Here is a 72,089-nt window from a genome sequence, read left to right as displayed (position 1 = left end):
TCGGAACTATGTGAACACGACTTCGGAATGGAATTTTGGTGATGTCAATAGCTCTGTATGGTGATTATGGACTTAGGAGCATGTCCGGAAAAATATTTGGAGGTCTGTAGAGGAATTTGGCTTGAAATGGCGAAAGATGAATTTTTGGGAAGTTTGACCGGGGGGTTCACTTTTTGATATTGGGGCCGGAATCCGATTCTGGAAATTGAAATAGCTTCGTTATGTCAATTATGATTTGTGTGCAAAATTTGAAGTCATTCCAGATTGATTTGATGTGTTTCGACACAAGATATAGAATTTGAAATTTTAAAGTTCATTAGGCTTGAATTGGGGTATGATTCGTGTCTTTGATATTGTTTGATGTGATTTGAGGCCTCGAGCAGGTTCGTGTTATGTATTGGGACTGGTTGGTACGATTGGAAGGGGTCCCGGGGGCCTCGGGTTTGATTCGGGGTGGTTCCGGACCAAGTTTGGGTATTTTGATGATGTTGGTTGCTGGTTTTGATGTTGTTCTTCCCATTCACGGGGAGCTATCGCATTCGCGAAGAAGGATTTTGCTGTTGGGACTTTGTTCTTCGCGTTCGCGAATAGGTTCTCGCGTTCGCAAAGAAGGAACTTTTGTTGTTCGTCGTTTGACTTTAGAGGCTCATATCTCGCAATCTATAAGGAATTTGGAGATGATCCATAAATGAAAGTTATAGAAATTTATGTCTTTTCTAAAAGATCAACCATTTGTCATTTGGAGTTGTATACAAAAAGTTATGGTGGATACACTATAGGCTGTCCGGGAAGAGTTTGGAAATCTCTGTTGCGCAGGGCTGACTTTGGAAGCTTAAATCTCGTAATCTATAAGGAATTGAGAGATGAGAAACAAATGAACATTATAGCCCTTGGAGTTTAGTTTTCAGGAAGTCAAACCATTCATCATTTGGAGTTTTGCACAAAAAGTTATGGCTATTATACTAGAAACTGTGTGAGAAGAGTTTGAAAATGACTTTTGAAGAATTTGTTCATCGCGAACGCGAAGAACAAACCCCTTGGCAGCAGAATAAAGTCCAAATTCGTGTCATTCTTCCATTTTTGGACCAAGGAAGCTCGGGTGAGGAGATTTTTCGAGAGTTTTTCAAGAAAAACATTGGGGGTAAGAATTCCTAACTTGATTTTGGTTAAATTATATGAATCTATTGTTGTTTTTATCACTAAATTAGTGAATTGGGTTGAAAATTTTAGAAAACCCTCTTGGTTTAAATTTAAGATTTGGAGGTCGATTGTTATTGGAATTCGATAAAATTGGTATGGTTGAACTCGTATCGGAATGGGTGTTCAGATTTCATAAAAATTATGTCGGGTTCCGAGGCGGGTCCCGCGTTGACTTTTGTTGACTTTTTGGAATAAATTTTTAAGTCGACATATTATTATCCGGAGTTATTTCCGATGAATTTTAATGAAGTTATACAATTAATTTGGATAGATTTGAGCTGTCTGGAGGTCAATTCAAGCAAGAAGGCTATTTTAGAATATCGGCCTAAATTCAAAAAGGTAAGTGTCTTGCATAACCTCGAGTGGGGGAATTGCCCCTTAGGTATCGAGTCTTATGTGTCATTTGTGAAATGTGAAAAGCCGTGTACGCGAGGTGACGAGTACGTACTCGGCTTATATGTGTAAATTTTATTGAGTTAAAGTCCTGAGCATATTGTGTGGTAAATTGGGTAATTGTTGGTATATATTTAATCATCTAATTGTCGTGCCTAAATCCTTGTTGTTGTTGAATCTGTTGTTATATGACAATTTGATGTGATTGTTACTTGATTATTTATGTAATTCCGTGAATTTGTTGGTTTGATAATTATTGGAATTTAATTTCATTATGGATTTTCCCTCTGCAAATAATTAATTAAATGAGCTTAAGAAGAGGTGTTTATATAATTATTGAAAATTTGAATTTAATGAAGACTTTGCTTTATGTTGAGTAATTTCTATCTCTACTGGTTGTTTTTGCGTGTTGTACACATTGTGTGGAGCTTTTGGCTATTTGTTGTGAAATTAATTGATTTGATTGTAGCTTTGGAATTTGATTGTGGCCATTAGGCAAACTGTGATATGAATTAATTTTGTTATGTTGCTGTGATAATTACCCGTGTAAATTATTGTGTTGTGTGAGTTGTTATTTTGGGGAGATAAGGGTGGCATTTCACCATTGATATTATGTGGTTATAAGGGTGGCATTTCACTGTTGTGTTGTTGGAATATTGTCTGGGCGGAGCGATAAGGGTGGCTATAGGAGCGATAAGGGTGGCAATAAGAGCGATAAGGGTGGCTATTGGTATTGTATGGGCGGAGCGATAAGGGTGGCTATAGGAGTGATAAGGGTGGCAATAGGAGCGATAAGGGTGGCTATTGTCAGGGACGATATGTGATGATGTGGGGTTGTACTGTTGATAATTTTCATGTGATGTTGTGATTTTCTTGTGTTTACTTTTATACCTTGTGCAATTTGTCTTGTTGTTGGTAAATTGATAACAATCTGATTTATGTTGAAATTGAGAGCTTGTGGCTATTGCCAAGCGGTTTATAAAATGAAATGTGGGCACGAGGTGCCGTGAGTAAATAATGAGGATATTTGGCACGTGAATTGTCCGTGCAGTTGTGATAAGAAATATGGGCACAAGGTGCTGTAATGAAATAATAATGATAATTGGCACGTGAATTGTCCGTGTAGTTGTGATATGAAATGAGGGCACGAGGTGCCGGAAAAATATGATGATTTAATTATGGGCACGAGGTGCCGTGAAAATATGAAAAAGGGCCGAGACCCATATTTTTATGATTATGAAATGAGGTGTCACATGATGACTTTTTAATTGAAAGAATTATATTCAAAATATTTATTTGGAAGGATTTTTACTTAGAAAGTATAATATAAAAGAATTGTATTTGAAAGATATTTATTTGAGGAAATTATATTTGAAAAGATTTATTGAAAGAATTATATTTGAGAAAATTATATTTGAAAGAGAGTTATATGGAAGAATTATATGTGAAAGACATTTATTTGAAGGACTTGATTTAATTGGGTGTAATTATGTTTATTAATTGTTGAGTGATATTAATGATATTCTTGTTGTCTATTGTGCATATCACTGGTTATTTTATCCTGCCCTTATTATTATTTGTTTCATATTATTTTGTATATTATATTGCACATGTTATTAGACTAGTGAGTGTCTTGACTGTACCTCGTCTCTACTCCATTGAGGTTAGTCTTGATACTTACTGGGTACCGATTGTGGTGTACTCATACTACACTTCTGCATATTTTTGTGCAGAGCCAGGTATTGGAGACATCGAACTTGAGCAGAGTTAAAGCGGGATCGTAAGGATTCAAGGTAGAGCTGCTTAGTCGTCGCAGTCCCTTGGAGTCTTTTTATTTCATTGTACTGTTAATTTGTAATCAAACAGTATTGTATATTCGGTCCTCGTGATCATTTCATGTATTCAGTTAGAGTTCGTGACTCAGTACTACCAGTCTTGGGAGGTTGTGTATTATAATTATTTCCGCTGTTAGTTTTTTTTAAAAACAAAAAGAAAAGAAAATGGCTTCAAAAATGTAATTGAAATCGGCTTACCTAGTCTTAGAGGCTAGGTGCCATCACGACGCCTGTGGCGGGATTTTGGGTCGTGACACACATGGATTGAAGTTAAATAGTATTTTTGTAGTTTCTAGCTTGATTACTATCCAGGAGAATCAACACTCGAGATCTATATGATTAATAACTAAAATTAACTAAGAATTTAAAGTTATTGACTAATGACTATTGAAACAAGGAATAAGCAAAGAAGGTTATCAATAGGAGAAGATAAGGTTTTGATAGGATAGGTGCAAGATAACTGTTTGGGATCTAACTTTAGATAATTCACTTCTAATGTTTAAGTGAGTCTCTCGAATTCAATCAATTATTAGTTCAAATGTTCAGCAAAAACGCCTCTCTTGATTAAGTCTTAACCTCACAAGATGAACCAATTTAAGCACATGAAGATATGCAAGAATGCGTAATGGATTGGTCTTTAGGAAAACCTCTTTCGATTAGTCTCCTAACTAGGTTTAATCAATGATTCAACTAGTTTCTTTCTATTACTAAGAAGAATGAATGAACTCAACCAAGAATATAATGCAAAGATTTCACAAGTTATGCCTCTCTTTTGCATTTACAAGTGAATATAGATGTAACAATTAAATCATCTAAAAACGCTTCAATACATAAAAACTAGAGTTATAATCTACAAACAATCATCAATACATCAAATCCATCAAACCCTAAAGAGGACTACTTCACAGATATGAAGCAATTTATCACAAATAAAGTTAAAGTAGAGGAAAACATAAATTCAATCCAAACTCGTGTCTTAAGTGAGGAAGGAATGATGAAATCCTTGTGCTCTGTTCTTCCAACTCCTCCTTAGCCTCCTTAGGTCGAATATGTGTCAAAAAAATCAGAAAATAATGTTTTCCCATGTATTTATACCAAGTAGGGTCGGGCCCAGACGAAATCACCTTCTCCTAGCAGAAATAGGATTTTCACTTTGTAAGAATTGCACAGGTGCGCCGCATGGGGCGACATGTCATGCAGGGCATTAGTGGGGAAATCCAGAGAGTTGGTTCTGACAGGCAGCAGAGAAATAGGCAGTTGCTGCGCCCCACGCGCCGCGATAGTGGACTTTTCTTAGAGTACAGATTTTTCGTGCGTTTTGACGTCCAAACTTGGTCCTCGACCCCCAAACACAATCTCGGCTTAATCCCTTGGGCTTTTACTCAGAATTCAAAACTCCAAATCATTCGAATTTATTCCATAACATCTACATAGCTCGGAATCACTCCTACAAGGCATAAAACACACAATAAGTGTAAAACACTATCAATTAAAGATCAAAACAAATAAAGTACAGTAAATTAAAGTATAATAAGCGACTAAAATACATAATTATAGCCTATCATCGTTAACCTGATTAATCACATGCATGTAGACACTTCAAGAGTTAATATTGCAGTATGTATTGGATATTGGAAGATGATAGCAAGTCCAAGACATTACTAAGGGAGCATCGTTTCACACTTCCGTTTCCCAATACCAAACGGTTCTACCTATTGAGTCTCTTAAATACTAGTTTGCTTATTCATTGTACAATATTTACTATTATATATATACCAGTAGTAATTATTGTACAATGAATAAGCAAACTGGTAATTAAGAGACTCAATAGGTAGAACCGTTTGGTATTGGTAAACGGAAGATATATATATATATATAACAATTATTTCTATTATTGTACTATGAGTGAAAATGCGTTTGACCAAGAATTAGATAAAAAAAATATTTAATAAATTACCAGGAATTTTAGGCAGAAAAATAGAAAAAAAATGGTACAAAAGAGAAGGGGTAATATAAAAGTCGAATGCAAAATGGTCTATAGGACACAAAATATAGCATATAATGAAAATATTGCAAAAAAATGTACACATATAAATACAAAAACAACTAAAACAAAATGATATGAGTTTTTGCAAGAATATACTGTAACGCCGCAACGATATATATATATATATATATATATATATATATATATATATATATATATATATATATATATATATAGTAAAATATAGTCACCTAAAAGTCTTTACACTTATAATATAGTATGATGATGTATTTATTTGTACGAAAAAGGGCCAAAAATGCCCCTAAGGTATTGAAAATGGCTCAATTTTGCCATCCTTCCACCTATTAGGCCATAAATGCCCTTAACGTTAGTTTTTGGGCTCAAACTTACCCTTATATCTAACAGAAGGGCCAACAATACCCCTAACGTATTGAAAATGGCTCAGAAATACTCTCCGTTAATATTTTGGTCCGCAAATGCCCCTATTATTTATTTTTGGGCTCAAACTTACCCCTATATATAACAGAATTAACCTGGTCAATTTTTTGACTTTAACTTCGCCATGTGGCATTTTCTTAATCCGCTACGTGTATTATTTGTATTAAATAAACCCATACGTATCTTTTAAAATATCCAACAACCCTGACTCGCTCCTATATATTTGGACGGTCAGCTAAAAATAATTACATTCGCTAGTTAAATATATAAAAAATATACATTGATTATATATAAAAATATATATATTATACATTAATATTTTAATATATATTTTACATGATATTATTTTTAGGAGAAATTATACGGTGTAGTTTTCCCTTCAAATTTTGCAAATCTTAACAAGTTTAACAAATATAAATTTTAATTTGCAAACATAAAAATGATAATGTTCTATTTATATGATTCTAAAGGAGAAGCAAAGAAACAGATGAAAAGAAAATTATTTAAAACCTTTAATTATATACATATCCAACTGCTTAGCACATTAATGGACTTCACATGATCTTTTCAATAGGAACTAATAGTGTTTTAATATATAACGATAGAGCTAAAATATTAGCAAAAACTGTCGTTCCATTGTCATATTTGCTTAATAAATTCGAGTGATATATCATAATTAATAAGAAAAATTACATCGTATAATTTCTCCTAAAAATAATATCAAGTAAAACATATATTAAAATATTAATGTATAATATACATATTTTTATATATAATCAATGTATATTTTTTATATATTTAACTAGCAAAATGTAATTATTTTTAGCCGGCCGTCCAAAAATATAGGAGCGGGTCAGGGTCGTTGGATATTTTAAAAGATATATGTGGGTTTATTTAATATAAATAATACACGTGACAGATTAAGAAAATGCCACATGGCGAAGTTAAAGTCAAAAAATTGACCAGGTTAGTTCTGTTAGATATAGGGGTAAGTTTGAGCCCAAAAATAAACGTTATGGGCATTTGCGGACGAAAAGGTTAACAAAAGGTATTTCTAAGTCATTTTCAATACGTTAGGGGTATTGTTGGCCCTTCTGTTAGATATAGGGGTAAGTTTGAATCCAAAAACCAAACGATAAAGATATTTATGACCCGATAGATGGAAGGAGGGCAAAATTGAGCCATTTTCTTAGGACATTTTTGGCCTTTTCCGTTATTTGTATTTTACCAAGTGACATCATAGGCCAGAATAGTCAAATGTACCAATGGACAAGACAAATAGTCTTTAAAGAGAAGAAATCATTATAAGAAAGACAAGAGAATTCACTGACTGGTCATTTTTGTAAATCAGATTGTGACACATAACAAACATAGGTTCCTATAATTTCTCGTTAGAAGATATTGTTAGAAGATATGAGGTCCATATTTTGCCAAAAAAAAGAAAAGAAAATTTCTGTTAACCTTTTCTTTATTTTATTAAACGCTTGGCTAGCATATTCGAGAGCATTTTAGTATCTACATTTTCTTGTCATTCTCCAGTTGACTTTCTAATTTGTAGGAATAAAGGATTTCTGGATATACTCTTAAATTCCAACTCTCTCTATATATAAATCAAGGATGAGACTCCTCAACATTCATGTCTCTCAATTTCTCCGAACTCCTATTTGGATGAGAGCCGCGTATTATAGTTAAAAATTAAAGGTTGAGATTTAATTACCAAAGAAAGGTCTTAATTATAATTAGAATAATAAATATTTACTTTATTTGTTCTCCAAATTTTCTGTAATCCCATGATTTTAGCTAAAAACATTATCTAATTCATTTTTTTAAAATCTCTCTTTTCCTACTTTATTACGAGCTCATTTTTTTTTTTTGAACAGTTTTTTTTTCTTTGTCTCAAATTCATAGTCTTTATATTTTGAGTTAATCTTTTCTTGATTCTTTGTTGTATTCTCTTTTCTTTAATTTGTTCAGTACTTCTTTTCTTTTTTTTCTTTTAACAATTGACTAGGGGTGTACAAAGAAAACCAATAAATCGCACCAAACCGATAATCCGAGTCAAACCGGAAAAAAAAAACCGATGTACTTTGGTTTGATTTGATTTGGTATTGAAAAATAAAACCCGACCATAATTGGTTTGGTTTGGTTTTAACTAAAAAAAGTCAAACCGAAACCAAACCAACCCGATAGTACATTTATATAATTTTTAAAAATATTTTATACATATAAATATTTATTGTAATGTAATTTATAAATATTTCTTAAACTTTTTCACTGTTTTATCTTTTAACGTATTATTTCAAGTTTAGACTTAACATTCTTGAATGGTAAATAAATTTTATAGCCCATAAATGTAGTAACTCAAACAAAGTTCAAATCAATACTAATGCTAACAAAAGAAATTCAATTCAATACTAGGAATGGCGATAGTGTTGGATAATTATTTTAGTTTTACATTGGTTTATAATGAAAATGCATAACTTAGTTTATCTTTTTCTTTAGTGCTTAGTTATATAATTAATATTAGTACTTATTAGCTATATTTATTTTAGCATGACCTATATATTATTTTAGATTATGTTAATTTTTATTATGGCTTATTAATTAGCAATATTTGTTTTATGTAATTTTATTATTTTATCTTTGTTATTGAATATTTTAGTATAATACTATGACTAATCTCATATTATTGTGTTAGCTTATTAAAAAACACATTATATAGTTGTATTTTACTAGGACTTAAGAAATATTTGGAGTACAAGTTACATATTTTATGCTATGAAGACTTTACCGGAAAAAAAACTCGAAAAATCCGAGATTGAAAAACACGACTTTATTGGTTTGGTTTGGTTTGGTTTATAAGTTTAAAAACCCGATACTATTGGTTTGGTTTGATAACTGAAAAATCCGAACCAACCCGACATATGTATACCCCCTACAACTGACAAATCAATGAGCGGCTCGCTAGAGTTTTAACATCCTACATATTTTTTAAACTTAAATTATACAAATATCTTTTGCAAACACGTTGATTCTAAATTCTAAATGTGTCTCTAACTACAGGCTCGACATAGAAATATTTTTATAAACATATATTTAAGAAAAGAAAAAAATGGAAATCATAAAATTAAGAAGAATTTCTGTTGAGTGAATGGTTTTTTTTTCCCAAAACTAGCTACCAAATCAAAAAACGAAAATCATCTGCCTTTTCTTGTTATTATAGTCATAATGTTCAACTTTTATTTTTTCAAAATATATTTTTGCATACAAATCTAATACTCAACCAAAATATCTACGACATACTTGCTTTTTCCTCCCAAAACAAAGTAATTAAAGCTAACGTACTTCTGTTTGACATGCACATAGCAACAATTTTTTTATAAAAATTACTGTATTATTTTGAGTGTACATGCACAAACCAGAAAGATGATCTAGCTAGAGTTGGACAAATATACTAGCTATAAATAATCTCCAAATATTATTTTAAAATATTTAAAATCAAATTTATGACCAAGCGCGCGTTCATGCATGGTAACACATTCATGTTAAACAACATGAGAATGGAACAACAACGCTTTGGGGCAAAGTCGCAGGGCTTTGTCCAAAATGTTTCACACTATTAAGTGTATTTTTACACTTTACATGTAATTTGTTTTTCTATCAACTTTTAATGTGTGACTTTATTCATATACCAAATACAGAGAGTACACTAAGATAATACTGTATTCGATTCATAATAAGTGACTCTTTAGTCTTTGGCACACCCCTTAAAAAAATACGAACTCCTAAAGAAAAAAAGACATATTCACTAAATTACCCTTAATTAATTGTTACCTTGATATATTGGGATATGTAAATAAGGGCAAATTTTGAAAAAATAAAATTAATTCCTTCATGATTATATAAAATGACACTTATTTTGGACCAAAATAAAAATGCTAAAAGGTCACTTATTATGGACCAGATGCACCGCCCCGCCGTCACACCTATTAATTTTTCGCAATTTCATCGACGGCGAAGCTTACTTAGAGCTCAAATCTCGGATAGCCATCAGTGGGAAAACACTTGGGGCCTCACCGAAATCATGAGATGCCATCAAAAGGCACCTTTGGCAGAAAGTCAGCAGACCAAGGGACAAGCAACCGAAGTGGGAGAGCATCTTTGACATTCTGGGCCATGGTTGACAGCAGGATCCCTCTAGGCTGCCTTTCCAGCTTTGCCATGCTGGAATGTACCAGGCAGCTTGCCAACTTTGCCAAGCTGGAATGCACCAGGTTACTGGACAGCCTTGCCAACCCTGCCAACCAGCCCCTATGTATAGCCATTTTGATTTCTATAAATAGTCATTAGGCTCATTCTTTGTAATTAGCGGATATTTGATAATACAACAGAAAAGGGCACTTGCCTCCCAAATCTTGGTCTCTTTCTTTCATAGCTTTCTTGCTTGTTTTGTGTGATTGCCATTGCTTCAACACGATTGTGCTGTTTATTGTTTAGGACGGAAGCTAAGTAGCAGTCAAGCTAACTTCGTTGTCCTCACAGAACCCTCAGAAAAACGGTTCCGTGACAATTGATATCAGAGCCTAGGTTTTCGCACGGCTAAGAACTCACATCGCAACGTAGAAGAAACCGATGTTGAAGAGAATCCAGAATTACAAATAGGCATGGGTCGAAAGCGAGACAAAAGTAGGGCCAGAAACGCATCTCCACCACCTAATAGCGAGTTTCTACCCTACGAGGAACCTAAAGCTTACGAAACCAGAACTCTCGATGAGAGAGTGGTAATGGTAGAAACTGGTCTGATGGCCTTGAACCGTCGTATTGTCGCCGCCGAAAATAATATATGTTCCCTTGAGTCAGTTGCCCTTGATGAACTTGGTGAAGTCAAAGGGAACATTCAGGAGCAAGACGAAGGGCTAACCAACCTTGAACTCAAGCTCACTGAGGCTTTGTCTGTCCTATAGGCAAAAGTTGAGGCATTAAAACTACGTCTAGAGGAAACCGTAGGAGCCAGTGGGCATGGTCCCGTCACTATCCGAGAAACTCGTATTGAGGCTCCTAAACCCAAAGAATTTCGGGGTGAAAGAAGCACTCAAGACGTGAAAAACTTCTTGTGGCAACTAGATGCTTATTTTAAACATATGAGCATAGCCAGAATGCAGCCAAAATCCGAACGGCAGCCATGTACCTAGCTGAGACCGCCATACTTTGGTGACACAGGAAGAAGGCAGATATGGAGAAAGGAACATGCTCCATTGACACATGGAAGCAGTTCAAAGAGGAGCTAAAATGGCAGTTTTACCCTCAAAACGTTGTGCACGAGGCTCGCCAATAGTTGAGGGAGCTTAGGCAAATATCCTCCATCCGTAAGTACGTGAAGGACTTCACAAAACTTACCCTTCAGATCCCCAACTTGACCAGTGAGGATATATTGTTCCACTTCTTGGATGGCTTGTAGAATTGGGCCAAACAAGAGTCGCAAAGGCGACAAATCGATACCGTCGATGATGCTATCGTAATAGCCGAATCATTGTCAGATTTTCGGACCGGATCATCTAAAGAAAATAACAACCGAAGCCAAGCTGCTGCTTCTCCAAAGACGGACACCCACCGAGGTAAAGGCAAATATTTTCCCAACCGGAACAACGAGAACAGAGGCAACCGCAACTACTCTTCTCACTTCCGCAAGAAGTATGATGAGAAGAGGAAAGGAGGTGCTCAAAGGGATATTTGCTACCTTTGCAGAGACTCTTCTCATGCTGCTCGATCTTGCCCTACACTGAGCAAACTATGAATAATAGTTTCGGCCCACCAGCAGCAAGGACAAATAGCTGCGCCAATCGGCAAGCAACCCGAGGAGCGTGGAGCACCAGCTGATGGCGCGGGACAAGGGAAGAACAAAGAGTGGGCTTGTTCAATCATATGGCCTTATTCAACAACATGACCTTTGTTTCTATTGCGGCCCAACCGCCTCGTGTGAGGCCCCATGAATTATTATTTGTTGATGCCAAGTTAAACAGCAAAGACGTGCGCATCATGGTAGACACAGGTGAGACACATAATTTCATGACAAAAGAACAAGCTATGGATCTTGGACTTGTCTTTGTATCCAGCGACACGCTGTTGAAGACCGTTAATGCCATTCCAACTATCGTTCATGGCTTTTCTCCTAACATGCACATTACTTTAAGAGGCTGGCAGGGATTTACAGACTTCGTTGTTGCCCCCATGGACGTCTTCGATATCATATTAGGATTGGATTTCTGGTATGAGATCAACGCGTTTATCTATCCACGTCTCAACCAGCTTCATATAAGCGATACCGGAGGCTCGTGCATTATGCCCCTCGTTCGGGTGCCACAAAATAGAATGCATATGTCCGCGATGCAACTTGTGAAAGGTTTCAAGAAAAGGGAACCAACATTTCTTGCAACCTTGACAGGAATCGTTGAGAATTCCCTTGAGGCAGTAGCATTGCCTCCCTGCAATGAGCAAGTCCTTGAAGATAATAAGGACGTGATGCCGGAAGAACTTCCCAAATAATTGCCACCACGAAGGGAAGTTGATCATCAGATCGAGCTTGTTTCAGGGGCAAAGCCACCTGCCATGTCGCCTTATCGCATGGCGCCCCCAGAATTAGAGGAATTTAGGAAGCAGCTCAAGGAGTTGCTAGAGGATGGCCACATCCGTCCATCCAAAGCACCATACGGAGCCCCTGTCTTATTTCAAAATAAGAAAGAGGGTACCATACACTTATGTATTGATTATCGGGCCCTTAACAAGGTCATTGTCAAGAATAAGGACCTAATCCCTCTGATTGCTGATTTATTTGACCGCCTGGGGCAGGCCAAGGTATTCACCAAGATGGACCTGAGGAAAGGCTACTATCAAGTGCGGATTGCCGATGGAGACGAGCCCAAAACAACTTGTATTACACGCTATGGGGCTTTTGAGTGTTTGTTCATGCCATTTGGATTGACCAACGCTCCTACAACATTCTACACGTTGATGAACAAATTGTTCCATCCCTTTTTGGATCAGTTTGTTGTCATCTATTTGGATGATATTGTGGTTTATAGCAACAACATGGATGACCATGCGGAGCACCTTCGCAAGGTATTCAAGGTACTAAGGGAGAATGATCTGTGCGTAAAACGTGAAAAATGCAGCTTCGCACAACCCATAGTACAGTTCCTCGGGCATACAATCGGCCATAGGGAAATCCGGATGGATAGGGACAAGGTGGAAGCTATCCAGAACTAGGAAGCTCCAACGAAGGTACCGGAACTTAAGTCCTTCCTAGGCTTAGCCAACTATTATCGGAGGTTTATCTTCGGTTATTCGGCTATTGCATCCCCACTCACCGACTTGCTGAAGAAGGACAAGGAGTGGTAATGGAGCAACATATGCGAGGAGACATTTGAGAAACTCAAAGCAGCAATCACCAAGGAACCCGTATTGGCCCAGCCTGATTTCTCTAAAGTTTTTGAAGTTCAGACCGATGCGTCAGACTTTGCTATAGGAGGAATACTGATGCAAGAGTGCCATCTTATAGTTTTTGAGAGTCGAAAGGTAAACGACGCCGAGAGGCGTTACACTGTCCAGGAGAAGGAAATGACGATTGTAGTCCACTGCCTAAGGACATGTCGTCATTACTTGTTAGGGGCTCATTTTGTTGTCAAGACAAACAACATCGCAACTAGCTACTTCCAGACCCAGAGGAAGTTGTCCGCCAAGCAGGCCTGTTGGCAAAATTTCCTGGCCAAATTCGACTACACCCTGGAATACAAACCGTGGAAAGCTAATGTAGTAGCCGATGCTTTAAGTCGCAAAACAGTACTGGCAACCATTGTTAGCTCAGCAAGCAGTGGCATCATCAAGACCATCAAAGAGGGCATGCAGAATGACCCCGTGGCAAAGCAACTTCTTGCCTTAGCTAGTCAAGGCAAGAAGAAAAGGTTTTGGGAGAAAGATGGTCACCTATACATCACTGGCATAAGAGTATATGTGCCCAAATGGGCAAATCTCAGGCGTACTCTGCTGAAAGAGGGTCATGACACTGCCTGGGCAGGTCATCTAGGGCAAAAACGCACTTTGGCCCTGATTGAGTCTTCTTACTATTGGCCTCGAAAGCGGGACGACATCGAGGTATATGTGCATACTTGTCTAGTTTGTCAACAAGACAAAGTGGAATCCAAACTCCCTGGGGGTTTACTTGAGTCGCTGCCTGTTACGGAGAAGCCATGGGATAGCATTACCATGGACTTCATTACGTGTCTACCAAATTCAGAATGATTCGGCACCATCATGGTGGTTGTCGACATATTCACCAAGTATGCAACCTTTTCGGCCACCACAGCCGGTTGCAAAGCTAAAGAGGCAGCACGTATATTCTTGAAGGACGTCGTAAATTATTGGGGTGTGCCGAAGCACATCATTAGCGATTGAGACCCTCGATTTACCGGCGCATTCTGTAAGAAATTATTCAGCTTGTTGGGAACTGAACTGCACTTCTCAACAAGTTTCTATTAGCAAACCGATGGACAGACGGAAAGGATTAATACCCTCCTCGAGTGCTATCTGAGGCATTATGCCAGCGCCAATCAAAGAGACTGGGCTAAGCTACTTGATATAGCCCAATTCTCTTACAATTTGCAACGCAGCGAAGCGACCGGGAAGAGTCCGAATGAGCTTGCAACTGGGCAACAGCCCAATACTCCTCAATCATTGCCTGTCAATGTCAGATTGAAGAATCTGGGCGCTTATCACATGGACAAAACTTGGGAGGAACAAGCCGACCTAGCAAGGTCGTATCTTAACAAAGCCACCCGTAAAATAAAAAAATTTGCAAATCGAAAACGTCGTCCAGTCAACTATAGGATTGGAGACAAGGTCATGGTGAAATTAATTCCATGGTAGTTCAAATCACTGCGAGGCATCAGTCATAGCCTGGCCGATACGAAAGCTCGTTCGAGATTGTTGCCAAGGTGGGTATAATCTCTTACCGACTGGACTTGCCGCGTCATCTGAAAATCTACCATGTCTTCCATGCTAGCCAACTGAAACCACATTTCAAAGACATGGAAGACAAGGATCGGGCGCAGTCCAGTCGAAGTCAGATTTTTATTACTCCACCAGCAACAGACAAGTAAGTGGAGGCCATCATAGATCATCAGTTGGTTTGTGGGAAAGGATGGGTCAATTCGAGCACACAGTTCCATGTTCACTGGAAAGGAACTTCGCCAGAGGAGGCATCATGGGAGAAGTACGAAGATTTGTGGTAGTTCAGGGAACAAGTCCACAATTATCTTCAGTTGTGCGGCGCCGAGGTCGTCGCCATTTCAAGTGAGGGAGAGTTCACCGCCCCGCCGTCAGACCTATTAATTTTCTACAATTCCAGCAATGGCGAGGCTTACCCGAGCTCAAATCTCGGACAACCGATAGTGAGAAAACACTTGAGGCCTCATAGAAATCATGAGATGCCATCAAAAGGCACCTTTGACAGAAAATCAGCAAACCAAGGGATAAGCAGCCGAAAGTGGGAGAGCATCTTTGACATTCTGGGCCACGGTTGACAATAAGATCCCTTGAGGCTGCCTTTCCAACTTTGCCATGCTGGAATGCACTAGGCAGCTTGCCAACTTTGCTAGGCTGGAATGCACCAGGCTGCTGAACAGCCTTGCTAGCCCTGCCAACCACCCCCTATGTATAGCCATTTTGATTTCTATAAATAGTCATTAGGCTCATTCTTTGTAATTAGCAGATATTTGATAATACAACAGAAAAGGGCACTTGCCTCCCAAATCTTGGTCTCTTTCTTTCATAGCTTTCTTGCTTGTTTCGTGTGATTGCCATTGCTTCAACATGATTGTGTTATTTATTGTTTAGGACTTAAGCTAAGTAGCAGTCAAGCTAACTTCGCTGTCCTCACAGAACCCTCAGAAAAACGGTCCCGTGACACCAGAGGTAGTATTAATCTGGTCACGGGCTAAAGCTATATTAAGCAGAAATGTTTCCACTAAGATGACATACATAAATTTGCACAGAGATGGTCTTCACTTTCCTGTTTCCTTCTCGTAGGGGGATTTGCAGTCGTACCCTATATTTGTGCCACCTTTTAACCTGTACCCTATTTTTAAAAATTATTGATTTGATAATCAGCTGACAAAAAATCCGTAATAATATGACAATTATACCCATGACAAAAGATATAAAACCTGCATCACGCATTAATCGCGTGATCTGCAACCTCATTCGTGAAAATTTTCACATTGAAGCTAAAACTTCATGCTAATGCATGCTAAAGTTATTTATCCTGTAGTCTACAGTTTTGTCATGTGTTTTATCAAACTTCAGTCTAAATATGTTGAAATTATTTAGTTCATTTGATAAAATGCCAGACTAAACATGCTTAAGTTTTTGTCCTACTGTATGTAATTTTCTAATGAATTTTTGCTAATGCATGCTGAAGTTATTTAGTTCATTTGCTAAAACTCCATACCAAAATATGCTGAAGTTTTGTCCTGCAGTCTATAGTTTTGTCATGAGTTTTATCCGAAACTTCAGTCTAAACAAGGTGAAGTTTTTTAGTTCATTTGCTAAAATTTCAGACTAAACATGCGTAAGTTTTTATCTTGCAGTATGTAATTTTCTAATGAGTTTTTTGCTAATGCATGCTGAAGTTATTTAGTTCATTTGCTAAAACTTCATACCAAAACATGCTGAAGTTTTGTCCTGCAGTCTATAGTTTTGTCATGAGTTTTATCCAAAACTTCAGTCTAAACAAACTGAAGTTTGTTAGTTCATTTGCTAAAACTTCAGACTAAACATGCTTAAGTTTTTGTCTTGCAGTATGTAATTTTCTAATGAGTTTTTGCTAATGCATGCTGCAGTTATTTAGTTCATTTGCTAAAATTTCATACCAAAACATGCTGAAATTTTGTCCTGCAATCTACAGTTTTGTCATGAGTTTTATCCGAAACTTTAGTCTAAACAAACTGAAGTTTGTTAGTTCATTTGCTAAAACTTCAGACTAAACGTGCTTAAGTTTTTGTCTTGCAGTATGTAATTTTTTAATGAGTTTTTGCTAATGCATGTTACAGTTATTTAGTTCATTTGCTAAAACTTCATACCAAAACATACTGAAGTTTTTTTCTGCAGTCTACAGTTTTGTCAATAGTCTTTTATTAAAGAAGGGCAAAATCGTCTTTTCAAAATACTTTTAACAAAAAAATGGGTACGGATGCAAACGAAAAAATAAAACGGGTACAAGTTTAAAAGGGACGACCAAATAGGGCGCCCCATGCAATTTTTACCTTCTCATATGCTCTATATCGCAAAGAGGTTATATAGGATGATCTTTTACTATATATAACTGAACAATATATAAAATATTCATCAAAACACAAAAAGTTCTACTGCTATCTTGACAAATGATGCTGTAAACAATAAATTTGCGTCGAGAAAATAAAATAAAGACCAAAAAATATTGCAACAATTGTAGTATTTGATTTCAAATATTTGAGTGTTACAATCTCTATGAATCCTTTGATTCTTCTTTTGAACAGTAAATAAATTCAAGTGCCTTTGAGCTTGATCTTGGATTTGAAGTTGATTTATTCGTCGCAAACGCTTTGATTGTTGGCACTAATTTTATCACGAACAAGTAGCCTTGATCTTGAATGATTGTATTTGATTTGATTTCGATCTTGAATATTTGAAAGTTGTGTTGAAGTGCTTGAATGCTTGAACACTTGCAGTTTGCAGAGAATTGTGGCCTTTGATCCACGAGCTCCCTTGTGTCTTCTTGTTATAACTGCTCGTCCCTTTTCTAGGTTATGAAGACCTCTATTTATAGTTGTGGAAGAAAAGAGTTGTGATGAGAATAAAGTCTTTTCGACCAATCAGATTGAAGCATGACAAGGCCGCATTTGATTGGCCAGAATATGTCACTTGCACATGGGGCGCAATTTCATTTGCCTTTCAATTTGACTTGACATGCCTTGTCATTTTGACGCATGGCATGATCCTATTGGCTCTTCTGTTTGACTTTGTGTGCCACATCATTTGACACGTGGCACCAAACTGGCCCTTTGGGAAGATGATATCTTAGGCCTAATGAAATGGGCTCATCATTTGTAGCCCAACTAAATGGGCTAGCCCAATATATTATGACTTATTTATTTAATCCATATATATTGGACTAATATAGTTAATCCAGTTATATTGGCCCATGAGATTTATTTGGACTATATATATATTCAAAAGATAATCCAAAATATTTTATTGAATAATTTTTCAAATATAATAATAGCTCTTGTATTTATCATATAGTACTAATAATCACTTAATCGAACTTAGACATTAATTAAAAGAATATTTTTTTTATATTTAAAAATAACTTAACTGTTAACTACCAATTCTATCCGTAATGATATAATTTTCTAGCTACACAAATCCTTATAATATGTTTCAAAGCACAAGTTTTTAAAGATCTTTCTTTCGGAAATTTTATACCCAATCGAACATTGTCACATAAATTTGGACAGAAGGAATATGAAATTATTGAATCGAGTGTAGTGGAATGATGAATTTATTTTAATCAACTTATTTTACAGAAAATTTGATAGATGAAAATATGAAAAAATATTATTCCTTAAATATTACGTGCTTTACGAGATACTGTAACTGACGGGTGAGAGAAAAAGGAGTAAACACAATCTAATTAAGTGAGCACAAATTGAGCTGACATGCAATATTTGGGAACATCAGATTTTGCCTGCGTTTTCAGCATTAGGGGTATGTTAATCATTTAGCTTAGGTTGTGATATAAAAGCTTCTAACTATGACTTTAGCCGCATACTCACATGAGAAGGCAAGTAACACCATTGTTGAAGTAGAGTTGAGCTTGAAAAATTCTCAAGTTTATTCCACAAGATGAATCAGAGAGTTTTTCTCTACTTTTCTCTTCTTATTGCTATGGATATTGTTTTGACTATGGTTATTGTGTTTTTTGAGTAATATTATGAGTAGCTAAACTTATCATTTAGGATTTTGATGGAACCAATTGTTGGGTAAATTGTTGACCGTGTTTATCTATAATTAAACTGTTTTCATTATCTATGTGTTCAATTATGTTTTGTTTCTGGTTAATTGAAGGGATCTCGATTAACTGTAGTGTCATATCTTATACTCCCTCCGGTCCACAATAAGTTTGGATGTTTTCACACAGATTAAGAAATCCATCTTTTAACATTAATTAACAATGAAATTGACCATATTAATCTTTACTATCTCTTCACATAAACACTCCTAACACATACTCCAACATTATTTACTCCAAGGGCAATGTAGGAAAAAATAAATTAATTCATTCTTGAAATCTAGAAAAATCACTTATTTTGGACCGGAAGGAGTAGTACCTAAGAAAGATTACGGATTAAATTATTGTTGAACACTTGGGAGTTTACGGTTTCATGTTCTATTTCACTTCCCGATGGAGGTTCTTTTCACCCTTCCCTCACAGTACTACTTCTCTATCAGTCACCCAGGAGTATTTAGCCTTGCAAGGTGGTCATTGCTGATTCACACGGGATTCCACGTACCTCATGCTACTCTATCAGAGCATAAGCTAGTGATGCTTTCGGCTACTGGACTATCGCCATCTAGGGTGCAATATTTGGGCTGCTTCGCCTAGCAGCATGACGGCTGTATTGCTCTCCCACAACCCCGTTTTCACGGTTCTGAGTACTTGAGAAAGATTAAATAAGAAAGATTGATGTTATTGCTCAAAGAACAGAAAAAAACTGAAACTAGAAAATGCATCAATTAATTACCCTTCTGACATCAGAATGAGGATCCTGCTAGCTTTCCGAAGCTAATTATTACAAAAACCGCAGAAAACTTCTGTATGCTCTCTAAATTACTACTATACACTTATTATTCAGATACAAAACTACAGCCATCCCAACTTTGCCTGACAAAAAAAAGGTGTCTTTTCACCTATCCTGGATTTGACAGTATTGGACTAACATCAAAACATAGTGACCTTTGCTCACTGCTGTACTCTTGATGGAAACCACCATACTATAAATATGTAAGTCATTTTTTTCAGCAATTCAACCCTTGTCATAAATATGTAAGTCATTTTTTTCAGCAATTCAACCCTTATCGGTAGAAGTAGGAAAGCGCCTCCTCGCCTCAGAGCCCTACAGGTCACTCCTAAACAAAAAATGATAGCCCCCCTTGAACTGAAAGGAAACATTCATCCCGCTTCCAGGGAGTCTCCAACAAGTTGGTCATTTCTCTTTCTGCGAAATAGGGCCCTGACGATCGAGAAAAGTGCAATAAAAGCTACTTCCATGTACTCGGAGCTGCTTGTCTTGATGGAAACTTGACCCATATTCCGGTTATTGAGGTTTGCGCTAACTGACATGTTTGTACCTCGGCTCACTCTGAAGTCAGTTTGCAAGTTTCCGCTCAACACTGTATCTTTGTTAAGAGAGAGAACTGTCATCGAGAGACTCAGACTTTCATTTCTCACTGGGTAATCTTTTCCTCTTAAAGTAGCTCCAAAGCTTCCGCCATAAGCCGCTTGCCCAGCACCCCCCATCCGACCAGCATTCACAGTAAACTTCAGTCTCTTTCCGATTGAAAAATTATCTTCACACTTGGTACCAAGAAAATACTTATCCCCAAATGGTATTACAGAAATACCGCATTCAGTGACATTATTTCTTAAGTTTCTTACCTTTGCACTACTGTGAATAGTGCAGATCAGCTCCTTGTTGGCAGATTGAATATCAAGACCTACCGCATAAGCAGGCCCACCTGGATTGGTGAAAGCTGCAGCAAACTCAGATTGAATACTGAAGTCTTGTTTGTCCTTGCTCATTTGTCCATTGACTGAGGCAACGACGTTTTTTCTTATTTCTGCACTGCTCTCCAGGTTAATGCCATCAAAGCTCACATCATGGTCCCATCCATTGGGATCAAGGACTGGTCGTGCAAGCCACTGTTCGCTGGTAATGAGACACCTATATCTATGCACAGGGCAATCTGAATCGAAGCTTGGCGGAATAGCCATATCTGGCAACAGAACGGGCTCTGGAGAGCCCTCTTCTTGTTTATCGGACTCGTCATCCGGGGCTTTACTCTCACTGGAAGAAACTCTCTTTTCTCTTCGCCTACGAGCTTCTTCTATCAGTTGTTTTTTCAAATAGAGGATTTCCCGGTAGTCTAATTCGTCAAGATAATCCTTCTTTTGGGAACCACTCAACCTCTCAAACTGAGACTTGGTCAGTATCCGAATAGGAGGTAATTGATCATATTCATCTTCATCATCCGAGTCTAAAAGAGGAACCTCATCAATTTCATTCTCAGCTCCGTTATGCCTTACCTGAGCATGATGCTTTAGAAAGGACGAGAGAAGATGTGGAAGAGAAGGCAATCGTCCTACATTTGATGGTCCCACCTTTAGGCTGTCTTTAAAGTCCAATAGGGTATTAACATCACTTAGAACTTTGGTGCAAATGCACAATAACATTAAGTGGGACTTCCACGCCTGCCCATTAGGGAGAATTTTCTCTCCGGCATTATTGGTTTTGCAATTGGGACCATTCTCCACCAGAACTACAGGATTTTCAAGCTTCGTATCAGAGACTGCCTGGTGAATATAATGTTGCACCAGATCTGTGCAGGTGGTGACGAAAGATTCATAGTTAACAGGATATCCATTTATCCCTTCGGGAAGATTGAAGGAAGAATGAGTCATGACAAGGATGGTATTAAACCAAATTGCAGGACCAAAGACTTCTGTTATAAGCTTCAACAAGGGGAAATCACTATAGCCCGTGTTGATCAAATCCAGGCGCTCAAAATACAGTACCATGTCAGGTTTAGATTTCCTTAAAAATCGTTTCACAGAACGCAAAATCTTCTTGTTTTTCCTGACATTACCCAGTGAGGGAGACAATAAACCAGGAGTGTCAATAAACGATACTCTGATGCCATTTACTGTTCCCACAATCTCTTGAATACGGTCAGTAGCAGGCTTGAACGCGTTAGTTTTTGCTCTTGATTGGTCAAAAATGGAATTTATGGTTGAACTCTTGCCTACTCCAGTTCTACCCAGTACAAGGATCTTAAATGAGAAATCCAATTGTGGTCGGCCAGCAGCTTCTTGTTCCGCTGCTATTACACGTGCTTTCTCAATTTTAAGATTTGCCCTTTTCAAATCTGATTCTCTTGCCCGTATCAGTGATGCCAGCTGGATCCGGTATAAGACCTTTGATACCAGAAGGTTGTCCTCGGACAGGCCAAAACGTTTAAGAAGCCGCAAGAACTTAATCTGGAGGGCTTCAATCTTTACCACTGGACTAGGCTTCTCATCGACACTACAATCTGACTGAAAAGACTCCTCCACTATCCGTTGCTGTGAATGGAAATGATTTGTATTCTGCTGATTATCATTGGAAGATTGGATTGTATTGGCTAATGCTGTTGTTGTAACCAGATCAGCAGTGTGAGCTGAACCAAAAGAAGAAAAGAATGGCATCAATGATTTGAGACAACAGTTACAGATGAGGAAATACTACAGTCAATTAATTAACAGTGAAGTGCATATGAGCCAGTGTTATTCTACAACATTCAGAAGATGCTTCCAAAACCATCCACTATTCATTTAACTAGAACGATAAAGTCCAAAGGGATATGCGACAGTAAGATGCTATTTCAGTTGACACTAACTAGAGTGTCCATCATAACAACATTTACTACACAACAGGCAACAACAACAACAACAGCATACCCATATTATCCCACTTTACTACACAACAGGATCTGCAGGATATGTATATAAGCTCTCTTTTCAACAGATGAAACATTGACACATGGTTTTATTTGCTGTCATTGTCAACAATAATTCTGGTCTCTTTGTGCTTCTTTTCATTTTCGAATCACTTGAGATTATGAGGAACCACAGATTTTCGAGATACTAAAATACTTTGGCGTAGTAATGGTATTTAATTTATTACTTATTAGAACAAAAGAGAGTGACTAATCTATTAAATGCGTAAAATATGCCCTAAGAGCAAAATTTAACGAGTCATAGCAGTCACAGTGTACAACTGCGATGAACCGTTGAACTTCAGATACACACACATTAATGGTCTACATAAATAAAAAACACACAACCACATACGACAAAGCTAAAGCTGTAAATGTCACAGTTATTGTGATCAAAAGACTAAATAACAAACAAGGGATGTAGGAGACTGTTATTTGATAAACAATGATTGCGACGACTCCCTCTCTTTGTCCTTCGACCACCCCCTTTGTAAAGAAGACAAATAAACAAATAAATAAATAAGCTACTTTCTGTCAAGAGTTGAAAAAATCTCCTGCGTCCACGAACTTTGAGTTATATTTATTATTTCTACTTCTACAGTTCTAATATATGCATTTGATAATATTTGATTACGCAGTTCCAAAATCTACAGATTTTGTTTTCAGAAAATGAATTACTTCCTCAATCACAATTTATATGACACTTTCTATTTTGGGAATCCCCAAAATGTTTGACAGAATTCTCTTTCTACACAACTCTCACTTCTTCCGAAATAGATTTCTGGAAGGAAAACATCCAAAATCTATTTCTCTCGACGTGATGTTTTCTCTCTCAAACTATTTTTTTACCATTATTTTATTTCTTTACAATCATTAATATAATAATTAATATATATGTCAAAACTTCCATCTTAAACTCCAGGATTCAAGTACCATCATAAATAATAGATTGGAGGGGGTGCTAGATATCTGGAATCTGGAATCAAACTGAATATCAAACGACTTTACCCTCGTACTCCAAAATGGGAAGGAGTAAATGTTAAGTTGGACACAGCATTTGTGCTTGGCAAAAGCCAAAATTTGACGTTTATCTATATTAATCAGCACAAGAATAGTAAAAAAGTGCAGTAAACTAATGAAATAGAATGAGTTTCATTTTAAATCACTTGTCTAAATTGTAGCTGTAATTTGCCTTTTCGACCTATATACGCTTCTAGTAGCAAACCAGTCGATCTCCAGGAGGATGTTATGACTAATTTGCGGTGCTCAATGATATTAACGATGGTTATATAGAGTATAAATTAATAAGTTGCTCTCCTATTTCAGCCGAAGAAGAACTACAATCCCTGAAGCCTAGGACCATTTGAATTTATTACCTTCTATAATGTAACAAACCTACTCTACCTGAACAAAAAAAGAATGTAATAAGCCTACTTCACCTGAACAAAGATAAAGAACGTACCAAAACCTATAAAGCCTAAAGTAAAATGGCATTACCTTACTAGAAAACAATTAAAAAAACTTAAAAATTAGTTACTCGAAAAAGTTATCCTATTTAAAAATTAGTTACTCGAAAAAGTTATCCTATACTCCTTGTTGCACGAGGGGGCAAGATTTGGAGTCAGCTTCAGAAAGCATTATATTGGACAATGTAGAACATCATTCAAAAACTGGGGAGATCTCAAGTAGATTTCTCACTTCTACACTACAATTTCTTTTGCCTATTTTAAAGAGAAACAATCGGTACTTCCTTTGAGTTTCTGGTTGTATATCTAACTTCTAAGAGCTGAAAACCAAACCGATTAAGCAAATAAAAATAGAACCTAGCATAAACCCCACTTGAATCCCAAATGCTGGAAAAGTAATTAAGTAATTTCCTTAATCTTAAGCCGTTTTTTCTTCCTTTCAATTTTGAAGTTATCCTAAATAGGGAATTACTTCGTGGCACAAAATTTCTGCAACTTCCTCTATTCTCAATATTTACCTCTACTTTGCCGATCAAGATTTCGCAATTCCTTTTTTTTTTTTTTGATAAAGAAGGTTTAGCCATTTCATTAAGAAAAGACTTCAATCCAAAAATCACATACCAGCTGGTTGTTATTGTTAAAACTCTAAGCGGCCTGATTCTTCACAACGAGATGCTCCTTGCACCAACATTGTGGCTCTTAGCCCATGAAAACAACTAGCAAGCACACAAACTATCATGCGGGAGGGTACCGAACATTATAAATACACTACATGTTTTCAGGTCAATGTGCTATTACTTTTTGGGAAACTAAAATATATTGAAATTAACAAAAAAGTTCGCCGGGTTGTGAACTTGTCAGAGTTCCTAAAACTGATATATTTATTTAGAAACTTTTTCCAACCACCAAAACTTTAGTTTCACCCGTTAATAGAATCTATAAAATATAACCAAAAACCAGGTCATTTGGTTAGCTCTCTTTACAGCGGAGCACCAATTCTTGCGTAAACCTTCAGAAGATCTATGTTTAAGAGCATAGAGCAACTTCATCAGCTGGAAAGTCTACATCGAACTCCATAAAAAAAATTAGACATACTTTAACTACTGTATATACCCAAGAACACAAAGCAAAAACCACAGGAAATTAACTATGGAAATGGTGAAGCTAGAAGCCAATCAAAACACTGTTGCCACGCTAACATACAATTATATTCCAGTGAAATGGAAAAAAATACAAGTGAACAATTTATTATAGCACATAATGGAGAAATACCTGGGTGATCAAACTCTTGATCAGGATGTTCCTCAGATAAAAAGCTATCCGATGCTAAAAGTGGTCTTGATGAGGCTACTGACTTGGATATCAACTGTGACAGGACCCAGTCCTTCAAGCTCATCATGTTTTCTGCACAGAAGGACAAGAGTTTTCACTATATAATTCAGCCTGCCCATTGCAGCATAAAAAGTTAGGTGGAAACACCAACTGAAGATGTTCATAGAATTGCATCATCGGAAGAAAGTAATATCATACAACAATAAATAGACTTATAGAGAAATTTCTAATATATATCGAGATTGGACCTGTTTGGTAAAGAGAAGACCTTCGAGAATAACAAAAAAAGGGACAATGTTCAATTGGAATGTGAAAACGTGACTAAGTTAGTCCTAGTTACTTTTCAAGGCACAGTGAAGGGGGGGGGGGGCTCTTGAACTGCTTGAATGAGAATACTGCGTCAAAATAATTCCAGGATAATTCAACCAAATTATTGGATCGAAAAAAAAGATACAACCAAATATGGTGATTCCCCGTATTTTGATCTTGTTGATCAGTTTCCTTTAGACTAGTATTTCACTCTAATGTTTCACAGTTGCAGAAGTGTAGGGTAAGGTTGTATACACCAGACCCTGCACATAGCGGGAGCTTAGTGCACCGAGCTATCTTTATAATATTTCAGACTTGCCATTTATTTGAACGGTAATATTTCCTGCATAAACCATACTGACATACTAATCACGAAACATCAGCCACGAAAAGAATAAGAGTACCTAGAGTTTTATTTTTGAGATACCAAAACAAAAAAATTGAGTGTCTTAATCCAGGCATTTTCCTTAACCAAACAACAAATACACCACCACCAAGTCAACTATGCTTTACTAGAACAAGGCAGCTTTCTGAAAAAAACTTGCATAGAAACAAATACAACAACAATAATTTTTTACTTTTTTGTTTGATGATGATGGTGTCTAGGCCAGCTTCCATGCACCTCGACTATTTTACCGAGTAACTCTGACTAGCACCTGTACTAGGTAATTGTGTCCACTAAGGCTTGGATAAAGGAAGAAATCACTTAGTGTTTTTTGTCGATATTGACCTACTTCATTGACCATTAGGCCAAAACCCTTGGGTGCTACAATACAACAATAACAACAACTCATTTCAATCCTAAACTAGTTGACTATATGAATCTTCAAAATCCATTTGGACAATTTCATTGCAAAGAAACAAGTAAGAATTCATAAAATTAACATCCAATAAAACGGAAAAGAGAAAAGAACACATGGGTAAACACATACCTGGTTAGGACTTAATTCCAATCACCATTGAACAAGAGCTTCAAAATTACAAAAATGACCAAAAAATACAAAAACCCAAAATCCCAGACCAAGATTCTACTTTTCTGGTTTATTTACTGAATTAAGCAAACCCCATTTGAGAAAAATCAAGATAAATCAAAACCCAGATGCTAAAAACTGGCAAATGGAACGAAATCAAAGGGTAGGAAATTGAAAATGAATTGGGTATTCTTGAAAAAAGATAGAAATGGGACCTTTTATACCATACTTAGGAGGGAGTTTTAGAATTTGGTTCGTGGATCGAAATTGATTTTTGGGGAGACACGGTAGAGGGGGGTTTTGGTTTTGGTTTTTCAGATAAGACAATGACGATGTTGTATTGATTCTCCGCCCTAAAAATTTCCACATTTGGTTGACAAATAAAAAATGAGTTTTAAGTTATGTGCATTATAAATTTTTGGCACCACTTAAAGTTAAGTTGATTTATAACAATAGCCAATTCTTAGTATTATAATCACTTGTTTGAATGGTTGTTGTGTATCATTTGATAATGCATAGTATTGTATTTTACAGTATCGCTTTGATATATATAATATTTGAATAGATTGTATTGTTTGTGTTGTTTCATAATGTCATACACCAACAATATAAAAAATAAACTTATAATATTATAAAGAAAAAGTAAGATACAAAATAAAATTATTATATAAAAAGGTAGGGTAAATGATAAAATAGAATTATTCAATAATAAGGAAGGGCAAGATGAGTGAAAAAAATAAGGTAGCGACGCGACTACACCAAATCGGTCGTTCCATAAAGTGATACTTTTTGTCATTACATACGACGGATTTAACGATACGACACAATAAAATTTAAGTAACAATCAAAACAAATATTGTATTTAAAGTAATAATATGATGCAATACAACAGGTAACAATCATCCAAAGAAGTTGTTATGGTAACCTAAAAATTAGAATAATAACCTAAGAAATTAGAATAGTAACTTATTAAAATAAATTTAATTATACCGATAATATAAAAATAAAATAATATTGAGAGACACTCTTTTGGTTGATTTTTTCTTTATTTTGTCTAACGTTTTATTATTTAAACTCGCTCTTACATATGTCGTGTGCAAAGTGATAGCTATAAGTAATTACGATTTAAATAGATTAAGATGCCCTTATAAAGATTTTTAATTATTATTTTCCTGTTATGATTCCAAATTGACTCCCTAAAGAAGAATCTAAGAAGAACCAATTTTATTGAGTTGAGTTCATGTGATTTTCAAACCAATTCGACTCAGTTGATGGGTATAAACATAAGTAAGGTTTATGATTTGGTGTTGTGATTTATCATTAATATTTTCTAAAATTTTGGACATTACATCCTTGAAACAAACATCAAAAGAATACATATGGTTTCGAAAAGTAAATACTTGTATTATATTATACCATATTATACCAATAACGTGTAACCAAGTTACTTAACAAAATCAAAGCAAGGTGGACAAAAATTCAAGAAAGCAAAAACAAGTAGAGTCTCCTCATTTCCTAAGGAAATACATGTTTTAAAGTTCATATATAGTGTTAAAGTTAGAAGAAGATTCTATGATATTGTATATAAATAGATGTTAGGATCGGTAAATCGGGTAGTGCGAAATTTAGCCAAACAATGTTATAATGATAATAACAAAGACAATACAAGTTGATAATAACGGCGTTTAAAGAAGATAAAGAAGACACAAATTTAACGTGGTTCGGTCAAGGTGACCTACGTCCACAAGCGGAGAGGAGCAATTTCACTATACCAACAAGAGTACAAAAGAGAGTACAAAATTAGAGTAAATACTCTAATTAGTCCCAAATATCCCAAGAGAATAACCTCACAAGATCACTCCAAAGAAAGGGTTCACACAAGTATTTTCTAACACTCACTCTCTTACAAAATACTCTATAATAAAATAAAGGATGAGAAAGAAAGATAAGAGTGAAAAGCTCTTGAATTGGTGTGTTTTCAAATGAGGAGAAACTCTTCTATTTATAACAACAAATCATTGGCCTAATAGTGTATATTATGTCATGACAAATGTCATGATCCACAAATTTTGTTATAGTGGATATTATTTTATGGCAAATGTCATAAAAATTTGGCCTACACTTGAGAAGAAGCCAAATTAATGGTCATATTACAAATCTCCACCTTGGCCTAATTTTGGCTTATATATAGTAAATTTGTTCCACCTTCTCCGCAAAAACCCCAATGGAAAAATCATTCTTCATGAATGCCAATCAAGTTCAGGCAAAGCTTAAACTTGGACACTGGAAGAGGTTTTGTGAACATGTCAGCAGGATTGTCTCTAGTGTTGATCTTCTGAACATAGACTTTTCCTTCAACAATAGTTTATCGGATGAAATAATACTTTATATCAATGTGCTTCGTCCTCTCATGATACATCTGATCTTTAGTCAAGTGAATGGCACTTTGACTATCACAGAAAATGGTAAGACCACCTTGATGTGAACTGAGTTCCGCAAACAAACCCTTCAACCATAAGGCTTTTTTGATTGCCTCGGTCACTGCCATATATTCTGCTTCGGTAGTAGATAAAGTTACTATATGTTGTAATATAGCTTTCCAACTAATAGCGCAACCACCGATGCAAAATATATAGCATGTCAGTGATCTTCTTTTGTCAAGATCACCTGCATATCTGAGTCTACAAAACCAACCAAAGTGTTAGTATTTATCCCAAACTTCAAACGTATATTTGAAGTACCTCTCAAGTATCTGAGAATCCATTTCACAGCCAGCCAATGTGCTTTACCAGGGCAAGCCATATACCGGCTTACCACGCTCACTGGTTGTGAAATGTCTGGACATGTACAAACCATTGCATACATAATACTGCCGATTGCACTGGAATAAGGAACATGTTCCATGTACCTCTCTTCTTACTCTGACTGCAGGAACTGAGCAGCTGATAACTTAAAATGAGCAGCAAGAGGGGTACTAACTGGTTTAGCATCTTTCATGCCAAACCTCTCCAAAACTTTCTCCAAGTACTTCTTTTGGGTCAGGAATAGCCTATTGGCTTTTCGATCTCTTTTGATCTCTATGCCAAGGATTTTCTTAGCTGCTCCCAAATCTTTCATCTCAAATTCACTTTTCAGCTGACTTTTTAAATTGTGAATTTCTGTTAAATCCTTAGCAGCAATGAGCATGTCATCAACATAAAGTAATAAGTACACAAATGAACCATCATTTAACTTCCTGAAGTAAACGCAACTATCATACATGCTCCTCGAATAACCATGACCCAACATAAAGGAATCAAATCTTTTGTACCATTGTCTTGGAGATTGCTTTAATCCGTACAAGAATTTCTTCAACAAGCAAACATGATTTTCTTTTCCTTCAGCTTCAAATCCTTCGGGTTGATGCATGCATATTTGTTCCTCAAATTCGCCATGTAAGAAAATTGTCTTAACATCAAGTTGTTCTAATTCCAAATCATATATGGCACCGAAGGCAAGCAAGACACGAATAGAGATATGTTTAACAACAGGTGAGAAAATATCATTAAAATTAACTCCTTGTACTTGACTATAGCCCTTTGCAACTAATCATGTCTTATACCTCGCATCTTCAACCCCTGGAATGCCATCCTTTTTCTTGAAGACCCATTTGCAACCAACAATTCTTTTTTCTGGTGACGGTTTCACAAGAGACCAAGTACCATTCTTGTGGAGGGACTCAATTTCTTCATTCATTGCAATCAGCCACTTGGTTGAGTCAGCACCAGAAACTGCTTCTGAATATTTTGATGGTTCTCCAATTTCTTCAGTTTCCTGTGCAACTGAAAAAGCAAATGCAACATAATCTCCAAACCTTAATATTTGTTTACCTTCTCTTCTTGGTCTATGTTTGGCTATAGAATACTCATCTTCTTCTGGTTCAACTTCAGGAGTCTCAACTTCAGGAATTTTAGCTTTTGTCTCAACTTCAGGAGTTTCAACTGTATTTTGCTCCAAAGTTAATGAGCTTGGCTCAGAAGGAATGTCAATCTCAATCTCCACCTGGTTCTGTGTACTCTTTCCTTTATATGTATTACAAGAACTAGAAGTCTCTTTTCTAGAATGTAACATAGAGGATTCATCAAACGTTACATCTCTGCTAATTATAAATTTTGGTGTCGTGGGATCAGGATACCATAGTCGGTATCCTTTCACCCCATATGCATATCCAAGAAAAATGCACTTTTTAGCCCTTGGCTCTAATTTTTCATCATTTACATGCATGTATGCAGGGCAACTAAATATCTTTAAATCAGAATAATTAGCAGGAGTACCTGACCACATTTCCTCTGAAGTCTTAAAGTTCAATGGTGCAGAAGGAGCTCGGTTGACAATATAACAAGTTGTAGAGATAGCTTCTGCCCAAAAGGCGTTTGTCAACCCAGCATTTGAAATCATACAACGACCTTTCCAAAAGAGTTCAATTCATCCTTTTTGCCACACCATTTTGCTGAGGTATCATTCTCACAGTACAATGTCGAGCAATTTCTTCATTCTTGCAAAATTCGTTGAATTCATCATTACAAAATTTCAAGCCATTATATGTTCTAAGCCGCTTAACCTGTTTTCATGTTTGCTTCTCAATCAAAACTTTTCATTATTTGAAATTTAAGAAAATATCACTTTTATTTTTCAGGACATAAACCCAAACTTTTCTTGAATAATCATCAATGAAAGTTAACATATACCTAGCACCACTTTTTGATGGGGTACGTGAAGGACCCCAAAGATCTGAATGAATGTAATCCAAAGTACCTTTTGTTCTATGAATCGCTGGAGATTTGAATCTGACTCTTTTCGGCTTTCCGAACACACAATGTTCACAGAACTCCATATTTCCGGTACTTTGGCCATATAAGAGACCTCTTTTGCTGAGGATGAAAATACCCTTTTTACTCATATGCCCCAATCGCATATGCCACAATTTGGTGATGCCAGAATCTGATTTATTTGATATTGAAACTGCAGCAGCACCTGTAACAATAGATCCCCAAAGAGTATATAACGTACCAGATCTGCGTGCTTTCATGATTACAAGAGCACCATGAGAAATTTTTAGAACTCCACATTCAGCTGTGTACTTGCACCCACGAGATTCTAGAGTGCCCAAAGAGATGAGATTTTTCTTCAAGTCAGGAACATGTCTAACATCGGTGAGAGTTCTCACCATACCATCGTGTATTTTGATTCAGACTATACCTTTTCCAATAACTTTGCAGGCAATATTGTTGCCCATCAAGACAACTCCACCTCCAATAGATTCATATGTGGTAAATAAATCTCGATTGTGACACATATGATAAGAACAACCCGAATCTAAAATTCACTCATTGTTAGATTTGAAACTATTATTAGTTGCTAAAAAAATAGTTTCCTCAGTCTCATCAGCAGCTACACTTGCTTCGGCAGTGTCAGTATTTTTGTGCTCATTTTTCTTTTCTGTATGTTTTTCTTTATTTTTTAATTTAAAGCATTCAGAAATAATGTGACCTTTCTTATAACAATATTTGCACATGACATTTATGTATTTAGATTTTGACCTTGATTTAGGTTTCTCATTACTTGAATCTTTCTTATTGGATCTACCTCTTATGAATAAGCCTTCCCCTTAGTTCCTACTAGTTTCTCCAGTAATATCTCTATCTATTGGTTCTTTTTATTTTAAAATAGATTTGATATCTTTATAAGAGATATTATCCTTTCCATAAAGCATAATATCTCTTATATGTTTAAACGACTGGGGTAAGGAAACAAGCAATAACATAGCTTGATCCTTATCTTTGATTTCAGCATCTATGTTACTTAAATTCATAAGAAGAGAATCAAAAGTATCAAGATGTGTAAGTATAGAGGTACCTTCAGCCATACGAAAAGTATAGAGTTTTTGCTTTAGATAAAGCCTGTTTCCTACTGTTCTTTTCATATATAGGGTTTTAAGCTTTTTCCATATGCCTTTGGCTAAGCTTTCTGCTGCAACTTCACGCAAAACCTCATTTGAAAGATTTAAAATAATATCTGCTTTTGCCTTTTTGTCTATGACGGCAAACTCCTCGTCCGTCATTTTATTTGACATCTTCTCCTTTCCTTGCAGTGCCAAATCTAAGCCATCCTGAATTAGGATAACTTCCATCTTTAATTGCCACATTCCGAAGTTTGCACTTCGGTCAAATTTCTTAACATAAGACTTTGTTAGAGTCATTTTGGCTACTTAAACTAACCCAGTTAGATCTGGCTCTGATATCAATTTGTTAGGATCGGTAAATCGGGTAGTGCGCAATTTAGCCAAACAATATTATAATGACAATAACAAAGATAATACAAGTTGATAATAACAACAATTAAAGAAGATAAAGAAGACATAAATTTAATGTGGTTCGGTCAGTGTGACCTATGTCCACAAGCGGAGAGAAGCAATTTCACTATACCAATAAGAGTACAAAAGAGAGTATAAAATTAGAGTAAATACTCTAATTAGTCCCAAATACCCTAAGAGAATAACCTCACAAGATCACGCCAAAGAAAGAGTTCATACAAGTATTTTCCAACACTCACTCTCTTACAAAATACTCTATAATAAAATAAAGGAGGAGAAAGAAGGATAAGAATGAAAAGCTCTTAAATTGTTGTGTTTTCAAATGAGGAAAAGCTCCTCTATTTATAATAAGAAATCCTTGGCCTAATAGTGGATATTATGTCATGGCAAATGCCATGATCCACAAATTTTATTATAGTGGATAGGCCAAATACATATAGAGCCCATTCAACTTGGCTCCATTTTTTATTTTGGCACTCTATCTCAACCTTATTCCATTTTGGCCCTCCAACTCTATTTCTTATGTTTTATTTTAACACAAAAGCTGAAATTAGTGCAAAAAAAAATAGCGCGTGTGTATACACAAATTCGAGGTGTAATAAATATTCAATTAAATGTTGCCACCTATTTTTTTCGGTTGTTATTTCATATAAACTTGAAGTTTGAAGTGAATCAATGTCTCAAAGAAAATTATTTTTTCATAATGGAATGGATTTGTTCTTGTATATTTCAAGTTGGAAGTGAAAGTATCATGGACACCAAGAAATCCTGGTTGGGTATTTTAGTATTGACCTGTTTGACAAAAATGAGCAACATTTAATTGGATATTTATTACACCTCAGATTTGTGTATACACACGCGCTATATTTTTTTACACTGGTTTCAGATTTTGTGTTAAAATGAAACCTAAGAAATAGAGTTGGAGGGCCAAAATAGAATAAGGTTGAGATAGAGTACCAAAATAAAAAATGGGACCAAGTTGAATGGGCTCCATATGTATTTGGCCTAGTGGATATTATTTCATGGCAAATGTCATCAAAATTTAGCCCACACTTAAAAAGAAGACAAATTAATGGCCATATTAGAATATAAATATTAAAGAATCAACTGGCAATTATTATTTCACTTTTTAACGTTCATCTTGTTCACATACTTCCTTTTATTTGGATCGATCATCTTTTTCCTGTATTAATGGTATGATTTATGGATCATCAAATTAATGTAATATGTCATATATAGTTATCAAAGCATATTTGGTGTCTTTTTATGATACAAATTCAAACCATTATAATCTTGTTTATATTACATTACGAACCAAATATATTAATCATGGACCAAATGTAGTTATCAATGCATTTGGATATATTTTGACACCCCCAATTGTTGTAAGATAAAAGAAACTTTGAGTACGTATTTGGTATGATAGAAGTTATTTTAAATCAAAATTATATTTCATGAAAAAAAAAAATTCGGTGTTTGGTTGGTGATTGAAAAATATCTTTTTAGATTGATGAAATTTTGAGTCTTAAAATTTATAATATTGTTCCATAAAATGACATTCGACTTATCAAATTCACTTTATCGGTTAATCTTATTAGTCGGAATAAGTAATGTGGAGTTGGGAATTCATATTTTTCAATAATCAAACACTAAAAGAATAGCTTCATCATTGACACTCTTATCTTTCCTAAACAAATCTTTCACATTGGAAGTCAAATATATAACTATGTTCACATTTTGTTGGCCAAATATAGGAAAATACTATGCTTTTAGCATCTCATTTTAGACAATTTATTCAAAATATTCGGACCAAATGTAATGTAGTCTATCCACTACTAGATTGTCAAACAGACAAATATCATCTACACAATAAATTTGAAACTATTCTTGATTTATATTGTTTATACTTTTTTATCCCAAATTATCAATCACATAGTGCTTTACAAGAGCCAAATTAACCCGTTGTTGAGATAAACACTCACAAGGATAAATTTGCCGTTTAAAAGTACATAAATTAATACAATCTGAAATAAAATATTAAAAGATATATATTGCAACCGTATTCTTTTGTCGATGCCTATACACATTGCATGATTCCAAAGTCGATTCTGATGATTATGTTATTTCAAGAAGATGTTCAATTGGTTTAAAAATAGATGTACTAGTACTCAGAATTTTTCACCCTTCCCTTTGCACCATGAAGCAAGCTCACAACATAAAGATAAAAGTCTCATCTATTATAAGTTTAGTTTACAAAGCTATCTCAGATATATCGAGTAAGGAGACTGGACGACTTCTTTTAGATAGTTGACATCATAGTCTAAAAATGTTGGATCGCAACAACATAAAAAAGAAAAAACCAAAAAAGTGATAACCAAATTGACGAGCCTTATAGCCTAGTTGTATTAGTGAGTCTCTCACTAATGAGACCTACGCGTCGCGAATCCGAATATAGTCGAACTCTAATGCAAGTACCAGACACCAAGTGAAAAATCAAAAAAAATCTCTCATACAATAGATGTGAGTTCAATTCTCGTTATCCTCCCCTTCTTCTCCCTTCCTCTTCCACTCCCTAAACCCCATTGTAATGGAAATTTAGAAAAAGAAAAAGAACTTTTTTGAGACAAAATGAGTACTTAAAGAAGATATATTGTGTGTTTGTAAAGAAATACTGATAAGCACTTTTTATGTTAAAATGACTGAATGCCCTTAAAACTATCTAAAAGAAATATATAAATTTAAAAATATCTTATTGAACGTGACGAATTACGAAAATAAAAAAAGAGTTAGAACTTTTAATTTCAGGAATACCAAAAACAATTAAGGACAAGATAATAAGAAACTTGATCAAAGTAAAAATGCTTATAAGCTGAAAGCGATAAACTAAGGGTGACCAACTTATGATTTAACAGTTTTGAGCTTCTAAACACTTGGTTATAAGCACTTTTAGTGATTACCAAATGTATATATAAGCCAAAAAGTGTTTATACGTCGGTCATCAACATAATTTGCTTTATTGCAGATCTATTCGTAATCCATTGCTGGTTGATTGGAAGGCAAAGTTCTTTTCTGAAACTACTCACCAGCAGCCCAATGAAGATCACTATTCACCAGCCAAATATAGCACAGAGATAGTGTTGCTCAAGTGCCTGGAGAAGAACACGAACTGTGTCCAAACATATTGAAAACTTGAAAATCCAAGAAAAAGATATGAAAAACTTTAACATGTTTCTTTGACTCGAAGTTACTATTATTATTTTTCTATGGTTAGCCATAAAAAATAGAAAGGTTTCACTAATTATCTCTTTTTGCAAGGGATAATATATTATGTTACCAAAATTTCCTGAATGCAGGAGTGTGGGCCTTTAAAATTCAGGCTAAAGATTACACTCCAATTGAGAATAACACTCAAAGCAGCAGCATTCTGGAACAAAAAACAAAAATATCAGCTTGGTCTTCTACTCCCAACAAAGGACAGGTTGTAACAAGCTACAACGTCCCGGTTATCTTGAGAGGAGATGCTTCTTACATATTCAAGGCTTCACATATGACCCTCTTTTCGCACATATAGCTACGTACCTAGAGCTCATGGGTTATTTGAACCTGGAGTGCTGCATCAATGCTTCGCAAAAAGTAGCTATTGCTTGTTTCCTTCTAGCTAACTTGCTTTTCACTAGCCTTGTAATACAGCATTTTCTGCACATAGAACATCATGTATCCTTGCGCAGCTCTCACAATGTTTTCGCTCACTTGAGTGATCCAAGCATCATCACATTTGTACCATTGATTACTTAACCTAAGATATGTTACGTAATGACCAGCATCAAGTTTACCGGTATGGGTGATGACAGCAAACAGCTCAAACTCTGAGGACGATTCACAGGACGCATCTTGCTCGTCCCCATCAAAGGAGAAGATTCTATTTCCAAATCGACTCCTCAAGATAGATGAAGAAAGGTAAGGCGACATGTCCAAGGAAAAAGGAAACTGTAGGTAGTGATCAACCTTCCTTGACATTTTCTTAATCACAGAATGCTCAAACCTTTTGATATGGAAGCAAGAAACCAAAGGCAATTTTCTTATGGACATCTGTTTAAGAGATTCCTGTCTCACTTGACAATGTTGGCAGAAGAACTTCTGATCAGAACCCAATTTCTCAGGTCTTGTGAAATGATCTAAACATCCCATCAACGAAGAAATTCGACCGTTTTGGCTAAACTTTCCAGATTCTGCTTCCTTCTTGTGAGTATTATGAGACTTCTTTGATGTCATCTTTGAGGAACTCCCCTGGCTCAGTTCCAAGTCCAAGGAGATGTCTATACATGGATCATATGTAGTAGATGTGAAGCCACAAGCTGTACACATGACATCAGACCGCAAGATTCCAGAAAATACTCTATGAGCAATGCAACAGTCTCCACTACCTGTGCCAAAGAAAAAGATTTGATAGAATGAGATCACAGCTGAAAAAACACAATGTGTACTCCTAATAAGTTACACAGAGTAACATACTTAATATGCACAGCTTAACGTGCTCCTCGACACACTTCATAACAAGTAAAAGTCCAGTTATGCCATAAAGTTCTATCAGCTATTGCATTACTAGACAAAACAAAAATCGTCCTATCAGGAATGGCAACCAACAGAATGAGTAGCTAAAAGCAACGGAGTACTATTGAAATAAAAGTAAAAAACTCAGTAAGAAATGTATCCGCAAGACACATTTATTGCCTCAAAAGCTCTATCTATTCCATTTACACAAAACCATTCAGAATCATAGATAATGTGTATTCATTATTTAAATGCAATACCCAGATGTTAACTAAATTTTGCAAACTCAGGGCAGATAGCCCTGCACCAATCCTCTAATTAAGAGGAATGAGAATAGGTGTGAACTCTCACAATCAAAGTACGTGTCACTTAAGTGAGAACCAAATCAGCATATTTACAATGGTAGAAATGAATTGTTGCTAAGGAGTTACCCCTCTAATGATTGCTCTGCTAAAGAAATGCGAGGTACCGAGGAGCTAGACTCACAAGAATAATAAGGCACATAAGGGCTTATAGAAAGGAGGAAGCAAAAGGCTGTCAACCTAGTAAAGATTTCAAGCTTTCTTGAAGGTTGCGATCAGCTCACTCGAGAGTAATACCCTAAAACATGGTAAAATTGCGAGTTAATACGAGAACTATTGTACCAGAAGAAAACTCCTATGCTGAAATCAATAAGACTAACCAAACTGAGACTTACTGGGGAGAGAGTAGGAGGAAATCTTTTTCCTTTTGAGAAACATCTCTAAGCCTGACAGCGAATATCAACTTGTAAATCGCCTATGGCAAAGAAAAGACCTAAACCATAACCTGCATTCAAATATTACTATTTTTTCTCAGTGACAATGGAAGTTGGGATTGCCATGAGAGATGAGATGCTAGAACAAAGATAAGCCCATCAAGCAGGCCCTGAGTGCCTTTTAGTCAGACGTTACTAGACATCACAAAGATGCTTGAACACACTATTCTGCTTCTGACAGAAATTGCTTCTTCCACCCCCTCCCCACCAACAAAAGAAATTCAAAAAATTCACCTACTGAAGGACTTGACCTTTGCAAGTACCTGTACAAGTTTCAGTAATCCACTTGTTTGAGGTTTTTACAATACTAGCCTCCCTTGGCTATGTTACATTTATGTTACTTTAAAGTTGCTGCCATGTGACCTGGAGGTCACGGGTTCGAGCCGTGGAAACAACCTCTGCAGAAATGCATGGTAAGGCTGCGTCCGATAGACGCCTGTGGTCCAGCCCTTCCCCGGACCCCGCGCATAGCGGGAGCTTAGTGCACCGGGCTTCCTTTTTTTTTTATTAAAATATATATAAACAATGTTGTCAATAATTTTCCCAGTACAACAAAAAAAAGAAATCTCAATGATTGGTCTAATTCGGAAGAAAAGGGAAAAAGGAAGTATAAGAAACTAATATAGGCAAGGTGATGGGCGGAGAAACGATGGGCAACTAATAGGTACTCTAATGCAACAAACAAATTTACCTGGACTCAACGCCTTTCCCTTATCGTTCTGCATCCTTTCATGAATCCCGTCAAGCACGGAAATGAAAAACTCATGAGCATCCTGCTGTTCATAACTTGCAAGATTTGATGCATGCTTCCACCAGCTGTTCCAAAGAAAGGTTTACATCCATCTGAATGAGACACAGCACAGACTGCAACTAGATACTCAAAAAGTCGAAATCCACATCTAATAAAACAAATTACAAATGTATGTATATCACAACCAAGTTACACACCACCAGTGGCGGAGCCAGGATCTCCGCGAAGGGGGTTCAAGAAAAAAAAAATCGTAGCTAGTGGGAATTGAACCTATGACCTTTCAAAGATTTTGAACCCCCTTGACCACTAAGCTACACTTATGGTTGTGTCAAGGGGGTTCAAAACTTAATATATAGAGGTAAAAAACAGATTTTGCCTTATATATACAGTGTAATTTTTCGGCGAAGGGGGTTCGGGCGAACCCCCTTTCGCCCCCCTAAATCCGCCCCAGCACACCACTGTCTAATTTCACCTCTATGAAGGGAAAAGCGTGGTACATACAATCCCAATAATAAAAAACTAATCTTGTCCCTACATCATTTTCAAAGAAGTGCACAACCCAAGCTAAATTAAGGAATCTTTTACCAATGTATTGTTATCCTTATAAAAAAGAATTATATACAACTATACCTCAATCCCAAGCAAATCGGGATCAGCTATATGAACTTCACAACACACACACACACACACACAAAAAAAAAAACGTGCACATTATAACAAAGCCAAACATTATCTCAACAAACCAAGAAAACATGATCAAATGCAGACCTGTAAAGGAACTTTGCAGGACTAATAGGGGTCCGATCGCCAGAGAAAACAGCAGAAAACATTGCATCCAAATCACAAGCCAAACACAGCATTGTTGAGTTCTTATTCCCATTATCACTACTACTCCTTGTTATAACACTGCTATTCTTTCGCTGGCAAAAATATCTGTTATGCTTGTCACTCAGAAAGTAATTCCTCAATGGTGGTGTATGAAGCAATGCTTGAAGCACTGAATTCATAAAACACGTGTTTCCAAGATTGTTAAGGCCCCTCAAACCCCATTGTACTTCTGGGGTTGTTGAGTCATTGCCGAGCTGACTCGGCAACGGACTCGAGTTCCCAACGATCAAGACTTGCTCTTTCACATCAGGCGTCCACGGTTTGTACTCCACGCGCCTCCTCTTGCGCGTGCTCTCCGGATGCGGCGGAGGGTCTTGTATTGATCCGATCACGGTGGCCTCCGTCTGCGCTAGTGCCACGGCGGCGTCGAAGTCGCTATTGTACACCTGGTCCCTACACCCGCAGCAGAACAGCTCGGCCCGGTCGATGTCCACCGCGATGCAGTGCAGCGAGGGGTCCGCAGCGTTTCCCGCCGGATGTGACGGCGCGTGCACGCGGCAGAATACCTCGGCGCACGTGACGCAGGCGTACAACCGCGGCGGCGCGTGTCCGCACGCACCACATCTCACCAGCTCATTCGGCGGCTCGCGGCAGATGGATGCACGCCCCAATGGCCGGACCTTCACGCAGCCCCGGAAGTTGATAAACGGGTTCGACCCGACTCTCGATCGGAACCCCGACAAATGCTCGCATGAACCACTAGCGGTATAACCAGGCGACCCGTTTTTATTTTCGGATCCGGGTTGGATCTTACCGATTGACAAATGGATCTTAAGACTGTTCCTAGACATTGAAGTAGCTGGAAATGCAAGGCAATAATTAGAGATTGAAGATTGTAATCTAAATCATATATGTAAATGCCAATCGGAAACTTCATGGATCAATTCGAACAAAATATCTACGAAATTTTCATAGTGGTATTAAGTTCAGATCTGAAGCCATTTTTCAATACTAGGTTTCATTGATAGAAACAACAATGGAGGAGAAGATTTTGGGTGGGGGGGGGGAAGAGAGGGGGTTGGTTAAGGGGTTGATTTTTGGTGAAGAGTTTTGATCCAAAAAGGAAGGAAGATATTTGGGTAAAACATTATTTCTAGAAATGGATACACAATTTTACGTTTGCTTCTTTTGGTGATGTTCTCTTTTATTTTAATTTTATTTGTCCTTTTTCTTTACTTCTTTTTTCATACAAAAAGTGTAAGTATTTAATTCATGTTATTTGTACGTAAATTTGTTTTATAAGGTTTCGATAATATTAAGAAAAGCAACTATCGTTTGCATATGTTTAGAGAACAAATGTGAGTACTAAATTCGATAATCTCAATATGAATTATTATAACTCTATAATTTCGAGTTTAAGAAGTATCATCAAAATGTTAGAGAAGGGCAAAGTGTCATAATAAAACTCTAAATCCTGTGAAAACAAAGTTAAAAAAAAAATGGTTCGGTGCATTAAACTCCCACTATACACAGGGTTTGGAGAAGGACCGATCACAACGGGCTAATGTACGCAGTATTATCCTGTATTTCTACTAGAGACTGTTTTCACCGCTTCAATACGTGACCTGGTCACATGACAACAATTTTATCAATTATTCCCTCTAAACAAAAAGTACAAATTACTTAAAAAATAATTAATTTTCTTTTTGTCGTTTTTTTGTGAGCAAATATAATTTTATTGTTTATGGAACCAAAGGACCTACTAATCTATCTATACTATATTAAAAACACGAAGACCCTTAGCAAACTGTCGTTTGTCTTTTTTACCCTTTAACAATAGACTTTATATTAGATAAAATCGTAATTTAATTATTTTCTAATATTTAAGACTTTAAAATCAGCTAAAATCTTACTTATTAAATCTTTCCTTATTTCAATTATATAGAAGACATTAAAACAATATTGTTTTGGGGGAAAAGGACTATTAAGTTTCTTTTCCTTACATTTGCTTACGAAAATATTTATGAAATGTCTGGCCTTTATTCTTCTTACAGATTAGTGTACTTAGAATTCTAAGGGGAACCTTATGTATATTATTGCAACTTATAGTATTTCTTGTATAATTTTTGAATATTTAAAATTTAACTTTAAATATCAAATTAGCTAATTTAATTTAGTTTTAAAGATTAGTCAAATTAACTCTTGAAAGACGAAAAGATTCACATAAACTAGAAATGAGGGAGTAATGGCAAACTTTTTTAAAATTATCATATAACTATAATTATTTTTTTAATTGATGAAACTCTTAAGGTACATAAATTTATATTCATAAGAAGAGCACTGGATTAAAAAACAAAAAATAGAGAAAAAATGATTATGTTATAGTATAACTTGTTATTTGTTTTTCATATTAGGTAACAAAAATAATAATAATGTTCATAAGATATCCACATATGTCCTAAGAAATTACAATAACGCTTATATAGACATAATTTTTATATTTATTGAACTAGCTAAATTGGATAAATATTTATATTTTTTAAGAGTTTAGATCTTTTTCGTTAATTTTTGTTCAATAACTCAAATAAATTACTCAATATAATTAACTATTTTTAAAATTATGCACTTCAGATCAAAGGATCCTTATCTGAAGTGCATGTGGCTTCATTACCAGTAAAAGGTCTTCTCCAGCTTGTTCAATGAGCATAAAAAGCTATTCATGTGTTAACTTTCCTTTTGCATTACATATATTTTATATTTTATATTTTATATTTTATATTTTATATGATGGTATTTCAATAAGCATAAATCTTTCTTTATTAAAGAACTTCCGACATATACCAAAATTCACTTAGAGATGTGGTCTGAAACATGACAGTATGACATGATATTTTTATGATTCTAAGAGTATGTCATTAAAGAGAAATTTTAAATTTTTAAATTTCAATATATGGAGTCTTATAATATATATAAAAAATACCATTTTCTTGAATTACATTAAAAAGGAAATTTTTTGAGAATTTCCGATGTATATCAAAAATCACTCAGAAATGTGGTTTGAAATATGATGATGATATGATTGTGTACGGATAAAATCGGGATAATGTCTATCCCGATTTTCCTCTGAAAAAAGGAAGAAGGGCACGGATACACGAGATTGTAATCGAGCTTAGAGACACTTCGTATCGGGGCCCAAGAAGAGTAAACGATGTGCACGTCATCGGGTATGGTTAAGTGACACGCTCCGGACCAAAAATGAGTTGTAAGACCTCGGGAAACACGGTAAACGATTACACACGACGGATAGAGGACTGTGATATTTGCATCCAACCGGATATCACGGCACGGATTGCACTCAGTGTCGGTTATGGATTAGTAATTAATGAGAAAAGAAGATTTTACCTTTTTTAGACTTACACTACGAGTAAAACTCTCCTAATATATAAAGGGAAAGTTTTTCTTTTGTAACACGCGACTCAAAGCAATACAAGTTTATTTTCTGCCTTTTAGCTACTGATAAAGTTCTTGTTCACTTATCCTGTTCTTCATTCACGGATAGGTTCGAACCAAAGGTCCAATCGAGGGCGAGGTCACTGTTCAGTCTAAATTCAGGCTTGGACATAACATCGCAATTGATTTGATCGCTTATTTCTTATTTAATTCATTTATCTAATATTCTTAATTATTTGTGTTGAATCAAATCACAAATCTTTAAAACCATGTATAAACTTAATTGTTATCGAATTTTGGTGTAAACTGTTTGGCGCCCACCATGGGGCTAAGCATAATAGTAGTGATTTGATACAAATCTCCATAACACACCATATTTTACGCTTGCTCTTTGAAGTCTTAATTTCAGGTCTGCCCAAAAATGTCAAACTCTCAGTCTGCTCACTTGAACGTTGATGCTGAGTCTGTCCATTAGGGCAAAAATAATATTTAGTGCCCAACAATGAGGTGCCTCTTGTCTATCCCAACAATGTCCCAGTTGTCGATCCTGCCAATGCTAACTCGCAAGTGGCCATTAACGTCAATTTGCCAACTAATCCCGAAAATAGTGTTCGCGGGGGATCCCGATCAGCAATCCGGAAAGTGCCCGAAGGCGAAGGTGATGGGGTAAGCCTACGACTAATCTTCGAAATGTTGCAGGCTCAATAGGCGGCGATAACGCAGTTCCAGAAGCCCCCAACATGGTTGAGCCCTTACAATCCTGGAAAAGCACTCGAAGAAACGAACAAATCACCGAGAGACCGGGTGAAGCTGAACCCGGGGTCAATCTTGAGGTCATGAAAATGCTTGAAGCATTGACAAAACGAGTGGAATCAAGTGAGAAGAAAATTGAGGCTAATGACAAGAAGGTGGAAATATATAATTCCAAGGTCGACCAAATCCCGGGAGCTCTCTCGATATTAAAGGGGCCCGACTCTAAGAAGTTTATCCAGAAGCCTTTTCCTCCGAGTGCGGCATCGAAGCCAATCACAAAGAGGTTTCGTATGCCCGACATCCCCAAATATGATGAGACCACGGATCCAAACGAGCATGTGACCTTATATACGTGCACAATCAAGGGGAACGACTTAGAAGATGATGCGATCGAGTCGGTGTTACTGAAGAAGTTTGGGGAGACTTTGTAAAAGGAGCAATGATATGGTATTACAATTTGCCCCCAAATTCTATTGACCCATTTGCTATGCTGCATATGCTTTCATAAAAGCCATGCCCGGGCTATCAAAGCCGAGACCAGAAAGTCAGACCTTTTCAAAGTCAAACAGAGGGACAGCAAGATGTTCAGGGAGTTCGTGTCAAGGTTCCAGATGGAACGGATAGACCTACCTTCGGTTGCAGATAATTGGGCCGTTCAGGCATTCACTCAGGGGCTTAACCCTCGAAATTCCTTGGCCTCTCAATAGCTAAAACAAAATTTGGTGGAGTACCCGACGGTAACCTGATCCAACGTCCACAACAGGTACCAGTCAAAGATCAGGGTCGAGGACGACCAACTCGGGGGCCCTTCTGAATCTGTTTACCCCCTCAAGGCTGACGATAGATCTAAGAGGGCCATTGATCAAGAGTCAAGACTGGTCCGAGATCGATATCATCCATACAGTATAAACAAAAGAGGAAATAGATTCGGGCGTCATCCCATAAGGAATGAGAAGAGAAGCAATCAAGGGCCCGGTGGCCGAGGCCTGATGAGTAAAAATGGGTTTGATAGGCTGCTCGGGAGTAGGGAAGCATCGAGATTGTTGGAATACAACTTCAACGTGGACACCACCAGCATCGTGTCGGCCATAAGACGCATTAAAGAGACCAAGTGGCCCCTACTTTTACAGTTCGATCCTACCTAGAGAGATCCCAATTTGACGTGAAAATATTATGGCATTCGTGGTCATAGGACCGAAAATTGCCAACGGTTAAGAGAAGAAGTTGCCCGGTTATTTAACAACAGGCACCTCCGAGAATTCCTGAGTGATCGAGCCAAAAACCACTTCAGCAACTGAGATGCCAACAAATAGGTCGAACAAGAGAAACCTCAGCACGTGATCAACATAATCATCGGAGGAGTCGATATCCCCCAAGGACCAATGATTAAACGCACTAAAGTATCTATCGCGAGGGAAAAATACACCGGGGATTATATTCCGGAGGGAGCCATTGCCAAGGGCATTATACAACCTCATAATAATGTAGTGGTAATATATGTACTCATAAATATATCTCGAGTTAAACGTGTGTTGATCGATTCAGGTAGCTCGGTCAACATCATCAGATCAAGGGTCGCAAAGCAATTGGAGTTGTAGGACCAAATTGTGCTAGTAGTCTAGGTATTGAACGAATTTAACATGGAATGTGAGACCATTAAAGGGGAAATAACCTTGCCAGTAAGCACCGTCGGGACAGTCCAAGAAATAAAGTTCTACGTGATCGAGGGGGACATGAGGTATAACGTTCTATTCGAAAGGCCGTGGATTCACAACATGAGAGTGGTACCCTCGACCTTGCACCAGGCATTGAAATTCCCCACATCGGGGGGAGTCAAGACGGTATATGGAGAACAACCGGCTGCAAAGGAGATGTTCACTGTTGACGAGGTAATCCCGGTACTTGCAGTTTCGACATCAAGAAACGTGGAGCCAATCAGATAGGAAGAAAATAAATAGCAATCACTAGTGTCAGTCACAGCCGAACCGAAGGAATGAGGAGCAGACGAAGAGGACAAATACGTGTCCCGAGATCATTCATAGCTCCTGATGACACCGACACCACCAAATCGACGGTTGAAGAGTTAGAGCAAGTCATATTAATCAAACACCTACCAGATCGAAAGGTATACCTAGGCACGGGGTTAACTCCGGGGCTCAAAAAAAAACTTATTGATTTTCTTAAAGCTAACGTTGATTATTTCGCTTGGTTTCATCTTGACATGATAGAGATCCTACCGGAGGTACCACTCATAAGCTGAGTTTGGACCTGAAGTTCCATCCGGTTAAACATAAGAGGAGGCCACAGACCGAGGTCAAATATGCGTTCATCAAGGATAAGGTATGCAAACTTCTTAAAATAGGATCCATCCGGGAAATTAAATACCCTGACTGGCTAGCTAACATAGTGGTAGTGCCTAAAAAGGGAAATAAACTAAGAATGTAGGTGGATTACAAAGAAATAAACAAAGCATGCCCTAAGGATTCTTTCCTTTTGCCTAACATCGATCGAATGATCGACGCAATGGCCGGGCACGAGATACTCAGCTTTCTCAATGCCTACTCCAGGTACAACCAAATTCAGATGGACCCGGACGACCAAGAAAGACTTCTTTCATTACCGAACTCGGCACCTATTGTTATAACGTAATGCCGTTTGGCTTAAAGAACGCAGGTGCCACCTACCAATTCCTAGTAAACCGGATGTTCGAAGAACAAATAGGGAATTCAATGGAAGTTTATATTGATGATATGTTAGTCAAGTCCCTTCGAGTAGAGGACCATTTAAAATATTTGCAGGAAACCTTCGACATACTAAAGAAGTACAACATGAAGCTAAACCCGGTGAAATGCGCATTTGAGGTCGAATCGGGCAAATTCCTTGGGTTCATGGTATCTAATCGGGGAATCGAGATCAATCCTGACAAAATAGAAGCCATAGAGGATATCATTGTGGTGGACAACGTCAAGACCGTTCAAAGACTAACCAGGCGTATAGCCGCCTTGGGCCGGTTCATGAGGTCCTCATACACGAGGCATCGACTCTTCTAACTATTAAAGATGAATAACTTTTCCTGGACCCCTGAATGCCAGCAAGCTTTGGAAGAACTCAAATGGTACCTGTTGAGCCCCCCTTCTGCACACTCCAAAGGCAGATAAATAGTTGTACCTCTACTTGGCGGTTTCCGAGGTGCCAGTAAGTGAAAATATTAGCGCTCGCTTTGCCAAGCGCTTCCGAGAAGCTAAAAACGTATTTTCAATGCCATCATATATGTGTCGTAACCTTTTACCCGCTCAGGAATATCATGCATAAGTCCGAGCTCTCTAGCCATTGGCCAAATGGGCCGTGGAAATTAGCGGGTACGATATTGGTAGACTTTGGGCCAAATGGGCCGTGGAAATTAGCCAAACCGCCATAAAATCTCAGATTTTGGTAGACTTTGTGGCTGACTTCATGCCGAACTTAATACCCGAAGTCGAAATGGAACTACTGCTAACCTCGGGGACTACTTCGGGGATCTAGACCCTCTTCACGGATAGTGCCTCCAACACGAAAGGGTTCGAGCTCGGTATCATATTTAAACCACCTATGGGAAATATAATTAGGCAGTCTATTAGAACTGTGAAATTAACTAATAATGAGGTCGTGTATTAGGCCATGATTGCAGGTCTAGAATTGGCTAAGATCCTTCGGGTCGAAGTGATCGAAGCCAAGCGCGACTCCATCATCGTGGCAAATCAAGTTACGGAATGTTCGAAGTAAAAGAAGAACGGATGCGGAGCTACTTGGAAAAATTGTAGGTAAGCCTATACCAATTCAGGGAATGGGCCCTCATATACCCCGAGATCAAAATAGTGAGGCCGATGCACTGGCTAACTTGGGGTCGTTAGTCGATTATGATGAATTCTGCTTGGGAGCAGTAGTGTAACTAATAAATTTGGTGATAAAAGAAGGCCATGCCTAAGTAAACTCGACGAGTTTAACTTGGCATTGAAGAAACAAATATATAGACTACTTGAAGACAGGAAAATTTCCTTCGGATCCCAAAGAATCAAGAATCCTGCGCACCAAAGCCGCCAGATTTAGCTTGGTCGAAGGGGCATTGTTCAGGATGTCTTTCTTTGGCCCACTAGCCAAATACTTGGGACCGAGGAGACCGAATACTCCATGAGAGAAGTTCACGAGGGCACTTGCGGGAACCATTTGGGGGAAGAATCTTTGGTTCGGAAGCTAATCAGAGCCGGCTACTACTAGATCGAAATAGGAAAGGATGCGAAAGACTTTGTACGGAAGTGCGACGAGTGCCGAAGGCACGCCTCGATGATCCATCAATCGGGAGAAATGCTCCACTCGGTCCTGTCTCCGTGACCATTTATGAAGTGGGGAATATATATCGTTGGTCCCCTGCTATGGGCACCTGGTAAAGCTCAATTCATACTATTCATGACCGATTATTTTCCAAATGGTTGAGGCTCAAGCATTCGAAAAAGTCTAAAAAGAAAGAAGTCATTAACTTAATTTGGATCACATAATATGTCGATTTGGGATACCAGCCGAGATTGTTTGCAACAACGGAAAATAATTCGTCGGCAGCAAGGTAAGTAGGTTTCTCGAAGATCACAAGATCAAGAAGATACTATCAACGCCTTACCATTCTAGTGGGAACGAGCAGGCAGAATCAACGAACAAGACTATACTCCTGAAAAGGAGGTTGACCGGTTCGAAAGGAAAATGGAAGGAGATTTTGCCCGAAGTCTTGTGGACATACCGTAAGACTTCGAAATCAAGCACTGGTGCCACACTGTTTTCTCTAGTCTACGGAGTTAAAGCCTTAATATCAGTCAAGCTGGGGGAACCGAGCCTCAGATTCTAATATTCTACCAAAGAGTCAAATGGCGAGGCCATGATCACGAGCTTGGAATAGTTGGACGAAAGGCGGGAGGCCGCCATGGTCCAGTTGGCTGCCCAAAAGCAGCAAGTAGAAAGATACTATAACCGAAAAGCCAACCTCTGACATTTTCAAGTCGGGAACTCAGTATTAAAAAGGGTCACACTATACACCAGGAACCCGAATGAAGGGAAACTGGTCCCGAATTGTGAAGGGCCATATCGAGTTGTAGGAATAACTGGCAAAGGCTCATATAAACTCGAAGCCGGAAACGGTGTATAACTACCGAACAACTAGAATGTGACACACTTAAAGCGGTACTACTACTAAGGTACGAACTCAATTCCCTTTTAATTTTGTTATAAATTTGACTAACGTATGCAGGTAATCGTCCAAGGACGGATATGGCTTTTAGGTCTGAAAGCACGTGTAACACTCTTTTTCCATTGAACCGATTTTGTCCCGAAGTGGGTTTTTTGACAAGGTTTTTAACGAGGCAATAGTAAAACGTGTTACCTTAGAACGTGTTACCTTAGATTTGAAGACCAGTCTCAAATCGGAATCGATGATCGTTTGCATCAGATTAACAGCATCTGAGCCCTCACAAGTTTGGCCTCGAATATTGGGGGCCATCACCCTAGGATTAAGATCTTTAGCAAGGGAAAAAAAATTATGTGCTAAACGCTAAGGCTTGGTGGTTAGGATTCATTGTAAGGGGCAAATGGTCATATGAACCGTGCCCACGTAGTCCACTCTAGCCACAACACAAGTTTTTATGCGCCTTCGATCATGTACCTTGCATATTAAGCAATGAAAGAAATTTCTACTTCCCTTACACTTTATTACTCCGCATTTTGCTCTTTCAATCCTGGGTCCTAAAAGCCCATGGGCTACCCCTAATCGTAGACTGTTTATCCCTCGGGCTACCCCTACTCGGGGACTGTCGCCTAGTGAAAATTCGGACGATCTGGTCTACCGAATCCTGGAGGCACCAAACATACCAGGCGGTGACCAAATATGAAAGGCTACGACCTCCCTAAAAATGGCTCAGAGACGCCCAAAGTTCATAACCAGAAGGTAAGGCCCTTCCGAAAAATCGAAACCTACTAAAAGGTTACCCTCGGCAAAAACATCATTTAAAAACACTTAAGCATCTTAAAAACCTTTTGTTTTACTGAGGATTCGAAGCCACAAGTAACCCAAAGTTGCATCAAAGTCAGGCTCCATTAGAAACTCTGAAAAACATATGCTCTAAAATTACATCTGATTTTATGATAAGGCATTAAAAATAATACGCAAATAGAAAACTGCAAGTAGATGCTGGAAAAGTAAAGGCGCGGTATTGCCGAAAAGGAAATATTATATATATATATATATATATATATATAGACAAAGGCACAATAGAACGGCCTCAAAATAAACAAGAAAATACATAAGGAAAAATTTAAAAAGAACTAAGGCATCTATGCCTGGTTTTCACCGGGCCCTGACTTATCGCTAGAACTATTGGAACCCTCGAAGCTTTCGGGACCCTCAGGATCGTAGAGCTCATTTGCCTTAGCCTCGAGTCTCCTATCTTCCTCATTCTCGGCTGATAGGTCAAAACCTCTGGCATGGATCTCTTCGAGAGTCTCTCTCTGGGATAGTCGCTTTATGTACTCAGTCTTCGTCTTTAAGCGAGTCTTGGCATCCAATTTGGACCTCAGTGCAGCATATTCTTGCCATAGGGCATCCCTTTTCGTAACGGTCGAGCTCAGCTATTCCTGGAGATCATCATTTAGCCAAGACCACTTATTGGCTTAGTCCTTCACCACATGAAGTTGGTTCTCGATCGATGCCAGCACTGCTTTTGCAGCTTCTTCTCCGAAGCCTGCAGATCCATCCTACCCTTACACACCTCAGTTATGGACTTGACCTTATATATCTCAGCCCGAAGCTGGTCGATCAGGGTATCTTCTTTTGGACCTGCGAAGTTGTGTTGTTAGCCAACATGACTAGTTGCTCGTTTTTAGCCTCAAAGATCTTTACCTTCTTAGCCAGGTCGGTGTATTCCCACTTCAGGGTCGAGGGCTCCTTCTAGGCTTTTTCTATCTCGGCCTGGAGAATCAGGAGGTCCTTGAGGGCCTCGTCCTGCTGCTCACTAAGAGCCTTGTACATGTCTTTTTCTGAACCTACTCTTTGAGCTCGAACTCGAGCTGGCTTATATCCAAGCGGGACCTGAGAAAGCTTTTGTGATGAAGCAGTGAAGCCTGAAAAAACAATGAAGTTAAATAGAGCACATCAAAAACCAAGTAAGAACCACAAAGGGGTACAAAGGGTCGACGCCTTACCCGTTTCATGCCTATTGCGCCTCATTGAAGAGGATCAACATGCCCACCTTGTTCATCTTCGCCTGGTCTTCCTTGGTAACCAAGCATCGAAGGTAGCTAGTTGTTCCCACCGGAGGAGATAGGACCCGGGCGTCCTCCGAGATCATAATAACAAATGCTCTTTTGCGCTCAGGGTCCGTGCTCGGAGCAGGAAATTGTTTCACTAGTTTTGGTTTAGAACTCGGCTCACCCACTCCCGATGGCACATCCTTTTTCGGGACCTCCAAGTGATAACCCTAAAAAATCCTCCAATGCGGCCATATCCATGCAGTCGAAGAACATGTTGAGGGAGTCGTCTGGGCCCTACGCCATCTTACTTGACTTCTATTTGCCTGCTTGGGCTCTTCGAGCATGGACTCGATGTATGAGGGTGTCTCCAGGATGTCAATGACATCGGCTGCCTCCTTCGGTACAGGAGTGGCTTCCCGGCGGGCCGTAGCCTCCGTCTCTCCCTCTAGTTCCCGAGTTAAAAGGGGATCGACCTCATGATCCTCTTCTCCAATTGTTTTCTGCTCCCCCTCGTTAAGGGTCGACCCATGAGCCATAAAAAAGTCATCATCCTCAGGATCATCCCTGATCGATAGAGGGAATCAGAGTTCGACACCCTGGACTTGGTGCTCTTCTTGTTTTTTCGGACCCTTATGGTCACTTTCTTCTTCTTCGCCTTGGTATCTGGGGAACCCGAGGACTTTCTTTTCTTCTTCTTCTTCTTCTCCTCCTTTACAGCAGCCCCAGGCTATCCCAAAGCGGAGGGTTCGACAAGCGAGGACGGATCCTTGTCCTCATCCAACAGCCTGAGTCCAGTGGTCTTGGGCAAACCTATAATAAAAAAGAAGGCTTAGCAATGTGTAAGCAAAAGTATAAAAAAAGTTATTCGGGGAAGAACCTCACCATGGGAACGAGCCTCCTATTTGCCCTTTGAGAGCTTGCGCCATGCGTGCTCGGAATATGGCATTTATTTGTAGATTCCCTCAATCCACTCCTTGAAGCTGGGAACTACATTAGGAATGTGGGCAACAGCTGCACGACGACAAACATAGGCAATGAGAGAAAAAACAAAAAAAATGACAAATACTCGAGAAGGAAAGTGCTTACGGGAAGCGTTCCACTTCTCGGGGAACGACAGAAACTCAGAAGGGATGAGGTCTTTGATTTTCACCCGAACGAACCTTCCCTGCCATCCTCTATCTCGGTCTTCATCGATGCTCGAGAATGGAGCCTTGCTTGCTCGGCAGACGAGCTTGATTAGCCCCCCTCAGAAGATTCAGGGACTGTATAGGCAAAGTAGGTGGTCGAGGGTGAATCGAGGAGCTTCAGTATTGTTCACAAAATGACTAAGAGGATCATGATCCTCCACAAGGACGGGTGGATTTTCCCAAGGCATACCTCGTACCTTTTGCAGAAAGTAAGGACTATGGGGTCCACTGGGGCAAGCATGAAGGGGTATTCTTAAACACTTTAATACCCCTCCACGTGAGTAGTGATGTCATTATTGGGCCCGGGGACGACCACATCCTTACCCTCCTGGTTATAGTCCACTCGGACTATAGGCAGAGTTTTCTCAGTAACAGAGCATATGTATCTCCATGCTCCATCATCTCAGTCCTGTTCACTAGAGTTTTTCTCGACGTGGAAGTCGTTCCCGATAGAACAGCCCCCGAGTACGAAACTCTTCATGGGGGCTCTTGATCCACCTTGGGAACGTCCACCTCGACATTTGTAGCCAGTTGGGAAGATGAAGGAGCAGCCTGCTGAGGCACTGACTTGGAGGTTTTTGCCATTGTAATCTGGGAAATATGAAGTTTTGAAGAAAAATATAAAGGTTTGAAGATGGTATAAAGGTATGAAGGTCTGAGTTGAAAATCCGAAGAAAATGTATGAGGATTGAATATGAAGATATGAAGTTTCGAGGAGCAATGTATGAAGATTTGGAGGAGTTAAAAGCAATTAGAGAATTCGCGGGTAAATTCTAAAATCGGAAAGTGGAAAAAGTGAAAAGGGGTCGAAGCTTTTATAGAGGAAAAACAGTCAATGCGTGATGTTTTGCATTCGAGGACAGTCAACCGGTGACTGACACATGTCCGAAGTCAGAACGACGCGACTAATGGTACATTTCAATTTATCCGTCATCTCATTTGTAATGTACGAATGAAGGAACTGGGGTTCATTTATCGCTTCCCATCATTTCGGTAAATCTAATCTTCAGAAAACGAGGGGACTATGCATGTACGGGTAAAATCGGGGGTAATATCTACCCTAATTTTTTGATGAGAAAACGGACGAAGGGCATGGATGCACGAGATTGTAATCGACGTTAGAGACTCTTTGTATTAGGTCCCAGGAAGAGTGAACAATATGCTCGTCATCGGGAATGGCGAAGTGACACGCAAGAATGAGTTCTAAGACCTTGAGAAACACGGTAAATGGTTACACACGACGGATAGAGAGTCGTGATATTCGCACCCAACCATATATCATGACGTGGATCATGCTTGATATCGGTTATGGATCAGTAATTAATGAGAAAGGAAGATTTTTATCCTTTTTAGACTTACACTAGGGATACAACTCTCCTACTTAGGGCTCCTTATCGGGTGGATTGAGCGGTTATTTACTCTTAACAATTTGGCTTATCAGTTATCGATTTTTAAATATATCAATCCGCTAGCCACCCGATAAGATATCGGGCGGATTGGTATTGGTTTAGCTATTATAGGGCAATTATCGGGCAGTTATCGGTTTAGTTTCAGTTGATTGAAACTTAACATACTTCAACACAGTGTTGGGGAGTACATCCCCAAGATAACAATATAGTCAACATTTCTCATACATATATATCAACTAAATTACACCATGAGGCCATATTACTAGAATCAAATACTGGATATCAAAAGAGAAGTAATCTACAGAGATCCATCACTATACCCATGATGAAAGATTACTTTGGGCGATAAGGGATTGAGAAGTGCACAATACATCAACAGTATTATTTGAACAGATTTTTTGTTGTTTAAGAAGATGACAAACTGTTAAAAACAAAAAAAACAACTTAGTTAAGATTGAACCTAATGTATAAAGTGTAAATTTTATTAGTTTAATACTGATTATTAGTATCCAGTGGGGAAGTGATTAGGATTTAGGAGAATACACACATCAAAGAGACTCAATGGCTAATTAAATATTTCCAAGCAATCAGTACAATTCACTTTGCACTTCGTACAATTGTCCAGAGCAGTAATATGGATAAAAATAAATTATATATATATTCTTAACGGGTTAACGGATTATCCGTTATCCGTTAAGAAAATTGAATAATCTGCCCCCAAACCAATAAGCCGTTAATAAAAAAAATTTAATCTGTTTTCCGTCCGTTAAACCGTTAACCCGATACCAATAAGCCATTAAGCTTCAGTTTCGGTTCGGTTTGGTTTTCGGTTTTAGTTTGGTTTTGAACACCCATACTCTTACTATATAAAGGGAAAGTTTATCTTTTTGTAACAAACACTGTAACACGCGAATCAAAGTAATACAAGTTTATTTTCTGCCTTTTAGCTACTGATTAAGTTCTTGTTCACTTATCTTGTTCTTCATTCACGACTGAGCTCGAGTTGAGGGTCCAATTGGGGGTGAGGTCACTGTTCAGTCTAAGTTCAGGCTTGGCCATAACATCGCAATTGGTTTGATTGCTTATTTCATCTTTAATGCATTTGTCTAATATTTCTAATTATTTGTGTTGAATCAAACCACGAATCCTTAAAACCGCATACAAATTTAATTGTTATTCAATTTTGGTGTAAAAATAATATTTATATGATTATAAGAGAAGATTATTAAGATAAAATAGAAAATTTCAAATTAAAGAGTCTTATAATATATTAAAAAATACAATTTTCTTGAATTACAGCAAAAAGGAAAGCGTATCATCTAAAATGGAGATAGAGAGTAATTTTTTTTACCTTGTTTCACCCCAAGAAATCAATAATTATTCCTCGCATTCTTTCATGTGTGACTTAAACTTTTAAGGGGTCGTTTGGTATGAGGTATAAGAAGGCATAAGGATGGTATAAAAATTTAATACCACCTTAATACTTTGTTTGATTAGCAAACCGGGATAAAATATAAGGTGGAGTAATTAGCACCGGTATAACTTATACTTTCTTCTTAGAAATTATGCAATTGTCATTCTTAATACAACATATTAAATAATGGATAAACCATAATACCAACATAACTAATCACAGCATAATTTATCCCAATATAACTTATACCGGTATAATTCGTATTCCAACCAAACGACTCCTAAGTAATTAGAGCAGGAGGCAACTCACCAATTAAGTAAGCCTAAGCTATACAGATACTATTAGATGAATAATTAAGTTATGAAATTACCAGCTATGTTCCTTTATAAGCAGCTTATATAAAAATTGGTCAATTCATAAAATATTATTAATAATATTCAAATGCTATTAATATTAGCCAATTAGTTATTGTAGCAAAAATAGATTGGGTTTGGTGGAGTTTTGAGGTGGTTTGAATTGAAAATTTGAAGTAGAAGATGAACATGGAAAAGATGATATGTGTATCACACTATGTATCATTTGTGTATCACATGCACATCCATGTATACATGTGTATAAGATATATACGTGATACATTTTTGATACATTTGTCGTAGAAGAATCTTTTAAATTCGATTTTAACTACAAATTTTGATATCACACCAGTCTAAATCACCTCCAATCTTGCTCAAATTTTGTATATTGTCTCATCTATATGTTTTTAATAAATTCTAACCATGCCCATTAAAAAAATAAAAAATTTCACATAAGTACAACTGGGCTCCCTACTTTTCAATTTTATAGCTCATGTTTCAATTTACAACCAATTAGCCCAAAAATAATAGGTTAAGATTCAATATCCAACTCCACTAGGTTCTCGAAATTACTATTTATTTTTTAAAAAATATTGCTCAAGCTTTTAAGTTAATTTTCGAAACAGTAACTGTAACTCAAATATTAGTTCAATAAACCAAATTCATTTGGATGGTAAAAATTAGATTTTTAACAAGCTTATATGCGTGGGTTTAAATTCTGAATTTGATTTTGTAAGAAATTTGGAGTGGGTGTTATTTAGACTTGTTAGAAATAGTATAAGGAGGTTGTATATAAAATTTGAAGTCATTTAATGGAGATTTGGACAGGTTTTGAACAAGAATTGTAACTGAAAATCGTGGAAGAAGTTCGTCTATATACGCTTGTATAAAGGTGTATAAAAGTGTATAATAGTGTATAATATATGTTTATATACTCATATACACTATTATACATAATTATACAGAAAACTGACTTCGTCTTCTTCCTTGCGTCTTTTCTGAAATTTAGCTCAAATCTTGCTCAAATCTACTCCAAATCACTTCAAATTTAAATTCTGAACTCATTTTGATATTTTCAATTAATTGGAACAACACCCAATCCAAACAACTAACAATCTCAAAAGCTTTGAATGACCTTCAATGATGGACTGCTACTTTTCAATTTTTTACAATGCAACCAGGTGACACAGGGGGAGAAGCAGAAAATACACGGCCCCTTGAAGCATTGCAGAAGATGTGAGAAGAAGATAGAGTGAAAGCAATGATTGTGAGAACACAATGTTAACTCCATAACTTTTAGAAGCAATAGTTGTAAGAACATATGTTTTGAATTTGCTAGTGCTTTTAAAATATGTACAATATGGGCTAAGTGGGGTAAAACTTAAAAACACAGGCCATTTTTATTATGGTGTGAAGTCACGTGTATTTTCTTGTAATTTTTTCTTAAAAAAAAAAAAATCCTTTTTTGTCCCTATTTTTTAAATATTTATATTATTGATAATGAACTTTGACTCCAAACTAGTCTAACTCACCTTCAAACTTCATCAAATTTTGTATATTGCCTCATCTATGTGTTTTCAATGAATTGCAACAATACCCATTGAAAAACAATCTCTTTTGCCTATGTTTTTTGAATGTTGTTAATCAGTGGTAATTTTTGGTAGCATGACTAAAATCGCTAGATGTTGGTAAATAATGTCCTTTTTGGTATATTCCAGCAAGATATGTGTAGAAATGATACCAGGTAGGGGTGTCAATGGTTCGGTTCGGCCGGTTATTTTATAAAATTTGTACCATACCAATTTTTCGGTTATTCTATTATGTATAACCAAAATTAGACTTTTCGAAACCGTCCCAATCATGTCGGTTTCTCTTCGGTATCGGTACGGTTCGGTTAATTTTCGGTATTTTTTTTAATATCATATAAAATTTACCAGTAGAAGTAGAATTGCAATAACATACGTTCTTTTATAGGACTTAGAAAAACTTTCTAGACATTTTTACTGTTTAAAGGGTGATGAATTAAAAAAAAGATGGCTAGAGTATAGATCCATCAACTATTCTATAACAGCGCAAAAGAAATCAAACAAAGGCAAAGAAAATATTAATCACACGAGTTGAAAGATATACCAAGCTAGGACTCAAGAATAAAGTCAATTGAAGATTAAATATTCAAAAAGATAAATCTAAATTATATGAAAGGAAACATATTCAATACATTGTAGTTTTCTACTCATAATCGCTAGAATACTTTGTGTCTTGCTAATAAAGATACTTGAAATAACTTAGTTTAAGTAGAAGTAGCATAATAGGTTTTAGGAATTAGTATTTTAAGTTTAATTACTTGTTGGATTGTAATAGTTTTCATAATTCCAAGGCTCAAAGAAAATTTAATGCATTATTATTTTTAAACTTACTAAATAAATATAATTTCTACATGTAAAATTTATTCAGTATGATTCGGTATTTTTTCGGTTTATTTTTATAAAATAAAAAACCTACCCTAATTATCGGTGCGGTTATATATTTATATAAAAACCGTACGGTTCGGTCGGTTTAGTCGGTTTTCGAATATCCATTGACACCCCTAATACCAGGTAGCTACTCTAAAAGGCTGTTATTTAGGAATTAGCAGTGCATCTTGAATTCAGTTTTTCAGTTCAAATTTTCAGGACAAAAATATTGTAAATTGTCCGGAAGTTAAGATTTTTGGTTTAAAAATTTAAGAGAAAATAAGTAGTGGCTAATATCTAAATAGCATGTCGGCTATTTATGTAAAGATCCCTATAAATAATTGGCCTTTTTTAAAGGAATTTTTACCTCCTATAACAAAGGTTAACACCTTATTTATTTTAAATAAATACCATTTAAAAAAATTATATTCTATAGATACCTCCTACCCCCTAAGCCATTAAATACGCTATTCAGTTACAATATTTTCTTTCTCTCTCTACTTTGATACGCTATTCAATAATGAAAGCAGTAAGTTTCCTCTTTATCAATTCGCCATCTTCAACTGCTCCAATCTTTGAATGTCCAGCAATTACACCGCAATTGATAATCAGAATGTTTCTGGATCTGTTCCTGTAATTCTTTTCTCATTTTTTTAGTTTGATGGAATTATTATTCTGGCCATCGTTCAGATCTAATTGTCTAAGATCCACCTGGCCAAGTTGCCGTCAAATTCACTGGTAATGTCTTCAGATTTTCAACAAAATCATACAGTATATTTTTGTGGATTATTTTGAACGGCTCCGGCACCATCGTCGGACCAAGGCGGCACGTTTTCACTATTGGCTTCTGGTGAACGGCGGATTCGCCGGAAATAAGGGTTTGTTCTTGAACAAAGACGACGGAGTTTGGGGCTGATCAACTTGATTTTCTGTTAATATATTTCAATGTATTTTCATGTATTTCATTGTATTCATTGTCTTTTTTTAATTGTAATTCAATGTATCTCGTTGTATTCCATGTATCTCATTGTATTTACTGCCTTTTTTTCATTGTATTTCAATGTATCCCGCTGTATTCTATGTATTTCATTGTATTCACTGTCTCGTTATATGCCATGAATGTATTCATATATATTTTTTAATTAATATAATTTATGTATTCAAATGTATTATATAATTTCTCTAAATATTGCTATATTTTTGGGGTATTTTTCGGTTGAGAATCTTTTTTATAATTGAAAATACAAAATTTGTGTGTTATAATTGAGTTTGTTGAGTTATATTAGGAGTCTATTATGTTAATTGATTCACTTTCTGTTTTAAAAACAGTGTAATCCCCTATTTCACGCTGTGAATACAGTCGAATACAATAATCTGTCCAGCTGTAATCCCATGTTTCACTCCATGAATACAGTCGAATACACTCGAATACAACAACTGATTAGCCTGACTTCCTTGATTCATACCTATTTGCTACTATATTCATGAATACAATAGCTTAAATACATCTTATAACCACAGAAAAAATATCTATAATCCGTAATATAGCAAATGGTATCTATAGATGGTTAATTACTACTAAAAGATAGTGCTTTATGAAAATTCCTCTTGTTTATAATGATGTTCTCTTCTTTAGTTTCTTTTTTTCCCTTTTAAATGTTGTTGTTCGAACTTATTCTTATTTCATGTTCCAAGCTCATATAAAGGAGGAGGATTGTGGCAAAGTGACAGCCAGTGTAAAATTAGACAATTCATGATAAATCTCATTTGAGCCTATGCAATTTCCAAATAGGGTTCAACTTATACAATGAAGGTGCACAAACTCGACTATATACAATGGTTGACTATGCTAGGGACTGAGCTGGTGTGTATGTTAAAATTCTGACTCTGCCTCTGAAAAAAGAGGCAAAGGACCATACATGACTGCATGGGTAAAGGCAGCTTATGCACAAATCACACAAGAATGTGTCCATAGTTAGCCTGTAAACAACCATGTCAATTTGAGAAGAATTTTCAAGGTCACCAAAGTTTACCTTGTCAATTTTTCCAAAATCGGAATGACTAATGAACAATCAGACTTTTATCCACCAAAAAAATAGAAATTTGCTACAAAATATCGTTTTCAACTCTTGAGAATAACCGAATGACATAAGCAGTATTTGGCATTGTTTTATTTGATTCAACATCATCAAAATACATTTTTATGACTTGAATATGAAAGACACATATCTAGTTGGCCCACCAGATATCTTTGTCTAAATCCCTTTCTTGCAAATTGGGTCATTTTGGTGCACACTTCTTTCACACAGTTTACACTAATAATACATATAGCTTAAGCAATTACAATTACAACAACAGCTATGCCTCAACTCCAAACAAGTTAGAGTCGAGTGTATGAATGCCCACTACTTGAGCAATTACAAGTAGAGTAATCTACAAAGTGCACAAAGTAATATTATGCGTTCTCGGTTCAATTATTCGTTGATAACACATGAAATGAGACAAAAGCAATTCTTTGGATAAGCATATTAGATGCTCCCATAGAAAGTCTTGTCCTGAAAAACATTGTGCATCACCAGCCATTGTTCATTACAAACCAACCACTATGTAGACTACGAATTCTGTAGCAGCAAAATCACCCTCTGCAGAAGTTGAAGCTCTGGTCAACACCAGAAACTTAGTCAAGGAAGAACCATGTTCATAAACTTTCTCTTGGCAAATGCTAACCACCATTTGTTAGGAGTTCCATTATGTCGATAAGCAACACTTAATAATCTCCCACTAGTTTCCTCCCTTATTTGCCTTAGGTAATTCCTGAATAGTTCTGAGTTCAAATGTGACAACCCAAACAAAAAGATTAAAAACCATCAAGCTGAGAGCCATACAAATACAATGGAAAAGAAGAAAAAGAACAAGACCACAAATAGAGTAAATGTCGTCTAATATCTGAGGTATACAGTTTTCGGAGGAGATAGAACGAATGCAAAATGGCATCTTGATGCCGATTAAAGCAAAAGTGAAACAAAGTAAGAGACATTATGTTACAGTCCATATAACAAGAAGTATCCTTTTGGAAGTCAGTTGCCAAACATTGCAAAGATGTCACCAAAAGAGGTGCTACACCATTTCAATATACCCCAACAGGAGAAAAAGAATAGGAAATTCATGATAAAGGATGTGCCTAATAATTCCAATATACAATAAAACTATATGCTTCAAAACAGGCGTGACAGCATAAATGGGCAATATAGCACATCAACATTCACATAGATCGTAAAATAAAGAGGTTTTCCAGTTATTCTAACAAGAATTTTACAGTTATATTTAGCTGAAAAGAGGAAGGGAAAAAATGGTTATGAGAACAATAAAAATAAAATTGCCATTTCACTTTCTAAACCTGATCAATCTGTCAACTTCAGAGACCCTAAGCTGGAATTCATTTTCTAGACCAAGACAAAGCAACTCTTTCCTCCCATCAGATTCCTCCTCCAAAATAATACTAGTTCATATACTTTTGGAACAATTTGAGGCCATAGGAGGAGCTTGAAAAGCTAGACATCAATGCATAGAACGACCCAAGTGATCTCCAAATTGGTAGCAACAATTTTCTGACAGACTGCTAATGATCAGATTCATTGACTCCTATGATCATAATGGTTATTGGCATATCCGATGTTCTTTCTTTTTTTCAAAAGAAGCCATTGAGGGGCTCTGAGTTGCCACTAACACCCATGCTTGGGTTCTCCTAATTTCGCGGAAGTACTTTTTCAAGGAGTGCCATAGTTGACAGGTTTTGGAGCCAATACTACTACACAGAGTTGTCTCTTGGTAGTCCAATTTTTCTTTTATAACAGAATACAATTTCAGTAGAACAATACCCACGCAGGACTTGACCTGTATACAAAGTGTAAAGAAAAACTCAAGGTATTTAACTCCTTTAATCCAACGTTTACTAAATTAGTCGGGGGACCATCCTAGCATGGAAAACAGAGATACAAGGCCATAACTCTCAATTAGTGGTTGTACAAAGACAAACAAACCTTCCATCAAAACCAGAATGGAACCTTCTGTGAAATTTAGAGAGTTCAGATAGGAGGAATTAAAATGGTTTAGGAGAAGATTGACAGGAGAGAAAAAGACAAGGTTTGCTATGTTGTTTCAGATTGGAGGCTGCACAGGAAAGAGGAAAATGGACTAAAATAAAGGTTGCAGTTTTGACAGCGTCTGCATATCCGATGCTCGGAAAATTGATAAAGCACATCAAACTCACAGAGAAAATGGAGTTCCCAAAAGTCTTCTGTTTTGCCCTTTCCTTTTTCCGAAATTGAGACCAGGAAGTGTTTTTGCTCCATCAACCGACATTGACTTATTAAGATAGAGATTGCTGATCCCAAGTTTTGTTACCCTATTAAGTGTTAAGAAAGTCTTCCAGCTCTCATATAATCTTTCTCCACTTAGAATCAGATGCAATGTTGTAAAAAGTTAGGATTCAAGCATTCAAATGTAGTGTAACTGGAAATTCCAGAAGAAGTTGGCAAAATTAGACTTGGATATAATAACTGCAGAACTATAAGCTGTGAACTTGTTTGTTTTGATTTTAGAATCTCAAAAGACAAAATGGAAGCAAAATAGTGAACTCAAAATCAACTGAAGTCATGTGTTGGTGGTTTATTCACATAGAAAAAAGAGGGTTGCTTAGTTCATTAAACAATCTACCTGCTTCTTTTTTTGATTGGGCAGCAGTAAATAAGCCTGGGAACGGAAAACCTGACTCTCCAGGTACAGGAACCGTTTCCAGACCTAGATTGATGATAGCCTTGGTTCCTTCAGCTAAAGTTCTGCAGCCTTCAAGCCTCTTTAGAGCGATGTTGATATACAATGTCAAATAGATAAGTAGCTTGTCAGATGAGCTCTTAATATCAAAGTTTTTGAAGAAGACATTTGCTCGGAAGAATGTGATTGCTTCATCCACAATATCAGTTGTATCTGCTCAAAAATAAGATAAGCATCAAACCATAAGAATGTATAGACATTGCCCTTGGAGAGATAAGACTCACACGACTAACCTTGTTCTGAAACTGGAGCAGGTCCCTTTATATGGCTTTTCAGAGGTAATAAAGGGCATCCACAAGCTTTACTAATTCCTTCCTCGTCAACAAAACTGGAGTGATAAACCTGCAATTGAATCAAAATCAGGTCTTAGCATTAAATGGGGCTGACTGTTTTGGGTTAAGAGTTAAGACACCCTGTAAAACAAAAAGAAAAGAGTGGATTAAATGAAAAGGAGATATACATTGAAGTTGAACAGAGAAAATTCAGAGTGAACACAAATAGAGAGCTCATATGACCCCGGATATCACAGAGCATATTACAGAAGATCACGAATGGTCAAAAGGAACGTCTACCTTTTCCAAGACTAAAATTGATAAAAATCTTCGTGAGGTTGTAATCCTCTGTGTTTGGAATAAACTTTGGAATTACTATCAAGCTTGAATCTTGAAGGTAATTCTTTCTTCTATAAATCCTTATATCTTTGGTTGTTTCTTGTCGTTCTTTGGGGATGATTGATTTCATATGTCAATTATTACTATAGACGTTCAATTAGAGCCTGGGATTCTTCCTGTTCTTCAATTTAGGTTTGGACTTTCTATCATGTTATTTTCTTTAAAACACTTTATTAACTATTATTCCACTTCTGTGTATCCGAATCGTATCAGGTCCACTGTCTCCAAATCGGTTATCCTGTTGTTTACCACCACTTAACTATACACTTTTGAAGGGAGTACAAATCAAAGAAAACACCGCAATCGATCCCACGTAGTCGGCCAGTAACAAATCCTCATAGCCAAGATATGGTGGAAACATGATAATACTATTTGTCATTTATTTTATTTGTTTGTTTCACTTTGAAACCAAGGTCTACATAATGAATAACAGTGGAATGAAGAACATATGAAATGTAAGTCACTTAGCTCACTTAGTGTACCAAACCATGAAAAAGGTCCTAGTTTAACTACCAAAGCAAGAGATAACAGTGATTTTCATCATGCATGGCCTTAATCACACTATCAATTGACAAAGAGATAACTGTCGTCAAAGTAATGCAGATATTTAAAGGAAAGCTTGCTTCCATACCATATTCCTTGCTAGAAATCTTGTTTAGTACCACCTGAGGGGAATTTACACTCTCTAGTCAAAGAGGCTAACAAACCAATCTGCAGATGCACACATCAAGCATCAGATATGAACTAGTAATTGAAATACTACTAACATGACTCCTAAATTAAAAGGACGTGAATTGAAGATTCACTTCAACTACTAACACGACTCCTACATTAAAAGGATGTGAATTGAAGATTCACGTCACCTAGATCAGATAATTGCTCCATTAGTTCCAATTTATGTGTCGGAGTTTGACTCGACAGAGTTTAAGAAAAAAAGAAAACTTCTGACACTCGTAGAATTAAACCTGCCATGACATTACGGTAGTTATAAAAGCATGCTATTAAAGGTAAAATAGGAAATCTAAAGTTAATTATTTCCTAATATAGAAAGGTACCAGTGGTCAAGGGTATTCAAAATATCTTAAGCGTCACAGGTGTCTCTTGTTTGCTTACATTTGCACCCAAGAGTGTGGCCTGATGGTCAATGAAGTGGGTTGAGAACCATGAGGCCTAAAAGTATTATTGAGAACAAAAGAGTTTTCAGTTGTGAAAGTGACAAAATATTGTGTGAAAGTGGCGACTCTGGAAAAATCTCTTTGAACACAATATTTTTTTCCTTTTTCAAAAAAAATATTGTGTTCAAAGAGATTTTTCCAGAGTCACCACTTGACATTAGATTTTGGTGTACTAAGTCACCATTTAAAAATATAATTTTCCCCTAAAATCACATTTGACTCCAAAACTAGTATGCAAGCAGAAAATTATAGTTAAGGAGGTTCATTTTCCTTGGGGAGAAGATATTCCCCAAGTCCCGCAAAATAATGGTTGCATACTTGATCAAGTTGGCTTTAAAGAATATTGAGACAACACAAACAAAATTACACAAATAAAAAGTTCAAGATTGTTCAAACCTAATAAAAGAAGGAAAAAGAATAAAAATAAATCTAAATTATCCTACACTACACTTCCTTGAAGTTGTTCACTCTTGGCCTTCGTTTACATTCCCCTGGCAAAAATAATTAACTAGGGGACAACCTTTCACCTTATCCAATACAAACATGCATCATGTCCTAGATTTGCCTACCCATGTGTGACGGCCTAGTACATGCTCCTAGCGATTTTAAACAATTAAAGTAAAGAATAAAACATGTTAAACCCAATTTTACTTTCATTTAATAGCCAGCACCTCATGACTTATGTCAAACACTTGGTTCTTCTCTTTTAAAAACTTTCAACCCTATCCAACTACATGTGCGATCCAGTAATGGAACGAAAGAACAATTAGCAGATAACAATCTACGGAAATGCAGCAAACATGAGTAATTAAAACCAAATAACAAGGAAAAATAAAACAAACATGATATGGCCTATATTCCAACTCTTAATAGCATGTATTCCGCTAAAATCTCCATTCAAAAATTTAGGATCAGATTCGACAAAACTATTCAATATATGTACTAGTTCAACTAACGAATCACGATCAACAAAATAGCCACAAAGATCAACTAAAGCAAGATTTGAAATACAATTAGAACAGAAACTACTTAATTTAAAAGATCAAGTTAAGAATGGACCTTAGAGGAGCAAAATCAGATTTCCTTGGAAGCTTTAAAAATATACAAGGACGTCTAAGCAAAAATGGAACAGATCTGAGAGCCGCCGATTGACATACGATCAAAATTAACACAGAGGAACCACCGGCCGGAAAACCAGGGTAAGACCGGACAACCTCAAACGGGAACCCCACTGGCCCAATTGTTTGTTCTCAAATATTTAAATAGTTGGCCTTACAGTGTTATTCAGTTAATATTATTTTTGCCACTCACACTTTCATACAGGGAAAAATATAAGAAAGATACTAATGAAAAATACTCATTTATAGAAAACTTAATTAATAGGAAGACATCTATTTTTTGTGAATTTCTTTTCCTTTTGCAAAGGGCATCAAAACTTGGAAACTAAACATGTAACAATATTTTTTTTACTTTTCAATTAATCAAAAGCAAGATAGATCATAAATAGCTAAACAGAAATCAAGCAACCCAAATAAAAGAAAATATTTTTGTTGTTTTAATTTTTAAGATAAAATAAAGTAAAAGAGTCAAACATAATCAAAATAATAATATTAGACCTAAAATAAGCAACTACACACTAAAGAGTGTAAAATTTTTGGGATGGTAAAAAATTACGTGTCTAAAGGATAAAATCTCAACGGAGACAAAAAATACTAGATGATTTCTTCTCAACCGTTCAAGCCTTGGCAAACAAAACCTTATACTTGTTGCTCGTGGGAGGCAGCAGGTACCAGAGGAATTAGTTAAGATGCACGCAAGCTGACCCGGGTCGAGGGTCTATCAGAAACAGCCTCTCTACTCCTCCTCCTCCGGAGTAGGGATAAGGTCTGCGTACACACTACCCTCCCCAGACCCCACTTGTGGGATTCCACTGGGTTGTTGTTGTTGTTGTTGTTGCACGCAAGCTGCAAGCTGACTCGGACACCACGTTATACAAAATATATATAGAGAGAGAGAACAAGGGAACAGTGTTACTCACATAACAATGGATAAGAGGAAGCAATTATGTATGTACGTAACATTCAAATAGTCTGCTATCTAGTTCTACCATCCTATTCCCTTGTCTTCTCCCTTTGTTCATTTTACTTGTTGCAAGGCCGTCTCCGCCTCTTCCATTTTTCAACCATTCTATCCCAATTTTATGAAATAAACATTTCCAGTTTTAGTTTTGTCCATTAAATTCCATAATCAAACCCTCAATTTCAAGAGGATTAATTTTTTACCTACTGAATTCTAAAATCAACTACACAGTTTCAAGCATTTTGAAAAAAAAATCAATTGTAATCACAGCTGTTATTAACAAGTATCATCACACCTTAAATAATTCCCACAACAACAACAACAACAAATGCAATTAATTAAATGTGAAATTATGATCATGAATAGCAAAGGAGGTGAAAAAATGCAACATTGAAAAATGAAGAGAAGACGAGCTTCAAGGGCATAATCGTTATTGACTCACAGATTTGGGAGAAGAGAGAGGTAATTTCACCGGCGAAATACTGAAAGCTTTTGAGATCGAAAGGAAGAGGTTAAGTTTTTCGGTGAAGACTGAAGAAGAGAAATGAATGAGAATCAAAAGAATTGGCTATAATTGCCAAATGGTGACGGCAGTTGGAGGCGCGCTTAGTGGTAGCAGCTATTTGTTAAAATAGCATGGACTGGCCAGTTTTTTGACTTGATATTTGCAAAAATAGCCAGTAGCAAAGTACATGAGAAATAGCTACTATTTAATACAAAGATAAAATCTGAACAAAATATTATTGTCTTAAACTATACTGCATATAAGACTGTAGCATATTATATTTACAAATTGCAGTAGATTACGCTAGAATTAAGAATTCCAACTCCAAAATATTATGCTAGAATTTTTCCAAGATTTAACTAAAAGTATTTTTGTCCATATTTTATTTTCATGTGAAAAATGATTGAATTTTGATTAATTTCTAAAATTATATTTTAAATAATTAGCAGTTGTAAATTATGCTAATTCTCAATTTTTTTCCCAAACTTTTGGGCTTTCTGTGAATTGGATTCAATAGTTTTGTTCATGGGCCGCTTCTTCTAACTAGCTTGCACTGGACTTGTGGACCGTCCTCGTTGTTTTATGAGAAACTTTCAGAAACCCCTATGTTTTAGTGGTTATTATTTAGTTGTAGCTATCATTTAGTATATTACTTCCTATAGTTATGTTTTCAGATTGTTTAGAGTGTATTCGATGTATTTAAGCTATTGTATTCATGAATACAGTATTATTTCTAAGAGTGAAACATGGGATTACAGCTAGACAGGTTTTTGTATTCGAGTGTATTCGATTGTATTCATGGCGTGAACATGGGATTACAACTGGACAGATTACTGTATTCAACTATATTCATGACGTAAAATAGGAAATTACATTATTTTTAAAAGGAATGTGAATCAATTAACATAATAGACTCCTAATATATCTCAACAAACTCAATTATAACACACATTTTGTATTTCCTGTTATAAAAAAGATTCTCAACCGAAAATTATATAATACATATGAATACATAAATTATATTAATTAAAAATAAATATATGAATATATTTATGGAACATAGCGAGGTAGTGAATACAATAAAATACATAGAATACAACGAGATAAATTGAAAATATAATGAAAAAAAAAGACAATGAATACAATGAAATACATAAAATACAGCGAGATACATTGAAATACAATAAAAAAAGATAATGAATACAATGAAATACAGCGAGAGACATTGAAATATATTAACGGAAAATTCAAGTTGCTCAGCCCCCAACTCCGCCGTCTTTGTTCAAGAACAACCCTAATGTCATCTCGTTGAAGCAACATCAGTATCCAGTCCTCGCTTGCCGTCACTATTGCCTCTGGTTGCCGACGATCCACCGCCGCCTTTAATTCCAACTATTGTTGCATCGGAGATCATACGTGATCGAGGTTTCCATGGAGGTAATGAGCACAAAGCAAAATTACCATCCATGAAATTCACTCTCCAAAATTTACACTCTCAAAAAAGCAACTCTGCTTTCTAATATTTTGTTAAGGTATATATCATTGAAAAATTGCTTCTGATTTGCTTATTAGATAAGGATATGAACTTTCCAGCTAAAATCGTACTAATTTCATGTTTTCTTGTAGTGTATAGATCTAAAAACACAATTGAGATATTTCAAGAAGGAGAGGATATGATATCGGGAAGTAGAGAGAGAAAAATAATACAAAGCTTATTTTGTGGCTTAAGGGTAGAAGGTGACCATAAATAGATATTTGGCTATAAAAAATCAAAAGGCATCTATGGAATATAATTTTTTAAAAGGGTATTTATTTAAAATAAATAAGGTATCAACCTTTGCTATATGAGGTAACTAATCCTTGTTTTATTTTGAACTTTTTAATATTTACTAAGTTTCATTTTATATGGCATCCTTTTCTTTTAATTTATTTTATTATAATTGATAACTCTTTAATTTTAATTCAAAAATAGCCAGATTTACAAGTGGTCATTCAAAAATAGCCATACTTTCAAAAGTAATCGAAATTTAGCCACTTTTCATGTAAAGATAAATTTGAGCGAAAACACTGTTCAAAACCCAGAAAATACACCAGTATATTATGCTGGAGTTCCAGCATAAGAATACTTGAACTCCAACATATTATATTGGAGTTCCAGGATAAGTATACTGAAACTCCAGCATAATATAATGGAGTTCCAACATAAGTACACCAGAACTCCAGCATAATATACTGGAGTTCCAACAAAGTATACCGGTCCAGTATAATATGCTGGAAGTTCATACACAAGTGCTCGAATCTCCAGTATATTATGCTGGACCGGTCTCTGTTGCAGCAAAATAGCGGCTATTTTTTAATGACTTGACAAACGCTAGCTATTTTTGAATGACCAGTTCGAAAACTGGTCAGCCCGTACTATTTTTACGAAATATTGGATACACCCATAATGGGTGCTCTAAGGCCCAATAGGGTTATTAGTTAACTCTAATATTCCCTATATAAGCACACTTAGGGGTCGTTTGGTAGGAGGTATTAGAAAAAATAATGCAAGCATTAGCTCTATGCATTACTAATACATTGTTTGGTACATCATATTTGGTATTATCCTATGTATAAGTAATACATAGAAAACCATAACATTAGTAATACCAAGGCTATTAATGCATGCATTAGTATGGTTAAAGACATAATTGTCCTTAAAGTCCCTTAAATCTAGAGAATATGGAGGGCATTTTTGTAAACAATTATGTTTTTAAAAAATTATGCAATGCATTATAATTTTAATACACCATACCAAACAGTAGATAAGAAATAATATCTGCATAACTAATGCTTGATTACTAACCCATGCATTACTAATCCCCGTATTATTAATACACATTATTCTGCACTATTCTTATACACCCTACCAAACGACCCCTTAGTGTGTACACTAAAAAAAACTCTAAGCAGTATTTTTCCACGTGCTCTTTCTCTCTCAATCCAAACAAGAGTTTAGACAGTGGAATTGGGGGTTGCTCCAACACACTGTGACAACCAACGCCGACTAGTAATTCCAGTTGCGATTTAATCCGTTTTTGCTTCCACTTCACGAGAACAAGTAAGTTCTCGTTTTACGATTTACGCGTTATCTATATGTTTAGATTAACGTATTTCTTCATTGGTATCAGAGCCATAGACTGGTTTTTTGGTCCGGGTCTATATTTTTTATTTTCTATATGAATGTTAAACCACCTGTATTTTTATGTGCTATTAGACGAATTAATCTATTTAATCTCATCGAGGTAATTGTTTTATCAGTTTAATTGAAATTAGTTTTTAAATCTGATAAACAAGAGATAATAACGTATATGTCAGACTTTCTGTGTGAAATCAACTGTATTTTTTTCTCTGCATTCAGTGAGCAATTGAAATAGTAAATCAAAATACAATACTGTCATACCTCCTTTTTGCGCGCCCGCCCCGAAGGGTAAAAACGCGCGAGGGAGTTTTTTCCAATTTAAGTGACAATATTCGAGATGAGATTATTTATTTAATTCAGAGTCGCCACTTGGGAAAGGTTTGGTTTTTTTGGTGTCCCAAGTCACCGGTTTATCTTGAATCCCAAATCGAGGAAATTTTCGACTTTTCCAAATGAAGTCTGCGAACCAGAAATTCTAAGTAAGGAATTCTGTTGACCCGAGGGAAGGTGTTAGGCACCCTCGAATCCCGTGGTTCTAGCACGGTCGCTTAAATTGTTACAATGGCTAAATATCTGATTTAAATACATGTTGTGACTTATGTGCTTTTATTAAATTTAAACCGCTTTTATTATCATTTATTTTATAGAATTGCAACGTCGTGAAAATGTATCTCGAACCACGTCGCAATCAATGCACCCGTGATTGTTAAACACATTTCGACTCCGTTGAGATTTGGATTCGGGTCACATCAATGCGCACCCAAGTTTAAGAATGTAATTTAATTGAGCCGCGCCTAAAGAGTTTAACGCATTGTTATTTTTGGGGATGGCCATGAAGTTCGCTAAACGGCCTGTCCCGAGTTCTAAATATTTTTATATATACACTTAGAGGGCCCCGCAGCTTGTGCATTTTTGTTTGTCGAGGCTCGTCTCAATTTTTTAGAAGGGATACCCTAAAGTGACTACATTTTTATTATGTTCAGTCTAAAATAGAAGAAGAAAGATACATGTTAATTCAAGTATATGCTTTGGCTTAATTCTTATCAATTTCTGATTAATTATTTATAAAGTAAAAAAAAACGTCATACTTTATGAGAAATGCTCTAATTTGACAAAGAAATTACACACGAGCTGACAAAATGCTATGCTTACATCCAAAACATTTCTCGAATTAAATTTAAACTAGACTCATTTAGGCTAGATTAAGGGAATTAACCACTAGGCATTATTACTAATAGGGATTCGAACGTGCTCCTATATACTGCCTAGCGGGTCCTGATAAAAG

General features: G+C 36.5%; 3 protein-coding genes across 6 annotated transcripts; all 3 read right to left on the bottom strand.

Moving 5' to 3' along the window:
- Nucleotides 1-19,680: 19,680 nt before the first annotated feature.
- LOC107825643 (translocase of chloroplast 90, chloroplastic-like) lies at nt 19,681-27,243 on the bottom strand. 2 transcript variants are annotated; one of them, XM_016652520.2, is made up of 3 exons: nt 26,759-27,243; nt 25,458-25,589; nt 19,681-22,401 (listed from the first exon to the last, which is right to left on the bottom strand). In XM_016652520.2, the coding sequence occupies exons 2-3, from the start codon at nt 25,582-25,584 to the stop codon at nt 20,138-20,140; spliced, it is 2,391 nt and encodes a 796-aa protein (XP_016508006.1). In that variant the 5' UTR covers nt 25,585-25,589; nt 26,759-27,243; the 3' UTR covers nt 19,681-20,137. The 2 variants fall into 2 exon arrangements, with proteins under 2 accessions (XP_016508006.1, XP_075077588.1); XM_075221487.1 differs by having other exon boundaries at nt 25,458-25,628; nt 26,759-27,180.
- A 9,211-nt stretch (nt 27,244-36,454) lies between these two features.
- LOC107825644 (ubiquitin C-terminal hydrolase 22) lies at nt 36,455-41,231 on the bottom strand. The gene is made up of 3 exons (XM_016652521.2): nt 40,016-41,231; nt 39,188-39,312; nt 36,455-37,573 (listed from the first exon to the last, which is right to left on the bottom strand). Exons 1-3 carry the CDS (start codon nt 40,924-40,926, stop codon nt 36,804-36,806), a joined length of 1,806 nt encoding a protein of 601 aa, XP_016508007.1. The 5' UTR covers nt 40,927-41,231; the 3' UTR covers nt 36,455-36,803.
- A 19,438-nt stretch (nt 41,232-60,669) lies between these two features.
- LOC107782591 (actin-related protein 2/3 complex subunit 3) lies at nt 60,670-67,728 on the bottom strand. 3 transcript variants are annotated; one of them, XM_016603488.2, is made up of 7 exons: nt 67,561-67,728; nt 64,920-65,034; nt 64,728-64,829; nt 64,496-64,575; nt 63,427-63,535; nt 63,077-63,346; nt 60,670-61,184 (listed from the first exon to the last, which is right to left on the bottom strand). In XM_016603488.2, exons 4-7 carry the CDS (start codon nt 64,496-64,498, stop codon nt 61,042-61,044), a joined length of 525 nt encoding a protein of 174 aa, XP_016458974.1. In that variant the 5' UTR covers nt 64,499-64,575; nt 64,728-64,829; nt 64,920-65,034; nt 67,561-67,728; the 3' UTR covers nt 60,670-61,041. The 3 variants fall into 3 exon arrangements, with proteins under 3 accessions (XP_016458974.1, XP_016458973.1, XP_016458972.1); XM_016603487.2 differs by lacking the exon at nt 64,920-65,034; XM_016603486.2 differs by lacking the exons at nt 64,728-64,829; nt 64,920-65,034.
- Between the last annotated feature and the right edge of the window lie 4,361 nt (nt 67,729-72,089).

This window comes from Nicotiana tabacum, chromosome 9, assembly GCF_000715075.1.
Source record: "Nicotiana tabacum cultivar K326 chromosome 9, ASM71507v2, whole genome shotgun sequence".
In the NCBI taxonomy this organism is placed as follows: domain Eukaryota; kingdom Viridiplantae; phylum Streptophyta; class Magnoliopsida; order Solanales; family Solanaceae; genus Nicotiana; species Nicotiana tabacum.
The sequence above is the reverse complement of the archived record's forward strand: the minus strand, read 5'-3'. Positions and strand labels throughout refer to the sequence as shown.

Coding starts and splice junctions, on each gene's coding strand:
- LOC107825643 (XM_016652520.2), bottom strand. CDS start 25,584: ATGATGAGCTTGAAGGACTGGGTCCTGTCACAGTTGATATCCAAGTCA. Junction 22,402..25,457: donor TCAAGAGTTTGATCACCCAG/GTATTTCTCCAT, acceptor CTTTTGGTTCAG/CTCACACTGCTGATCTGGTT.
- LOC107825644 (XM_016652521.2), bottom strand. CDS start 40,926: ATGTCTAGGAACAGTCTTAAGATCCATTTGTCAATCGGTAAGATCCAA. Junction 39,313..40,015: donor CCTGCAAAGTTCCTTTACAG/GTCTGCATTTGA, acceptor TCTTTGGAACAG/CTGGTGGAAGCATGCATCAA. Junction 37,574..39,187: donor GGGAAAGGCGTTGAGTCCAG/GTAAATTTGTTT, acceptor TCTTTGGCACAG/GTAGTGGAGACTGTTGCATT.
- LOC107782591 (XM_016603488.2), bottom strand. Junction 63,347..63,426: donor TGCTCCAGTTTCAGAACAAG/GTTAGTCGTGTG, acceptor ATTTTTGAGCAG/ATACAACTGATATTGTGGAT. Junction 61,185..63,076: donor CCAATCAAAAAAAGAAGCAG/GTAGATTGTTTA, acceptor ATTTGAACTCAG/AACTATTCAGGAATTACCTA.